Source organism: Lissotriton vulgaris, chromosome 7 (assembly GCF_964263255.1).
Source record: "Lissotriton vulgaris chromosome 7, aLisVul1.2, whole genome shotgun sequence".
Taxonomy (NCBI): domain Eukaryota; kingdom Metazoa; phylum Chordata; class Amphibia; order Caudata; family Salamandridae; genus Lissotriton; species Lissotriton vulgaris.
The window spans coordinates 1,303,822,116-1,303,894,204 of NC_141695.1; the positions used below are offsets into that span (position 1 = coordinate 1,303,822,116).

Below are 72,089 nucleotides of genomic sequence, written 5' to 3' on the forward strand. Positions count from 1 at the left end.
TGTGGTGATTTACCTTCGTGGGCGACTTGCCACCAGCACCCCGCCCTCGCTTCCCTGCGCCCACCCCCTCTCCAAGCCAGCTCCAACAGTAATGCATTGTCACTCTCCCCCCGGAGTCCTATTATGCGGTCAGCGCCACTTCTCCCTCGACCACCGAGGTCTCGGCTGCTGTACGAATTGCATCCGACATTCCAGATCTGACCGTCGGCGAGTCCGGTCTCTGTGCGGCCCTCAGTGTCCTGCGTCTCGAGACTCTCCGCCAGCCACCATCAGTCGAATTCCTCCTACTTTGTGGTGTGGACGACTCCTCTTCCTCTGCTGTGATCCCTAGGACTTCGCAAACATCTTGAAGAGACCGTAACTGGTGCGACTCTCCATTCCATCGGAAAATGAGGCGGAAAGGGTGCCCCCAAGAGTAGGGCGTGTCGTGTTGTCGTAGGAAGTCTGTTGCAATCTTGAACGCCCTGCGCTTCTGGAGCGTAGTCGCAGCTAGATCCTGATATAGCGCCACTTGGTGACCTCTAAATGCTATCGATTGTTTCTTCCTCGCCTCGTACATAATCCGCTCTTTTAGCGGGAAGTCAGGAAGGAAAGCCAGCACATCCGGTGGAGGTCCATTCGTCCGACGCTGCGGGCCTACTCTGTGAGCTCTATCAATCCTGATAGGGAAATCTGCAGGCTCGCCAAGGACAGTGCGGAACAGTTCTTGCAGATAGGCCACTATGCCGGAGGTCTCCTCTGTGGACGGTACTCCCCGGACCCTTATGTTGTTCCGTCTCGCCCTGTTTTCCAGATCTTCATTGTGTAGTTGAAGGTCTATGTGTTGGTCCCTGAGGTGGAGTACCTCCTGCTGCAAGTGCGTAATCTCATCGTCCTGCCTTTGTGTGGAGCTCTCAACTGCTTCCACCCTCTCCCCGAGTCCATCCACCTCCCTGCGCAGTTCCCGTACTTCACCGGCTACCTCCTTTTTCAACTCCTGAAAGTCGTCCCTCAAAGTCCCGAACAGGGATTCTAAAAAGGATCTGGTGACTAGGGGCTCTCCGCTGCTCCCCCCTTGAGATCCGCATGCGCCTCCTGACTGCGTTGAGGCCTTGTCTCCTTTGCCGGGTGGTTTATTGAGCATTTCCGTGAGTGTGCGACTGCCTCCTTTGCCGCCCTTCTGCCCAGCCATCTTCCGCACTGGTCCGCATCTCGTGTGTGAGCTCTAGCAGCCCCCAGCCAATCCGTTCCTTGATCAGGCTCGTGCCTCTGGCATGCACCTCCGAGAGCCTCCGCTTTGCAGGCCTGTCCTCGGTGAGTCAGCTATCTTGTTGTGTGGTACGCTACACACACGTTTGAGCCCCCGGCTTCCGGTTACTCAGGGAGAGCCCAGCGCCACTCGGTCGCTGTTCCCAGGTGACTCCTCCGTCCTTTTCAATGGGTATCAGGCGATGCCGTGGACCCACGGCCACCCCGGTGTAAAATGTCTCAGACCGCCGGTCTACTCAGGGCAACCTGGAGCTCCACTGGGGGCTCCGCGTCTCGATGCACACACCCAGCCCACTCCTCACCTCTGCCGTCGAGTCCGTGGGGGGAGGGGAAGGCTCTGACCGGGGCCCCGCTCCTGGCACCCGGTTCTGATGCTCCGGCCTAAACAGCTCCGCAATCTCTGGTTCTTCCCGCGGTCAATCCGCAATGTCCCAGGGCGCTCTGCACTCCCCTCACGCCTGACCCGATAATGGCGTCCCAACACTACCCGGCTGTTGCTTCCCGGGGCCCCGCTCGTCTCCCCAGCCGTGGTCTGGAAGGTAGGCGCGCTGAATCAGTATGATCACCCCAGCGCGGTGCTCCGCAGGTCTTCGCTCCACTGGGCGCCCACACCACCACTCGCTCTCCCGGTCTGCTCCTCACCTCCTCCGGCCAGATCTGGGGGGTTGGAGGCCAGGGCCCCGCTCCATCTCCGTCCCGCTGCCGCACCTCGGAATTCGCCGGCCCAGCCTGGAAGCGCTATCCACTGTGCGCCGGGGCCCCTGCCCTCCGGAAATCCGCCTCGGACTGTGCGCCTTCGCTGGACGTCCGCGGCCTCGGGCCTCCGCCAGCTAGGCCGCAGCCGCGGCCTCAGGTAGATCGTGGGGCGGGTGCAGGACCCGAGCACTCTTCTTCACCGGAGTGCGGGCCTATGTGTTCCGGGTATGGGCCCACCAATTCACTGGACCTCCTGTGTGCCGCTGCCCTTTCCAGGGCGTCTCGCCAGTCAGTGTCCGGCCCTCCGCAGCTCCGCTACGGCGGTGTTCCGGGCCTCTGCTCTTCTTCCAGCTAGGTCGCCGCCGCGGCCTCGCGCAGCTACGGGGGCGGGCCGGGGCCCGCTGCACCGCTGGGCCTCAGGCCGGGTCACCTCGAGCTTTGGCGGCCAGTGCTGCAGAGCCGCCGGCGCGCGGCCGTTCTCCTCCAAGCCCGTCCCTCTGCTCTCCGGGTCGGCGCCGCCTCAGTCGGGACCTCGATGCGGCCCGCACCGTCACCTCCGCTCAGCGCCCCAGCGGTCGAGATCTCCGCTGTCCGTGCCGTGGCCCGCCGGAGGACCAGGGTACCACTCAGCTGTGCCTGGAGACCGTCTCGCCCACACCCGGTCGCCGGGATCGGCTAGGGGGGAGAGAAGCGATGGTTAGGGCTCAGGGCCTAGGCGGGCGCGGGAGCTCGGGCAGAACACGTCCGTTCACTCCGCCATCTTGGCCACGCCCCCCCTTATGGTTTTAATTAACCGAATAACATGCTTTTTTCAAAGAAGAATTGAGGAGTTTCACAATTTTATCATTATTTGTTAACTTTATTTTATATGAATTTCTGATACCTGTTGAATTATATTGAAGAGCCGATGAGAAGGCTCCCCGTCTCCTTTATTACACAGCAGACCCATAAATGAGCTTTTTGTTATAACGTTCATGATATGGGAATTCCCTGGTTTTTATAGTTTTTAAATATGTGTTTTGAATTTACAGCTCGTATTATTGTACATATGTAAGGGAATAATTTTAGTTTTAGTGGCATGAAGTGTTGACTGTTATGTTTTAAACCATTACAAGACTGGCTAATGTATTAACATGAGTGGCACCAGTGTTCTGTAATTGGAATGTGGAATGCAGAACAATGGCGATGTGGAGTTGAAGCTGAACAGGGAGGTTAACCTGCCTCAGGGGAGTCATGGAATAAAGCTTACATTTAATACTACACAAACAGGGTCCAATATGTGTCTGTACCCAGTACAAATTAGCGACCAGCGTTCAACTCCCCATATGAGAATCGACACTGAGTGAAGACTATTATTTTGCCTGGAAACTGTGAGCAGGCTTGGATTTGTTAGTGATTGCATCTTGTTCTTTTTTCAGAAAGCCTGGTAAGGATCGTTCTGCTAACTTTGTGCACTGCTAGTGAGTTGCACTCTGCAAGCTACCGATTTCTGGTACTACCTTTTCAGCAATTTGGCGTTGTATGTCCACCCACATTGCATGCCATCCCAGAATACAGCTTTATAACAGTAACTATAATTTCCTCACTTTTTTTCTATTGCTCTGTAGGTGCATGCAAGATAACACTTTGCTGCACTGAATCAGACTAGCATGGTGTTGTAAAGGAAATGACCACAGCTGGGAACCTTGCCAGAATGGAAAACCAAAAAAACTGCAATGCCAAGAAATTATTGAACAAAGCCACATTGACAAATACACTGATCTAATCCGGGAGCCTAAACACTGCGGACTTCTCACTGCTGCAGCATACTAACTGTATTTTTTGCAACAGTCAATCAGTTGAGATCCTGGGCAGTGGTCTGTGTGCAAGGTAACTTCACTGACTTTTTAGGTATTGCGCCCCAATCTGAACAGGGGAACTACATTGTAAAGGCAGGCAATTATCACAGCTGGTAGCCGTGCACAAATGAAACTTTATCTCCTACCATGATTTAGGCAATGTACTGTGCTGGAAGCCTCAGGGTGATTGAGGCAAACACAAATAACACTGCACTAAGTATTGTCAGTCTTTTATCGTTTACCTGAAGCTGTGATACTGGTCTGCCCCATCGATTCCTTTGGCCACGCAGTGTTCTTCTCTCCCAACATTCTCGATTCATTGCATTTCGGCCAATGAAACTGTGAAAGGACTAGTCCCTAGGAGTGGGAGTGGCGTAGAAAGAGTGTCGGGACTTCAGATAGACAAGCAAAGGGGCACAGAAATAAATAAGAGATTTCAGTTTTCAGGTTCATCATTTTTAAACCGGCTGAAGGAGCATCATCAGAGTACTACAGTGTCAGTCATTTTGGAGAGTGCTTTAAATACAGTATTGTATCAGCAATTACAATTAAATGTTGGTAGTTTGCACACTTTACATATTTCTTGCAAGCAGGTGAGATGACAGTGACAACTTTTTTGTTATTATTTATTATTTTGAGAGTACACAATGTCACACAATTTGTTAGTTCTGCAAATATTTCTACCTTATTCAGGTGATCCTGTGACTCCATGGGAGGAATGGATTGATGGTTTTAAAATATTTATTTTAGTTGCTGGACATGAAAGGATGGCTGATTGCAGTAAGCAAGCCATGTTATTGCATTCTTTAGGCAAAGAGGGTTTAAGAATGTATTGTGCTCTCCCTGATATTTCTAATCAGGAAGAAGGTGATACCTTGTCAAGGTATGCTAAGACCATAAAATGGTTGGCCTTGCATTTTGGTAGGAAGACAAATGGTATTTTAGAGTGTTATAATTTGTTGTCTTGCATAGAGGCAAGCAATGTAAAGCAATGAAAATATTGAATAATTCGTAACAGGTCTGAGAGCGTTAATAGTGAAGTGCGCATTCACGGGTAATCAGGAGGAATATATTCATGATCAACTCATGGAATTCTTGCATGCATTCTTGGACTCATGCATTCTTCTGATCCTACAATTAAAACAATGGAGTGCACACAATCCTTGAGTCATGTCCGTAATGTATTGTAACATGCATAAAATGCAAATAATTAGGACACTATGCACGTGTTTGCCATGGATGTCATACAAAATGTTGTCGTTGTAAGTGACATGATTTATGTTGACTCAGATAATGAATATGGGTCTGATGATCAATTTTTGTGTGTATTATTGATGTTGATGGAGAAAAATGTCATGAACAAGTAGTCTTGTCAGTCATCTATTATGATAAAGAGAGATGTTTGAGGGTAAGGGTCCATATGTGTGTTATTGAAGTTGACTGGAATCCTTTCTATATAAATTGGTGGACTCTAAAGCTCGATTTACTATAATTTCAGAAGATTTTAGGAAATGTGAGATGTTGAAAGCTAAGAAACTGTGCAAACCAGACCTAAAACTGAAATCATACATCACTAAATGTTTATACATTTTTGGGATTTCTTATTGCTGAAATTGTGTGTAAGGAAAAATAAATCTCAGGAAGAGTGTATGTTGCAGAGAAAGGGGCACCCCTGTTTGGTTTGATTTATCAAACTGCTATGTGAATGCTATTACATCCAGGTGCCTAGGTACAGGTGGTTCTAGGTAGGGTCACTACAGAAGAACAAAGCATAGTGCAAATGTTTCCAGAGGTTTTTTCAGAGAAATTAGAGTATAGAAGTAAAAAGGTTTTAAGCATCAAATTGAACTACATAGAGGTCGTCAACCTAAGGTTCATAAGGCATGTAGTTTACCATTGGCTGTGAGGGATGATGTAAAATCTGAAATAACTAAATTGATTGATGCAGATATTATTGAAGAAATTGAATAATCCGAGTGGTTGGCGCCCATTGTAGTAGTGCAACAACCTGATCAATCCATCAGAATGTGCATTGATTTGAGGGATTTGAACAATCCTATATGGATGTACAGACACCCGTGGCCAGGCATCAATGAGATGATTGCCACCAATGGAAAGAACAAACGGTTTTCAACAATTGACCTCTCATTTCCTTACCATCAGGTTGAATTGCATATTGACTCCAAACACTTAACATCATTTTCACATCTTTTGGGGCATATCGTTTTAAGAATATGGCATTTGGGTTAGCCTCTGAGGCCTCAGTGTTTCAGAGGTTAATGCAAAAAAAATTTGGGAACATGAGTGGGGGTATGCTATTTTGAGGATGACATATTGATATGTAGGAAGTATGAGAAAGTTCATGATGATAAATTATAGAATGTTTTGGAAAAATTGCAAAGCAGTGGCCTCACAATGAAAGCAGAAACATGCAAAATGAAGTTACTTATTTAGGACGCATAAATAATGTAAATGGGGTAAGACCGCATGATAAACTGGTAGATAGAATTGTTAAAAGTATGATACCTAGCAAAAAGGATGATGTGAAGTCAATTTTAGGAGCAATTTAATTTTACGCCAAATTTGTCAATTTTGTTTTAGGAAAGACTAAGCCAATGAGGAGTTTACTCAAGAAATCTTCCAACTTTTAGTGGTGCGAAGGGTGTTGTAAGGAATTTGACAACATCGAGTTGAAAATACCAAACACACTGCATTTAGGTAGGTTTGATATGTCCTGCAAGACTCTGCTTTTGTCAGGAAACACAGGATTAGCACTGTTACATTTCTCAACCCATGTCACATCAGGAAAAAGAACAGAATCATTGTCAAACCCTGTCTGGTGAATCTTTTGTTTGACATTGAATAGGTGATTAGACATTTCAAGATGGCCGCCGCCTTGATAGCGGTTCTCTGTCCTCATTTGAATACATTAGCAGTCTAGTGGTTGAGTGGAGTGCACGTGATATTAACTGTGCACTTCAACAAGGATTTGTTACAGAAAGCATCAAGAAAACATTTCTCTGTGTTCCGTGAGGAGCAGGAGTTAACGGTTTTCACAAAGTTTCCTAGTTTCAGAGTAGGAGTGTTCCGCATCATAGTTAGTGACAGGATATATTGGAGAAGTTATTTAACTTGTTGTTTGAAACTATTTCTTCACAGAAATATCGAGCAAGTTCCAGAGACTAGCTGTATCTTAGCAAAGGCTTTCAGAGCAATTCGACAACTACGCTGGTGAAAGACTTATCCTCAAGGCTAAAGCGTTCCTAGAACTTCAAGCTTCCTACGCAGCATATCGGGAGCCTGTCAAGCAGCTTCCAAGTATGACCTTTCCACGTATGCAACTAAAGCATTAGCTGTTCGCTGCTAACTCTTACAAGCGTACAGTTAGTCAGCTGTTTCTTCCTTGCACTTTTCCTATCCTTTCCCTCCTCTTGTCCCTTGCTGGTTCCTTTTTACACGCATCTTGCATGAGGACTAACTCTGGCGAAAGACTTAGACATTGAAGAGCACTCATCAGTATTGAAGGAGAAAAGCAAAGATTGCATTAACGCTGTTCCATTGGGAATAGAAGGTACTATACAGGATAGTAGTATTCAGTCTAACGATAGACAGTGAATACTTTCTTTGACCAATTCTCTCTCTCTCTTGCAGATAGTTCGACCCATTCTCATGGAACATTAGTGGCACAATAACCAAACTAGGAGAGGGGCTCATACTCTGACAACCACTGGTAGGAAGAAGTCAGTTTAGAGTTATTATTGTCATAGACCAAATATTGTGAACAGTGTGGTGTTTATGCATTTATTTCCTTTCTGTGTATTAGGCATCCACTGACTAATCAGGAGAATCAGCATAGAAGATTCCCGGAGGACGGTCAAACGAGTGGTGGCTGTTGACGGAGTGTCTCTCTCTCAATCCAATTCCCCTTTCCCCCCCTGTTGGTGGCGTTGCTTATAGTAGAGCGGCTCCACCAGTGGGCGGGCATAGGGATCCACGTCTGTTCTGCTTCTGCGAAGACTACGAGGTTCTGACAGCTTTCCACTGATGCCAGTGCATATGGGTTAGGAGCAGTTCATACACAAATTCGGAAAGGTGAAGAGATTGCAACATCTTAATGCTTCTTGCAACTTATCTCACATGGATCAATAGTACTCAGTGATAAAAAGGGAAGCATTAGCTGTTTTTCGGGCTGCCAGAGCCTTTAGAACTTATTTATGGGGCATACCTTTTGTGATCAAAATGGATCATAAGCTGTTAATAAAAAATAAAAATAAAATAATCAAAGGGTTTGGGCATACCGTCACCTAGCATTGCCAGATGGTTGTCCAATCTGGTAGAATAATTTGATATGTATCAATCTAGGCAACAGAGCGTAACGAGAGGTCGAAATGAACTGAGCTAAAACATTGGTTTTTTGTAAAAAAAGAGGAGTTCAATTTTATTCACAAATTATTAAAACACATTGAAATAATAATACACATTTACAATTTACATTAAACACATGTAACTCAATGAATTGAGAATACAAAACAACACTGTTAAAAAGAAGCAAATAATTCAACGAGATGGAAGTTACATAAAATGAACACAATTTTTAAGAGAAAAATGTGGCTAAATTAATCTCTACGCGCGTTTCGGCGAACCAGCGCCTTCTTCTGGAGCAGCCACGATAGTATTTTAAAAACACGAAATATATTGCTGTACTTCGATGACGCAATCTGGTCTGTACGTCCAACGAGTACCCTTTCTTTTGTTTATGTTATGTAGATATTCTATTTTAATTGAGGTTTGCAGATGGATATTCCATAAACATTGATGTGATTCGTTGGTCTCGAATGTTGATTTAAATTTCTATATTTCCTTAATTAAGGTGTAGGGGTTCATTTAGACCCGCCGCCCGGAGTTAAAAAGTAGTGGCCGCAGTAATGCGTATTTATGTGAAACTGGAAAGGTATGATCCTCCTGATGTGGGGATAGTTAATTGTGATGATTGCCTTTTTGGTTGCGCTCAGAGGCGGTTGATTCAGATGATTTTAAAATAACTCCCTGTCCAATAGATATCCACAGGGTTCCAAAAATCCGGCGGCGGGACACGGGGGTTCTATGCTCCTTCCACGAACGATGGCCTTCGTTCGTGGAAGGAGCATAGAACCCCCGTGTCCCGCCGCCGGATTTTTGGAACCCTGTGGATATCTATTGGACAGGGAGTTATTTTAAAAAGGCAATCATCACAATTAACTATCCCCACATCAGGAGGATCATACCTTTCCAGTTTCACATAAATACGCATTACTGCGGCCACTACTTTTTAACTCCGGGCGGCGGGTCTAAATGAACCCCTACACCTTAATTAAGGAAATATAGAAATTTAAATCAACATTCGAGACCAACGAATCACATCAATGTTTATGGAATATCCATCTGCAAACCTCAATTAAAATAGAATATCTACATAACATAAACAAAAGAAAGGGTACTCGTTGGACGTACAGACCAGATTGCGTCATCGAAGTACAGCAATATATTTCGTGTTTTTAAAATACTATCGTGGCTGCTCCAGAAGAAGGCGCTGGTTCGCCGAAACGCGCGTAGAGATTAATTTAGCCACATTTTTCTCTTAAAAATTGTGTTCATTTTATGTAACTTCCATCTCGTTGAATTATTTGCTTCTTTTTAACAGTGTTGTTTTGTATTCTCAATTCATTGAGTTACATGTGTTTAATGTAAATTGTAAATGTGTATTATTATTTCAATGTGTTTTAATAATTTGTGAATAAAATTGAACTCCTCTTTTTTTACAAAAAAACCAATGTTTTAGCTCAGTTCATTTCGACCTCTCGTTACGCTCTGTTGCCTAGATTGATACATATCAAATTATTTGCTTTTCCCTGGTCTAGGAACTCTATTTCCATGCACTCAGGGGGTCCTTGTTAAATATTGACGCAATCTGGTAGAATTACATTCTGTGATGCAATTTATTCCAGTATCAAAAAATGTTTTACCTGATGCTCTATCTGTAGGAAGGTGGATATCTGACTATATGGTTACCCCCACTTTTTGCCTGGTGTTTTGCTGGTTTTCGACTTACTTGGCCTGGGACTCTGCTATTCAGGGCCCCAGTCTATCTGCGTTCTCTATAAAATGGACTCCATGTACTTTAGGTACATGCCAAAATGCTTACTGGGTCACCCTCGTGAGCCCCTGTATAGTGTACCCTAAGTACCCAGGGCATAGGTGCACCCTAGGCCTACCAGGGGCTGGAGCATGTATTGTGCCACCCCTGGTTTGCCTTCCAAACTGAAACCACAGGTCTGTTCACACAGTCTGGGTAAGGTGGTGTAATCACCCCTTACTTAGATATAGTATATCTTTATCTATATACCTATATAGACACATATACACCTATAAGCCACTCCTAAGGAAGACCTCGACAATCCATGTTACACATGTTGTGTAAGGTGTCAAACACTTTGGAATACTACCCCACCCCCCGCAGTTCTTGCGGCGGGAGTAGCATTTCACCCTTCTAGAGGTAGAAGACATGTAGTTACTGGTAAACCCGGTTAAAGTTAAACAGAGCCTCAGCATCACAAAATGGATGCTGCTGCCACAGACATGAGTTTTCCCTCCTGCTGCTGGATGAAACTCCAGCAGGCTAGGCCTGGACAATAGGTTACCTGTCCAGGGAGGTGCTGGCACCTCCCCAGACAGGCTTTTGTGTATTGGGGCAGGGAGGGCTGCATTCTGTGAATGCTTTCCAGACACTGCCTGGGGCACACAAGGTGCTCCATGCATTTCCCAGTTGAACCCGGTTGCTGGGGCACTCTGCCCCAGCTCTGGCATGAAACTGGACAAAGGGAAAGGGGTGTAACCACCCCTTCCCAGGTCCACCGATAGGAGGGACCTTAAAGGTAGTCCAGCCCCTAAACTTAGTATAAGTATAGGAACCCAGTCCCTAGGACATTAGATTATCCTGGCCGAAACTCTGAAACATATATCCTGGACCTTCAACATTCCATTTCGACTGAAAGTCGGAAGACATCTCCCTTGTGGTCAAGGAGTGACCAACCTGTTCAAACAGGCACCAACAGCAACTTTTCCAGTCTGCATTTTGGAGGCTCCCGCCGGATCCCGAAGAATCTGTGACACAGGACACAGACTTCCAGACAACTCTGACCCCGACCTTCACTCACAGCAAAGCTGAGATCCGTGGCGGACACGAGAGACATGGGACCAGAACTCCTGGACATCCTGCATTTTGCAAGCTGCACTCACTTCACGAGGTATCTCAAAATTGTGGTTTGGTGTGCTTGAAGCCCCAGACCCGATTACCATTTGCCCTGAAGCTCAGAGGGCCCCACTACGCCCCCCCGAAGACTTTCCTTTGAACCTAACTTACTTTCCTGGTTGCTCCAGGCTTGCTATAACTTCTCCCCAAAAGAGAAGTTCCTCAGACCTTGCTGGTCTGCACCGAAGCCGATCTTGACATCTTGCGTGGATTGCGTTTGCCAAGGCTTGTTGGGTCCAATCTGGTTACTGACACTGCAGTCAACTAAATCCTTTGTGGCTCAGCTCCAATCCAGGTCCTGGTTGTCGTCAATGTCTCCTGGACCACGTGGCTGAAGAGACAATTTTCACTTTTTCACCTGAAATCACCCAACATTGGCTGGCAGCTTTCCATCGCCATCCTGGTCACTGGCAAGTGACCAAGACTCTGTCCCTACTGCTTTCAGGTTCTTCAGATCTTCAATCCACCCTTGGATCCACCCGGACACTTTTCCTCTGGTCGCCTGCAGCACCTCTTTGCAGCTCACCGTTGATATCGACGACAAAACCCAACACCAACAGACACCTGTGCACCCTGCTTACGTGGGTGAGGTAACACGAGTTCTCTGGTAGTCTCGAGGGTATTGGTCCTCCTAGTGTCTAATTCTAAAAGGGTTCCATTGTAGTCCATTCGGGAGTATCCTTAAATTGTAAAATTGTAATTTGTTTGTTTCCCATGGAAAGTCAATGGTAACCTGCGGCTGTGCACGCGTCTCCTGTGGGCCTCCTACTTCCTAACCTTTGGTTGTTTAGAGTAGCCTCAGCGATTCCACAGGCCCAGGCCTGCTTTCTAACTCTCACATGGTCCTTATACCACTATTTTAGTATATGGTTTGTGAGGCCCCTAGTGCAAAACGTATACTGTGCAACTTATCGTATGCTAATTAAGGTTCTTGTATTGTACTTTTACCTCTGATCTCATAAAGAGTGCAGAGGGGTTGTGTTTAGAATAAATACATATATTTTTTATATATACCTTGTGGGGTATGCTTTCATTTCGTACTCAAGGGATTATAATTGGTAAAACAACTTGCTTAACTCGCATACTGAAGTCTACTGGACTGCTAGTCCACGCTACCTCTAGGATAGCTTTCTGTAAGGTTGACTTTACAACCACCATCAATAAGGGTCGATTAGACTGGTGCAAGGTGCCCACTAGAACTAGTGGACATCATATTCCAGGCTAACTTCTCACACTATCCAGTAACAAAGTTGTGGTGGAGGCACGCAACTTTTCTGGGGACGACTTGGAAAATGTTGGCTGGGTTTCAGATTTAGAATGTTTTGATGAAGAATTGATCATAATGAAAGAATGCTTGGATGTGGTTGAAGATGCTGAATTAGCAAATTTGACATGAAAGGGTATGTACATGTTAAAGATCAAGTCAATGTGGATGAATGAAGAGTCAGGAGAGGCGGCGAACTCATTCCTACCATGGCATTGAGGAATAGAATTGTAGATGGTGGCCCCCAGGGTCACCTGGGAAGGAACAAGACAAAGAGTAGGTTAAGAGAATTGTTCTGGTGGCCAGGGATGGACAGGATGTGGAGGAAATAGTTAAAGAATGTTCTTTATGTGGAAAGAGTGACAAAAGTTTGAAAACTAACACACAACTGTTTCAACCTGTTAATTATCCTGCTGGTCCCTGGTTGAAGGTTGACATAGATATAATGGGTTCTTTTCATAATATGCAACATCACAACATCACAACAGTCATGGTAGACTATTATTTGAAGTGAGTTGAGATTGAATTCATGGGTGAAGTGACAAGTAAAAATGTAATACAATTTGTGGAGAAAATATTCATTAAAGAAGTTTATCCAGAAGAAATGATATCGGCCAATGGTTCACAATTCTGTTCACAGGATGTAGAAACATATTTATGCCACTGGAACATTTGTCATTGCAAAACAGTCCTATGGCCAGTGGTCTTGTTGAAAAATTCAATAGGCTTGTGAAGGAGAGCATTCAATTGGCAGCGGCACATGGGAGAAATGTTATCAATCATATAAAGAAATTGTTATAGGCATAAAAAACTAGTATACACATTATACTGAGTGAGCTCGGGAGGGACACTATGGTACCAAGCTTCGATGATAGTAGAATAAAATGTAAAGGAAAGATTTTAGAATGGTGTTTATGCCACTGGAAACTTACGTAATGAATAGTGCTGTTTTTAGGTGCTCCAAAGAGTAATTTTAAGTCTAGGATTGTCCAGATTTCCATCAGAATGATAATGACATTTGTATGATTACTGTGTGATGAAATATGTTTTTAATTAGTTTAATATTGTTCTCAATGTATGATTTTGTTTATCACCTTGGCTGCTAAGGGGTTTTCCCGCTGTGCGCTGGAAAGTGAAATATACCATTGTTCATGACAAGGATAACTCGTCATAAGCACAGCTCCACTGTGTCTCATGACGAGTTGACCTTGTCATGAGCATGGAAGAGGTTAAGGAGGTGTTCCTGCCGAATAAAGATTGCTTATTATTATTATTATTATTATTAGTATACACTGTATCACAGGTTTATCTCCATTTGAACTACTAAGAAAGAGAAAACTGAAACTGGATGTTGTTTTTGGTTATATGATAAGAGGTGTTAAGGTTGATGAGAATGTAATGCAGAAGAAGGTTAGTGAAAAGCAAATATTGTATAAAAAGTCATTTGATGAGAGGACCAGAGCTAAGGAGCTTGATGTGGTATGTGGTTAAGAAGTAAGAATTAAATTGCTAGTGTGCATAAGAAAAGTAAGATTGGTATTTTTGGAACCCAAGGTGGTCAAGAGTGTAGGGAGGAGTTATGTAGAATTGCAGGATGGATCAAAATGAAATAGGAGCAGGTTGGTAAAAGTAAGTGATATGTGTGAAGGGGAATGATTCAGAAAAGGGGGTGGTGATGAACAGAGTGTCTGAATTAAGCAGACCACTCTTACCCAGTCCAAAGATCAGGGCTTGATCCATCACCGTTTTTTAGCTCACTGCACCATCCCAGCTCAGAACCTGGCTACATGCAAATTAGTCTGTTCCTGTCCCAGTGCATGATGGAAACAGGGCAAACCAAACTACCAAGCCAATTCTTATACTTGGAAGGAAACAAGATTCCGGGGAACGGTTTCTGGCATTTCAGCCGTCGTCGGCCCGGCTTGCTTGAATCCTGATGGTGCAATGAGCAAGGGACTCACATCTGAGTATACCCTTCCACACTTATGTGTGAAGACAATGGTTGGAAAGGAAAATATGCAGGAGCAAGACGGTGGCAAAAAGATACGAGAAATTACATTTCCGAAGAAGTACAAATAATTTGTGTGTTCAGTTCAATCATCTGTAAAATTATCTTAAGTTTGTAGGTATGGTATTTTGTACACTTGCTTGATAGTTTGTATTTATATGTTAGTAATATTTTCTCCTTTGTAACTGGTATCGTAAGTGAGGACATATGTTATGTTTTAAAGAACCATTACAAGACTGGCTCATGTATTAATGTGAGTGGAGCCGGTGTTCGGTAAAGGAATGCAGAATGCAAACACTGGTGATGTTGAGTTTCAAGAAAGAAGAGGAGTTGGAGCTGAGCAGGTAGGTTAACCTGCTTAAGGGAGTCGTGGAATAACATGTACATTTATTAACACATAAACAGACTCCAATTTCTTTGTGTATGCACTAGATTGACAGCAGCCAAAATGACACAAGTCATGTAATGTTAAATGATTCTGCCAATCCTGCGTTTTTAGCCACAAGCCCTTTGAATACTTGAATTTGTTTAGCCTATGCTGGAAAGTTGAAAATAAACCTATAAGTCAAAGAATGGAAAGGGAAGACCACTCGGTCCCCCCGAACGTATGGATGGGTGCCCCGATCCCCCCGGGAAACCATTTTTGGGCGGGGGCGTTGTTTCTGCTGGTATGCCCAAAGCGGCGTAGCCGGAGCACGGCCTTCCCGCCCAGAAGGGGTTGTCCTAGACACCCGCCCGGAAGACCGCGCCCAGGGGGCGTACTTGAGGAGGGTCCCCGCCCTCCCGCAGATGGATAAATAGAGCGGGAATCCAAAGAAGCGTCCTCTTGTTCCAGTGCTCTGAAGGCTGCACCACTCGTTGCTCGTGAGCCCTCAACGGAATAAGCAGCAATTTTGAGAACTGGTAATCTTTGTTCTTTCTTTTTCAGCTTCAGTCGTGTGAAGGATCTAGGACCTTGTCGAGCAACTCGAACGGAATAAACGAAGCCATGGCCGGCAAAAAAGCGGGAAAGAGCTCCGAGTTGGAGAAGATACTGCGCACTTTGTCGAACCGAATGGCGGTCATGGACAGAAAACTAGGTAAAGTAGATTCGATCGGTCGGGGCTTGGCAGAGGTAAAAAAGCAGATAGCAGCCCAGAACAACCTCGCGGCCCGTCCTAAGAAGGTGATAAGTCCGGCCTTGCCGGGAGTCGTCCCTGAGGGTAGGGGGAGTCGTATTAAGAAGAGGGCAATTTCTGGGGAGGGCCCGGTCCCGGAGGTACCCCCAGCAGCCCCCGTAGCACTGGTGGACACCCTGGTACCGTGGGTTTGCTGATCCCTGTTGTAATAACTCCGGTTGATGATGATCAGATGCCCGCAGAACTGGCCCTTCAATTAGCTGCAGTATTGCCCTGGCTTAAGAAGAAATCAGGGGGGGCTGTGGCTGCGGTGGATCCGGCTGAGGAAGCCAGATTAATAATCGAGCAGTTACGGCAGGCAAGAGAAGCCGGGACGGCGAATGTTCCTTCTATTCCCCTACAGGTCGCACCGGGAATGGCAACAGTTGGCCGAGAAAAGACAACAGACACAGCGGTTGAACCCGGTAAGAACCCATTGCCAATGGTGGGGGAGAGTTCAGTGCCTTCGAGGCGCTAAAGGGTGGCCCAGCACATCCCAGCGGCCACGAAGGAAATGATATGGGGGGATAAATATGTTAATATGTTTTCATTATTAACCGACCATCGTGAGATAGAGTACGCAAAGACCCAGAAAGATTTATGGCACCCCAGCGTGTGGCGGGCCAAGATGGCTGAATTTAGGGTCGACGAGACCGTAGAGAACTGGGTGAAGGCCTTCTCTATATTTACGGCAGTAATGGGGGAACGTAAACCTGAAGTGTTGCCCGATCTATCCTGTTACCAGAACAGGATTATGGATTTTTATAACATGTACGGTGGGAATGAGTGGAAAGGTTATGATGTGCACTTTTGAAAGTCAAAAGAGGTTGATGTAACTTTGACATGGGATTGCCTCGACACAGTATCGTGGCACAAACAGCTCTTGCCTGGATCGGCAGGTACGTCCTCGCCGGGCGTGAGCGGGTCTGGGACAGTTCAACAAAGGCCGACGCAGCCCTTTCGAGAAAGCGCCGGTGGGGAATCACAGCCCAAGACCGGCAGAAATGGGGGCAAGCGCGGGGTTTGTTGGGGCTTCAACAGAGGTAACTGTAACAGGCCCCAGGGAACATGTAGGTTCCGGAATGCTTGTGCGGGCTGTGGGAACTCCTCAGCAATCCGTTCAGCACAACCCGGCAGTGGCGGCCAAGAAAATTACCAAAGAGGTCAGCTTGGGGTGGGTAGCAGGACCTTTTCAATGCCCGCCAGTGGCGGATTTCGTGTGGTTCCGAAGAAAGACCCAGGGGAGTATAGACTCATTCACAATCTGTCGGCCCCGAGGGGCGCCTCGGTGAATGAAGCCATTGACCCGGATGTCTGTTCAGTTCGGTACGCATCGTTTGACGATGCCGTTGCCCTACTGAATCACCTGGGCCCCGGTGCTCTGTTGGCAAAATCAGACATCGAATCAGCATTCAGGTTACTCCCGGTACGCCCGCGGGACCAGCGCTTGCTAGGATTTACGTTCGAGGGGAAGTATTACATGGATAGATGCATGCCCATGGGCCTTCCCGCCCAGAAGGGGTTGTCCTAGACACCTGCCCGGAAGACCACGCCCAGGGGGGGCGTACTTGAGGAGGGTCCCCGCCCTCCCGCAGACGGATAAATAGAGCGGGAATCCAAAGAAGCGTCCTCTTGTTCCAGTGCTCTGAAGGCTGCACCACTTGTTGCTCGTGAGCCCTCGACGGAACAAGCAGCAATTTTGACCCACCCACCAGCCCCTCTTGCAATGTTGATGTTATCCGAATGTATTAAAGAGATGCAGTCAAAGTTTTTCAGCATTGATGCATGCCTTGGATTGTGTATAGGCCTTTTTTCCTTTGTAGAGAAGTAAAGGAGTGTATAGATAATAAAATTGTCTTGTGCTTTAGGACTTTTTTCCCCTTTTTAGAAATGAGAATTTGATGAATCATCAAGCTGTCTCAGATTAGGCGTAATTTTCTTTCCTTAGTAGGTAAAGCAACTGTCGTATTTATGTTTTGGTCGGGCGGTAAGGTCATGATCGGTGAGCAGTAATTTCAAGGTCCCTAGGGGGGGCGCCACCCAGAATGGATGGGGGCGCCCGGGGGGAGGCGGCCATTGGCCCCTCCCACGAGGAGGCGGCACCCACTACAGATGGGTCGCCTAGGGGGAGACGGCCATAGGCCCCTCCCAGGGTGGAGACGGCTAGATGCCCCTCCTAAGAATTTCCCAGGGGCCGGATATCCGCTCCGGCGGAAGAGAGTGTGGGAAAGGGGGGGAGTCCACGCTGTCCTTCTTACAGATACCTCACACGGGAACTCGGACGACCTTTAAGATGGCGTCGAGTGAAAGGGGGACCCCACGACAAGGAAAGTTACAGTTGGCAACGAGGGTAAAGTCCTCTGCACATGCGCCACTCACACCGTGAGGGCGGGAGTTTGGTGGTAGGGATCTGACACCGGTTAAGACCTTGCCGTTGGCCCTTAATGCTAGGGTGTACAATTTTAATTTAGAATGTATGCATTGGCAGGATGCTAGACTCGGCTAGGAAACCTTTGTATTAGAGATCTGTTAAGGTTAGCCAAAGAACATGTCTTCATCCAAATGTAATGAAAGTAAAATTGTACATAATTCATGAAACGTTTTAATTTAATGTTTTAAATTTTGTTTCATATTTTAATAAATACGGCCGGGGGGGGTAACTCCCCCCCGCCTTCCAAAAGCTCTAACCTGTGTCTGTCTCCTCCCATTGGGGAATTGGTGTTGGGAGGGGGTGGCGGGCATCCCGGCCATATGGAACATGCATTTGGTAAAAAGCAAGGTTGAAAGTCACCCATAATATGCCACTTGTGCTGCGTACAAAGGCAATCAGCAGAAAATTGGATCACTTGCACCAGAATGATGCATAAAAAAATCCATGTGTTTGACTGATATCCAATGATGAAACATTTGCAATAATGAAGGTGGGAAACTGAGTTGTAGAAGTTCTTCTCTAAAGATGTCCTCTTCTTATTTTCTAAGGTTGACACTTTGCTTCTGCCACACACTGATTTGCTTCTACCTTAGGCGCAAGTGTATATATATTTTATTTTCATACACTCTTCTTCCCTGTTCTTTTTTAAATTCACACAAAATATGTTAATGAAATCACAATTATAATGTAAAAGAGAAGCAACTGCATGCCCACCTGGGAAAGCAATGTTGAAATAAGTGAATGATTTACATTTGTAAAACTTTAACATGACAAACATACATTTCCTATAAACATGAGTTGGTTTTGTCAAAAGTGTTTTTTCGCAGTGACACTTTTATGCACTGCTACTTTGTTTACAATTCTATGATAAAACAGGGCGGCACTCTGAAATTAAAGTATTTACTTTTACTTGTTCAGACTTAAATTGCAGTGCAGGTGCTCTCAAGGAAGCCCTGAAAAAATGGCCTGGTGGGCCTTGTGTGTCCGGCGGGCCATATATTAACTATCAGTAGTCTAGAACACATTAGACCTGAAGTACTTACAATGTGACTTCTACTTTACAACATGAATAAATACATAATACAAATTGTAGTTATTTGAATTGCACACCATCCTAGAGTTTGCTATTTGAAAGCAAACCCCTATTGCATCTGCTGTTGAACTATTAGAATGACATTCCCAAAAAGTTCTTGTGATGTAATATAGATGTTGTACAGTATAGCAATTCCATGCCTTTGTGCTACATATGTACACCTTTCTCCAGTAGGTAAAGTAAATGATTGGAAACCAAAGCACATGTGAAGAATGGTTAGCATTAGTATTTATTTTTCAAACTTGACTTTGATTTTGAAGATAAGTAGTCTCTTGTATTCCTATCTGGCCTCCAAAATATTATGAATGCTTTAGGACCAAATATACAATAGAGAAGTCCAGCGCTAGATGACAAAATGGCAAAAACCTCAACAGCAATCATATACTTCCCCCTCGTGCTCAGATAAGCTGGTATGAATGACAACCAAACACTGACGAACACTAGCATGCTGAATGTGATGAACTTTGTCTCATTGAAGGTATCAGGGAGCTTCCTGGCTAGAAATGAGATCAAGAAACTCCCACAAGCTAAGAGCCCCATGAAGGCCAACATGCTGTAGAACCATCCAACAGAGCCCTCGTTGCATCCAAGGAATATCTCTCTCATTGCAGGACTAGTGCTATGTTCCGGGAAAGAAGGGGACTTTGTCAGCCAAACAACCCCAATAGTCACTGGAATTAGTGTGCAAGCCAGAACAATGGTGTAAGCAATCTTTGGACCTAAGAACTTCTTGAGATTGCTATTGGGTTTTGTGGCGCTGAAGACAATCACCACTATGATGGTTTTAGCAAGCACACAAGAAATACAAAGGGAGAAGATGACTCCGAAGATGATTTGCTGCAACATGCAGGTCAGTTTCTTGGGGCGGCCAATGAAATTCATTGCACAGAGGAAGCATAGCATGAGTGAGATGAGCAGGAGATAACTGATGCCACGATTGTTAGCTTTCACCACTGGAGTGTCCCGGTACCAAATAAAGACACAAAAGACACAGGAAGCGTTAAGGAACAAGAAAACAGACATTAACGCTAATATCAGACCAAGAGGCTCCTCATAAGACAGGAAGCTAATAGATTTTGGTATACATTTGTCTCTTAATGCACTGGACCAGTGATCATAGGCACACTTCAAGCAGTCTGCAGAATCTAGGAAAGATAATGAAAACTTAGATGAGGTAAAAATCATGTAAAACACAGATTAGTGTTAACAATATAACAATGATTAGTGAAAGTAAAAAGCATTTTTCTAACCATTGTGTACATTCACTTTTTTGGCATCCGCAAACCTGTTGTTTTAGTCACATAAATGTACGCACAACACTAATGTGTTTTTGAATCTTTACGACTTTGTATTCATCTTTGAAAAATGTATGTGGGAGTGAAGATTCTAAAAATGCTGAATATTAATAATTTTAGGGAAATGTCTGTTGCAGCTGCAGGAAAAAGTAATGAAGGGATTATAATGAAACTTGAATGATGTTAAGTGATGCAGTCCAGCTTGAGATATGGTTTGGCTTTGGGAAGATTTGTTCAGCACTTTTTCCAAAAATGCCTTAAAACTAAGGGTCAACTGAGGTCAAATAAATTATAGATATCTGGAGAGTAGGGCTAAAATGGTGGCAATAGCAAGCCGGTCAATGAAAGACTGAAGAATCAAGGAATATGTTTGGACAACTGAAAATATTGCGCCGCGATCCAATGCAGATTGTCTCTTTCTGTACATCATAAACCACAATGCCAAAGGCCCCCAGGATGCATGTCATGTTCTGTTAGAATTAAATATTTATTTTGGGGCAGTTAGTTTCAAAATGTGCTTTTTTCAAACAAGGAAATATTCATTGAAAACAGTAAGTGAAACAATGAACTATATGTTTGATAGACCTGTCATCTTTTGCGTGGCCTTCTCGCTGACCTTTTGACTCCTGTTCTTTTTGCTGGCCTTATGCATCTTAGCACTTTATTACTGCTAACCAGTGCTATAAAGCATGTGCTTCTCTTCTAAACCTGGTGACATTGGCTTATACCTGATTTGCACATTTGATCAACTAGTAAGTCCCATGTAAAGTGGTATCACAAAAAGCCAGACCCTGTCAAATACTACTAACCGGCCTACAGCACTGATTATGTGACATAAGTAGCCTTTCAAAATCTCTTTCAAGTCTGTCACTGCAGGGCCTGTAAGTGCAGTTTACTTTCACTTCGACTTGGCCTTTAAAACTACTTACTAACTCTTAAACCCCCTTTTATCACATATATGTCACTCCTAAGTAACCCTAAAGGCAGAGTGCCATGTAAGTGAAAGGTACAAACACCCAAATTTGGTTCGTACTACTGTGAGACCTACCCCTTTCATAGGCTAGCACTCAAATTCCTTAATACACTTTTAAGCTGGTAATTCCTGATCAGTGAGAAGTATCTTTTTCATGTTTCCTATCTTTGGAATGGTAATGATGAATCCTCCTTACTGGTGAAGCAGGATTCATCATAATAATCATCATCAATCATTCACTGAGCCGTAAAAACACAAAATATTACATTAGATGGTTACAATATGATTAATTGGTGCTTTTGGAAAATTCACTCTGTTAAATTATAACCACTTTTCTTATGTTTTGATAGATTGTAGTAAGTTTGTTGGCATGCAATAATGTATCGTCTTCTGATCCCAGACATATGTAAATGCTTAGAAAAAGTTGCGCCGTCCACTTGTGGAAGATCCCCTTAATTGCACTGCTGAGGTTACAAATGGAAATAAATTCTCAGCCAGGAACCAATTTTCCAGAATTATCAAATTTATTCAGTTATTCATTTCAGTGTATTTTTGTTCAAAATCAATTTCTCATCATGACTTTGAGTTCACATCAGATTCCTCACGAACACTCAATACGTATTCGGAATATGCATCTGATGGCCTTACCTGGGCAGGTTGGAAGGGAGGGGCTAATACTTCACTTGAATAGGCAGCTTCCTGTCCCTCCACAAAGTACTGATTACCCTTCACAGATATCCTGACAGCCAGGACGGGGTTAAAAGGGATACTTGTGAACCTCAGGAAGCTGCTTTGAAGTCACCTCCCCACTTCAAAGGCACTTTTGGGTATAAGTACTGGGTCTCAGACCACCCAAAATCAGACACTCTTGGATTTGTGAATGAAGCTCTGCCAGAGGAAATGCGGTGCTGCTTAAAGATTTCAACTAGACTGCTGATCTAGAAGGCCTGATTTTCTGTTTATTATCCTGCTGCTCTCTTTATCTACTGATGGGGAACTGGACTCTGCCTTCACTCCAAGCGATCTACAAGGGCTTGTAGTATTGCCCCTGTTGCTTGAGACTCAGGAATATCAAAGTCTCTACTCCTGCACCTGTGCATGGCTCTCTGGAAGTGGCCCAGCTACTTGCAACGTGGATTTCAATGCATTTCCTGTCTGAGGTTAGCAGTACTGCTGCATTAACCATGTGGCAGGAGTAAAATGGGTGCATCATCTCGGAACCTGCTATTTGCCTCCAGAGATCGATGCATCAGACAAAGTATCGCCACCACTGCAGTTTGGTGAGATCCATGCATCCTCTTGACTGCATTGCAGAATTGCTCAGCACCTCTCAATTCTGACACCTGTTTTCAGAACTGATGCATCGCCTTCACTTCGTGGGGAAGATAGGTACATCCTGCACCTGCAAGCCTCGACATCGACACATCTCGCTGTTTGTGACTAGGAAAAGTAATTTGTTCACAGACCTGTCTAGTTTCTGTAGAAAGCCAGCGTTCCATTGCGGTTGGCAATAACTTTGACTTTGCCCCGGTCCAGTGCGACTTAATGTTACCTTTTTAGCGCTACTTGCTTGTAAAAGTTTTAATGCATTTATTTCTTTAAAATTCAATCTCAACTTCTATACATTAGATGTTTGTTGTTTTTGCCTTGTGTTGTTCGAATATAATAATCTCTTTTTCTAAACCTGTGAATTGTCTTTTTGTGGTATATTCAATGTGTTACTGTGTGCGTGTGTGTGTGTTGCACGAATACCTTACACATTGCCTCTTTAGACGCACCTACCTGCTCTATGCCAAGCTATCAGAGGGTGAGCACCTGTTATCATTCAGTGTGTATTTAGCTTACCCTGACTAGAATGGTGGTTTCAGCCTGGTCTGAGTGCATAACTCAGCCAACCAGGAATCCCAGTTCCAACACTGTTTAACTGTAGTTAATTATCTACACAGTTATAAATGTGGAATCTTTAAAAATGTCTGCTTTATCAAAAAATCATTTTGCCTACGGAAGGAAGACCATCTTTAATCTGCTTTTGAAAGGTGCGGATAACAAAAGGTACGTATGGGTCTTAAAATGCTCAGCATTTGTTTACCCTTCATGAATAGTATGCTGAATAAACAATGGACAAATGTAAAGATCCACAAAGTAGATTGGGGTTTTTATTGCGATGTTATTCTAGAAGTTTAGTAAAGTATGCTTTGGTTAGGTAAAAATATATTCTGTCTGTAGACGGAAAAGATTGTTGATGCTATTTTCGACAATGTACAGACTACAATGGGTGCTGATCTGAAATAGAAAATTCAAATTTTTTCACATTTTTTAACATAATGTTTGTTAAAAAGGGCAAGGTAAAGCTGCACAGATAGCATGGAGAAGTCATGAAATATGAAGTGGTCTATATTTGCAGTGATTCATGAAATAATTTCCATATTTCATGTGTGACATTTGGGTTTCCATACCACACTATTCATTACAATAACATCACTCTAATATATATCACAGGTTGTATGTGATATCATCAGTGCTGTCACTGATGATGTCATTTAAGATGTCACTAATGATTTATGTGTGAGGGTATGAGCAGTGCATGGTGGTTTGAGTTATTGTCTGCTTAGCATACACTAGCTGGCGAATTTCAGGGTGTTTAGGCTTTGCCTTGGAAACATACCTTTCCTGTAAGTGAGTTTTTGCAAAGTATTTCTGAGGTTTTTATTAATTCACATTAATGACTTACAAACAGAAGTATCCAAAATGTATCTTTAAAAAGATTTATTTTAAGTGATTTTTTTAGACTTTTTAGGTTTGCTGAATGCTGAAACATCCGTTACAACGCATTGCCTTTACAACGTGGTCGATACAACGCGTGATCCATTACATAGAATGCCATACAACGCATATCCCTCACTGACCAGCACCTTCCCTGAGGTAAGCACCCGGCAGTGTTAAAATAGTACTTTTCATTGAAATGGATTCCGAAGCGCCATGAGCCAATTTGTATACCACTGACATATTATGTGATTCTCTCATTACGATTGTTGTAAAGCATTCCTATACCTTCGGATCTGGCCAGCGCTATATAAATCTCCTTAATAAATAAATAAATATGTGTTGTAATGGCTTTCGTTGTAAAGGCATGCTTTGTAATGGAAGCTGCACTGTATTGCCCGCGTTGTAAAGGTATGTGTTATAACAGTTTGCGTTGTAATGTCATACCTCCATATATCACACATATTGATATATTGTACGGTACAGAGCAAGATGCACAGCTTAGCGCAGTGGGCTATGGTCTCAAGGCATGTCTGACCTGGGGCTAGGCCACTGCACCATCTATCTGCTGCATACAGCCTTGGTTTAGTGCAGGGTCCCCAGTGTCACCCACTACACCATAGGTCTCAATACTCGTGGTTTTGACAACGAGCATCGGCACAGGGCCTATGCCCGCCCACATACCACAGGGTATGCTGCATGATAGGCTCTAGAAGCGAAGTTATACTCAAATCAGCTCCATGGCAAAACCCATACATCTGGGTCAGTAAGCCAGGTCTATGGCAATAATGAATATGCCGTGGACCAGGGACTGCATCAGCCACCATGCCACTGTGTCACTGCATAAGTTCTTTAGTTATGTTCAGCAAGTTTCAAGTGCAGGGCCTTAGCATACAGTCAGAATGTCACCAGCGGTTGCAACATGGGTCCCAGTGCTCAACACATTTCGCTGCATGCAGTGGGATCTGGACACAGAACCAGGCTTTTATGTGATAAAAATAGCTGTGCCCTCCAAGGACTGGGATGCGGGGCACAAGAGCACACACAGCACCTCCCCCTGAACACCGGGGGTTTAAGATTGACCGCCACTTCCATCCCGCGGACGCACGCCTGGCGAAGCCCGGGCCAAGGGCGGGCCCGTTTGAGGCCGTTTGAGGATGGACAAGGACGAGACGGGGCCCCCCTCTTCCGCCTCCATCTTACAGCCACGTCCAAGGTCAGTGCGAAGAAAATGTAAGGGGCCCCATAGACTGGGATTCTCCCTGTGATCTTTGTGTAACAAGTATTGCATTGTTCTAAGCGATGGCGACCGTAAATGTGGGAAAGGGAAGAAAGTCATTTCCAGGCGGGTCGTTCATAGGGACGCTGGACCAATTTCTTATTAGGACATCATCAATGCTGACCCATCAAAATGATATTGTGGAAAAAAGGCTGTCCCTGGACCCTAATTGCGACAAAAGGTCATCTTTGGGGCACTTGCCGCAGGTACCATCGCTAAACCAGCCAGACTCTCTTCGATCACCAGTAGGGGGGCTGCCACAGAGGGTTTACATCAGGTCCAAGTGGAAACCAGACCCTCGGATTCCTTAGCAGGGCTGGATATTGTTCCATCCCCTGCTCCATCTGACGTTATATTAGTTACACCTGCCCGGGGGCTGACAGACAGGACTGACCCTTTTGGACCGCCAATGGGTAAATTACAAACGCGATCTGTTACCAGCTCCATGAGGGGTCCACAACCACTGGCCGCTGTGACCAAAAGAAAGCAAGGGGATGTTCTGTTAAACAAGAGGAAAGCAAAAATACAGAAATGTAACAACGCTGTAGATGACCAAGCGCCTATCACCACAGAGAGTTCAGCTATGGATCCTGACACTAACCAGCGCCTGGAACAAATGCCTATGATTTCGCCAAGTACTAATGCTACCTCGTCGTATGAATATGGAGTGGAGTTTTAGGTGAAAATGGAAAATATTTTCATAGAGACTTGCCGCCCCTTACACAATAGACTCAATGACATTGAGAGTAGGCTGTCACGTTTGGAATGTTTGCAACCAGCAACTAGAGGGGAACGGGGGGGGCAGGTCAAATTACGGATGCTAATGTTCACACCACACCAACGCACACTGAGAGTGTTAATGCCACTTGTAACCCCCCTGTTTTGTTAGTAAATAATTTAGACGGCCAGACCTCAGAAGGTATCCTGTTATCGGGACAGCGGAGAGACAGAGAGATTTGTGCAAATAATCCTAGGGGGGGTAGAACGTCTTTGTGTGAGAGGGGTGGAGGTGCTTCCAATTCTTGAGTTATACCAACAAGAAGCGGAGGCTCGGATCAATCTGGTTCTGAATTGAAATATTTGGAACTCCCCCCGAGTCCACCCCGTATGTTATAGTTCTGACGGGGGTTCGAGCCCTGGACCGGGGGACAAGAGAGGAGTACAGGGACCTCAAAAATAAATGCACGCATTGGCTTAATGTCAATAGGCCACTACCTCCCCATGCATCAAGTGAAATTATTTTTGCACGAAGTGTTGAATGGGTGGGGTTAAGAGTGAAAGATATCAGGGGAGACTGCGTAGTCGTCAATTTCAGAGACAGGAAGGTGGTGGACTTCATCTCCAATTGGGGCCCTTGCCACTCAGGAACGCAAATTCAAACATCCCCCCTGACTTATTTCTATCCAACTCCTACAGGGGAAAGAGTGCATCAGCTAAGGAATGGCCACGCTACCCAAGGATCTAGGACCCAGGACATCCAGGTTCCCTGGTTGGGCTATAACAAAAATTCCCCCAGTTGGGACCTGTTTGCAATGAGTAACAGATTCAGTGTCCTAGACCAGATATATTGACGGCAGTTTACTGACCCACCCCAGTCCCCTATGGTTGACGAGGAGGCCCGGTGTATGGACCATAGCCCCCCTGAGTCTTCTAGGTGGCCTAATAAAGTATCTAGTCCACACAAGGGTGGGATAGCTAGGAAGGACCCGGAGTGTGCTGCCAAGGGACCTAAGAACGGTAACCAGGGGATGTGTACAGAGACTAGAATTCCCTATTTAGCCGGCAAAGCGGTCGCGAGTCCCAGGTGGCAGTGGAATGGGCATCTGTGACTGAGGGTGGTGTGACCAGCCAAAACTGCAATGTCAACAGTGCCGATGTTTTCTCTACCTCAGGACCTATTGTAGATCCAGGGGTAATTGAAATTAAGGAGCGCGAGGCAAAGGATACAATTAAAATTCTATCCTGGAATGTGGCTGGAATTAAAAACAAATTGTTATGCCCAGAATGGGGAGCATTTGTGGAGGAAAGTGATGTTTGTCTTTTCCAGGAAACCTGGGCGCTGGTTGATACACAAAGGCGGGGGTACTCCACCTTTAGTACACCGGCAACCAAGAAGGGAATCGGGAGACCATCAGGGGGTCTTAGCATTTGGGTGGGCATCCATTTCGGGGCCCAGGCTGTCCAGATCGCTACTGGGTCTTTAGACGTGCAGTGTGTCTTGCTTACATTCCCAGAAAATAGGCAAACAGCTTTTATAAATGTATATTCTCGACCAACCCCGAGTGGGAAGGAGTCTGGACCATTGATCAGCTCAGGCAGTTTATTTCAACTCTTGAAACGGCTATTACTCAAATTGTGGGTGGTGATTTTAACTGCCAGTTTGAGCCGCTCACAGATGCAATCCAAGTTGGTATAGAGGACGAGGATTATATTTGGCATATACCGGAACCGCAGATCCAGTTAGTTAGAGCTTGGACCCCATTAGTATTACAAATGAATTCATTTATACTTTTGTCCTCCCTCAGAGCATGTAATGGGAGGACAAAATCTGATAGACCTGGGCATATGACATTCAACCGTCAGGGCCGTAATTCCATCTTGGACTATATATTAGTCGATCATAGAACTTGGGGAATGGTCCTGGATTTTAAGATATACAACAGAAAAGATAGTGACCATAACCCCCTGGTTATGATGTTAAAACCGGAAAATATGGGTATTCCAAAATTAGCCACTGATCAAAATTCTGCTGGTCTTCCGCTCCTCTTAACTAGCAATAGGAAGGGAGTCAAGTGGTCACAGATAATAGATTCCCCAGACAAACTTGCAGAGGTGTACCGAAGGATTTTGCCTAGCCTGAGTGATATGTTTGAGGTGTTTGGTAGACATATCAACCCAGGGATGGGCAATGAGCCCCAAAAAAATCCATCAGGGGCTCATCCAGAGTCTCTCTGATGTGTTTTGCCCAGTAGGTAGACCTAAGACTAACTCAGAAGTAGTTAACCCCTGGTATAATGCACTTTGCTCCTTGCCGTCAAGTCAAATGACAGAACCTGGATAAAGCTCTGTCAGCGTGCACACAAGCAGGCCATCCAGAGGGGGAGAAAAGACTGGGAGGCAGAAATCTGGGAAAACCTTAGAACTGCGCTTAACTCGAAAGACTTTAAAACTTTCTGGACAATTGTCAGTTGTGGGAACAGGGCTGGCACTGTGGCCAATGAACCAAATATAGCCGCTTCAGCCTGGGAAGCACACTTTGGGGCTCTGTATTCCCCTCTGTGCGATGATCACTCAGAGACTTCTTGCCTATGCCTCCCCCACAAGTATCGACTGGAGGGGGCCTGGGAGATTACATTGAAGGAGGTAGAGCAGGCGATTTTGAAGTTAGCCCCAAACAAGGCCCCTGGCTTAGATAAGATACCGGGAGATTTATATCGCTCCGAGCCGAAAGTATGGGTTCCGTACCTATGTGTTCTTTTCAATAGTATACTTAAAGGTATGGACCCTCCGGACACTGGCGGGGTGCTGAAATAGTACCCATCCATAAGAAAGGATGCCCCCTTAAGCCGTCAAACTATAGGCTGATTAGCGTTACAGATGTGACGCAGAAACTGATGGGCCGAATCATTTTAGGTAGAATACAGAGCTGGATGGAGGAGAATGAGATCTTATCCCCTTTCCAGGCGGGTTTCAGGCAGGGCACATCAACAGTGGATCAGTTGTTCATACTGCAGGTCATTTATTGGAAAACTGTGAATGTAGAGGGTGGCAGCCTCTACATGATCTTTGTTGACCTGCGGTCGGCATTTGACCTAGTACCTAGAAGTACACTGTGGAGGGTACTACAAGAACTGGGCCTACCACAGTATTTACTTAATGTTTTAATGACACTGCATACTGACACCTACGCCCGGGTAAGGTGTGGGAAAAAGGGGGACTTGTCAGGCCGCTTCCCGGTGAACCAAGGGGTACGTCAGGGCTGTGTACTGGATTCCACCCTTTTTTGCCTCTACATAAATGGTTTGGTTGACCATCTTCTTGAAGAAAGTAATATTGATGCCCCAAGACTAGTCACCGGAAGGGTGCCTGCTTTCAGGTTCACGGACGACACCCTGTTGTTGTCCAAGACATTAACGGGCATCCAACATATCCTCGATGGTTTTGCCAACTTCTGTGAACTGAGGGGGCTGGAGATCCACTTGGATAAAACCAAGTTCATGATCTTTAACCCTCCAAGGCAGACTCGCCCAAATCCCCTCTTAGGTGGAACCCCACTGGAAAGAGTGAAGACGTTTGAGTACCTGGGTATTACCCTGGGAGAACACTTGGATTGGGTTCCCCAGTTGGCTAAAGCTAACTCAAGCTAACTAAGCTGGTGGGGGGGATCCAGCGGTTGCATAGAGTGTCTGAATTCAAACCTGTGGCCCCAGTAATTCAAATTTATAGTGTACAGGCCAGAGCGGAAGCCCTACATGGGGCTGAGCTTTGGGGGCATGAGAAATCTCAAAACTTAGCCAGGGTGGAGCATGCATTTGTTAGGAATATACTGAGCCTTCCTGTAAGTACTCCTCTGGGACCACTGCGTATGGACCTAGGGCTACTCCTTATTGAGGAAGCTATGCCCCTACGTCCTTTAATATACTTGAAAAGACTGTGGTCTGTGCCGGAACTCTCTTGCTATAAAAATGAATTTGTTGAAATTTGGGGTGCTTTAAGAAGTAACAGCTAGATTTATCAGGCATTTTTGCGAGCGCAAACGGTGCGAATTGCAAAATTCGGCCGTTTGCGCCCGCAAAAATGGCATTTGGAATTCATCAATGGGTCATGAACTCGCAATTTGAAAAATCTCAAAAAATTGCGATTTCTCAAATTGTGATCGCATTTAAGCAATCTCAATTATAGATTCCTTAAATGCTATTCATGAACCTTTGAAAAATTGCGAATTCGCTATTTTTTACCGCTATTTACCGCGAAGTCTGACTTCGTGGTAAATAGCGAAAACTTAGAAAAATGCACATTAGTGCATTTTCTAAGTGGTATGTTACAAACACACATGTCCTTTGGACATGTGTGTGCGCAACATCAGTCTACATAGACATTTCAGGGGTGCTACAGGGTGTCCTTTGGACATCCCTGGCACCCTTGATATCGCATCCTTATTTGCGATTAGCAAATTGCTAATCGCAAATAAGGATTGACTCCCAATTCCTTCCTACTTTGGCCCATAGAAAGGAATGGGGAGTCAATCCTTATTTGCGATTAGCAATTTGCTAATCGCAAATAAGGAGGCAGTAGGAATCGCAATTTATTTTGCGATTTCTACATGAATCCAGATTTGCAAGTCCTTAATAGCAACTCCTTAATAATCGCTATTAAGGACTCACAAATCGGGACATTGATGAATCTGGGTGATAGAGCATTAGGTGGCTGTCCCACATAAAGTTAACAACTTGTAGGCTAGGCTTACAGGATCTCTGGGAAACTCCGGAAGTTGCTTGCCCGGAGATATCCAAAGCGGACCTGAAACGCCACTATAAGAACTACAACCTAGCTTCCCTGTATGAGAGCTCCACGGGGGGTATACTTACTACTGAGTTCCTCCAGGTTAAAGAAGACTATAAAAGGGAAGAATTCTTATATTTAATATTCCCTGCAGTGGCACGTATATGCAAATCAGACTTAGCACTCTTCCACTCAGAGCTCTTACCAGTAAATGGGATAGAGTCTCGAGCAGGGAGTGCCCTGCCTGAGGCTCTGGTCTGGAGGATGAAATTCACGTACTTTTCATTTGTCCAGCGCATCAGGGCCCACGCAAGCACTGGCTCATTGCAATTTATAGAAATCTAGGTTTTCGTCAGTGTGCGCATGCATTTGTAAATGTAAATGTACATGTATTTATATAGCGCAAATCACCCACATCGCAGGCATCTAAGCGCTTGCTTAGGGAACCCGTCCTGGTATTCCCCTGTTAGATAACCCCGGCAGGGTATCCACAAGGTGAAAGCCAGGCATCCCACCGCGAGGGGCCGTTGTGGAGATTAAGCAAGCTATTGCCCAGAGTCGCAGAGTGTGAACCTGTGAGTCGAGTAGGCACAGGAGCGAGAATTATCGAGTCCGTGGAATTATTGAGCCCAAGCCCCGTCGAGGAGGGGAATTGAACCCTGGTCCAGGGCCGATCTCAGCTTCCGAGTCTGCCGCCTCTAACCCCTGAGCCACACTTCTCCACTAGGAGAAGCATTTAGGGTGTTAAAGTATGATACCCATCCCCCAATAGTCTTTGCGGTATCGCACTTTTTAAACGCAATGTGGCACAAACGCGGGAAATCAATTATTGTACCGAATGTTTACCATGAGCTTGTACTTTTTTTTATAATTAACATGAAGTTCGATAACGAGAAGTAGTTTAATTCTGTTTTATTATGTACAGTATTGTATCTATTTGTTTTCCTTTATACACAATGTACTTTTAAATGATATTCCTATTTATTGTCTTAAATTTTGTATATATGTATGAAATTTTATGGTCCTTTGTGGCCGAAATAAAGTTATCGAACGAATGAGAGAAAGTTGAGCTGAAGAATAGAGAGAAGTGTTCATCTTTTTATTCCCAAATCATTTGTAAGGAAACCAACTGTCCAATCAGTAGCTGTGCTGCACTTGAATTTATATTTGCCTTTAAAAATTACAATGTTCTCCCTTTCAGTTTTTTTGTTTCTCAGAAGCCCACAGCACCACTTTATTTACTATAGGCTGTCCTCTCTTCAGAACACATATTGCAAGTGAAAGTTTGTCTTTGATGTCGCTATAAACATAATTACTATAGGGAAGGGACACCTGAGTGTTGGAAACAGCCATCATTTGTGTAGTGTACCCCCAGTTTACTGTCTGACCTTTTTGGCTGGCAGTAGAACTCCCCCTGCCAACATATGGTAAAATGCCTATACACCCACTTTCAACACGGAATACCCAAATTGACATATTTAACCTACCTAGAAGTCCCCAGTATATGATACAAAAATGCAACCATGGCCTGTAGGTTAAATGTCACATGTGTACTGCAGCACCCATTGTGCCATCTACTTCAGTGACACTGAAAACCTGACTGCAGGCCATTTGTAAACTAGCTGTGCAGTTTTAAACAGCAAATTCGACCTGTCACAATAATCCCTTTTTACAGGGGTACATTCCTTTTAAATAGTAAATAAGTCACTCCTAAGTAAGCTCTACTTACATGCAGGATGCATGGCAAATTAAAAGAAGGATATGTAGATGTTTAAAGTTAAACATATCCTTGCAGTGAAAAAGCAGCAACCTCCATTTTCACTGTGGCAAGGGTGGCTGTTCCATAGGAAAGCTTTGGGCTTCAACATTACATGTAAAAATTGTATCTCTAGCTAGGGAACAGCGAATGTTCTCATTTTCTGTCTTTTTGAAATATTTATTACAAGTTCATTCTCCTGTGGAGCCAGACATCTATCAAAATATTAGGAAAGGGGACTTTTACAAAGTTACGTTTTCCTTGCCTAAGGCCCTGTAGGTCCAGTTGCACAAACTCCAACTGTCATCTAGCAGCTGAATAGCCCCCTTTCTGAGGTGTGAAAACTGCTCACAGAGAGGAATAAAGGCTTGGGTACTGGGAGTTGGTCTGTTCCTCTAGCAGGGTGGCTAGCTGGTCTGTGCCCAGAAACTTGATTAACTTCAAAGAATTCTACCCTGTCACATGCAAATGTTAGCTTACACCTGGGAAGGTGTTAATTGTTCCCTGAGCATGAGAGGCATCAATCCTAATGGGAGATGAGCTGCTCCCAGAACTGTTTTAGAGTGACCACAGAGGAGGGGTTTCTCATTTCCCTGGCCACACCTTTAGGGTGGGCACCAAACTGGGAGTCGCCTCCCGCACACACACACTCAAGCTGGTTCCAGGCGGAAATGCTGCACACACAGTATCCTCCTCAGAACATTTGCTGTACCTGTGGAGGAAGAAAATAGGACTGGACCTGTTGTCTGACACCTGAGAAGAGCCTAAAATACTGGACCTGCTATCCCACTTGCCCACAGGACAAAGGTGTAGACTCTAAGGGTCCTCATGCTGATCTGTCTTTCTCGGTAGAGGGAGATGAACAAGCTACAAGAGGCCTTTCCTGCAACTGCTCATCTGACCAGTTCCAACAGGCCCTACCCTGGACTCTGCTTCTAGCCTTTGCTCGAGGGAGTTTTGACCACAAGTGCTCTCCCAACCCTCAGCTGATGTCAAAGTATATTCCACCCCCCACATCCTGAAACTTGAGGTTTAGGGACGTTTTGCCTTCAAGAACTTATGGAGAAGCAGGACCAATCTGCAAAACAGGTGCAATGAAGATACGAAACAGCTGAGCCACCAATTCAAGTTACTCCCACTCAGAACTTTTCAACAGCAACATATTCAATTAAGCAGGACCTCGTGGAGAAGGTACTGGGCTTTATGAAGCTCTCTACAACTATAGCTTGTGGCCTTCCCCAGCCTGAAGAATCTGAGGTCCAAAAAAGTGACTAAGACCGAATGTAGAAATGCTCACTTTTATGGTGCAGAATTAAATCTGTGCAAACACATTTACAAACAAAGCTGTCACTCTATAGTCGAAATTGAATTAATAGTGTCTCTACAAAGCACTAGTGCTGTGAAAATATGTTCTACAAGAACTGATTTCATTGATAATGTAATTGATGCCATGAGATACATGTTTGAACAGAAATCAATTACTAGAAAAAGGAAAAAAAAGGAATTGCTTTTTTAAATATATTATGGTGATGCGTAGTTTACTTTGCGATTGTGTAAATGGATATGCCAGCTATATAAATGTGAAATAACTGATTGTGAAGAGTTTGTTGGGACACTAGAGCACTGCATTTCAAGCTATGACTTTCCCAGGACATCAAGAATATAGGGACGCCCTACCCTTGACCAGGTTGATGAATTAAACAACACAGAGACCTCAGGCATTACTCATTAGAAGTGCAAATCACACATTTAGTGGTAAGGCTCCTGCTCAGCATATTAGAGAAGGAAATTAAATTAAAGTCTGAGCAGTCCCTTTGCATTGATGCCTTCCACCATTAAATGTATTGCAATTCTCATTGTTTAACTAATTTAAACAACTTAATGTTACCCACCTGTTTGGTTGGTGATGCTTCCTTCGGAACATAGGACACAATCAAAGCAACATCTAGGCTTCCCTTCTATAGATGCTTTTCTATAACCTGGATGACACAGCTCACTGCAAATGGAGACAGGTACCTGAAGGCAAGTAAGTGGTAAAGATAGCATATAAGAATGTAAAACATTCATTAATCAGATATATTGCTATAGTACTTAGAAACTGGAGGATTGGGGGAATAACTATACTAAGCTACATTAATGACTGTAGTACCTACATGTTGTAAAGTAAATCCAGCACATACATACAGATTATTTTGGACCAATAACATTTTAGGGGCCAATTCAATAAATCATTGCCTCAAGTAAATTCGCCTTACAGACTGATAACGTTCCAAATCCACAAGCAAAACTGCAAATAAATTCACAAAGGCAGGAGCACCATTCATTTCCATCTTAAAATAGGACTTGCAAATTAATCATTTTGTGCAAAACTGAACATGCAAACACCACTTACATCGTCATGTCACTGTCCGTCATTAGATGGATTGATAGTGAGTGCTCCTAGCAGGTTGGTGGTTTGGGAAATGCAATGCAACAGGTAAACATCGGCAGAATCATAACTTTTTGGACATTAACTAGCATTTGCCATGCTGTTCCCACAGATCTCTGCACTTCAAATTGTATGCCTCAACACCGCAACTGAGTCATAAGTGTTATGTTATTTAGATTAGTAAATTGCACTATTATCCACAAAGGTATGCTGGTGCTAAGCAGGAGTGTGTGCCTAGTCCTGCCTTTGGTAGGTTGGTTAATTGTAAGGCCAGATCTTCAGCTTTTTGCAGTATTGAAATAGAGAGGAGGAGACACTGAAGTGGAATGAAGGTCCTCCCATGCTTTAAGACAGATGTTAGAGAAAGTCTGTACTGCTATGGTTCTCTTTATGCATGGGATGTGTGTGAGTAGGAGTCCTGCAGAGCGAAGGGGTCTGGGAGGTTAGTGATACAACTGTTCGGGTACCTGGTGCCTAAGTTGTGTAGTACCTTAAATGTGTTTGAGGAGTTTCAAATGAGTGTATTTTTGTATTGGAAGACAGCAGAGCCTCCCTGAGGTGTGATGGTATGTGGGTTTTGTGTTGCAGGTTGATGATGAACCTGGCTGCCAAGACATGGAGGGTGTGTAGTCTTCTAGTGAGTTTCTTGGTGATCCTGACGTAGAGGATGCTCCTGTAGTCCAACTTGCAGGTGACTAAGGTGTGAGTGACTGTTTTTCTAGTGTTATTTGGGAGCTTTTTCAAGTTCTTCCTAAGCATCTTCAGGGTCTTAAAGAGGATGCAGTGACGAAGTTGACTTATGTGGTCATGTTCACTTTGCTGTTAATGAATATTCTGAGGGTCTTAGTGTGAATGCTGGGTGTGGGTGTAGATTCAAGCTAGGTTGGCCACCAGATGAAGTCCTTTCATGAGGTGTTTCTACCAAAGATCACTGCTTCTCTCTTGTCTGTGTTGTGCAGTAGACTGTTGACTTACATCCAGTTAGCGATTTCAGCCATGCAGGTGTTTAAATAGTTTCTTGTGTTGAAAGTCTTGTCCAGGAAGCAGGGTATGAAATGCGTGTTGTTGACATAGAAGAGCATGTTGATGTGGGGTGCACAGATGATGTTGACAACTGGGGAATGTATGACGTTACAATGCATACATTTACAACGCATGCCTTTACAACGCAGTTTTTACATCACAACATCCTTTCCAAAGCACTCCAATACATCGCATGACACTACATTGCATTTTTAGAAACTATCTTTACAATGCATTCCACTACATCGCATTGTGCCTTTACAACACATACCATTACATTGCATTTAATGTAAGTATTGGATAGTTTAGGGGTAAAAATTACTATTCTAACTCCAGGCGGTGCAATAGTAGGGTAAGTGTTAGATAGTGTAAGGGTAAAAATTACTATTCTAACTCCAGGGGGTGCAACAGTAGGGTACGTTTTGGATAGTGTAGGGGTACTCTGCGTTACAATGGCATGCGTTGTAATAGTATGCGTTGTAATGCCTGCATTGTAATGACATGCGATGTAGTGTCATGTGATGTAGTGTCATGCGTTGTAATGCCTGTGTTGTAGTGACATGCGTTGTGAAGGATGTTGCGATGTAATGACTGAGTTGTAAGTGTAGTGGGATATAATGGTTGCCTTGTAAAGGATGTTTCCCCCACAGGGATCAATTATGCATTGAAGAGGGTGGGACCGAGCAATGAACCTTGAGGCACTCCACAGATGAGTTTGTGGGCTTTCAAGGAGTAAGTTGCCAGGCTGACACTTGGTTCTGTCAGTTAAGGAGCAGATCCAGCAGAGAGAAGGTCATTGGATGACAATCACATGAGGTGCCTGATGAGGATAGGGTGTGGGGCTGTGTCAAATGCTACAGAGAGGTCCAGGAGAATTAGGATGGTTGAGTCTCTTTAGACAAGGATCATTGAAGATTGGTCTTAGTACTTCACTGATCGTTACGAGTCCTTTGGTGAAGGCGTGGTGGGGCAAAGTTCACTTGGGGCCTCTGAATGGATGATCTTCATGGTGGCAGTAATTCCAGTGGTGGTAATGGTGTCCACAAGATCAGGGTTTATTCTTGGTCCATGATGGGAAGTTAAGTTGTGACGGGGTCCAGTTGAGGGCCAAAGTTGATATGTATGGAGGTGATTTTGTTACAGAAGAATTTGAAGAGAATGGATGATGCTGCTGGAGGCAGCAGGAGACACAGAGATCTTTTTAATGATGGCAAAGATTTACATGCACTGATAATGCTGGTGTCAAAATGAACTGCAAGAGCAATGCACTTGGTGTTCCGTTGTCTGCTGATGGTAGTGTTTTAGGACTGAATTAAAGATGTATTTTTCACTGGTGTCTGAACTTGTTCTGCATGTTCATTCCAAGTGCTTGCAGTGGCCTTTCATCAGCCTGGGTTCCTCTGTGTAAGAGCTGGACTATGGTCAGTCTCTTGCCATTGGTTGTGCTTGACGGGAGCCAGCATGTAGTTGCATGAAGTGATTCAGCTATTGAAGTTCTAGATGAAGCCCTGTAGCAGATATATCTTATATGAATACCAGAGAATTGAGCTACAGTTGTTTGCTGACTGATAAACATCATAGTATTAGTGTTAGTGTAGGAACGAAGCGGTATATATGAATGGACATTCAGATATGATACTCAGCTTAGTCATAGGTCAGTCCTTTTTAGTTTACCTGGATTCCGAAATTAGTGTGCTGGGTCCATTGTCCCATATCTGCGAATAGTAATCTGTAGATTGTATTTGAAGGTGCGATTATCTTTCCGGGTTCAATACTTTAGTTGTTGAATGATTTAGGTATCTTGGAAATAGCTTTTTTTTCAACTGTCTTATGAAGTGTATATACACTCCTCAATGTTTCGATTCTTAGCTGTTAGGAAGTTATATAGCTTTTTGTGGCGTGCACTAAGAAAGCAGTGCCTTCTCTGAATTTCTTCAGGTAAGGTGATATGATGATCTGTGATACAAGCCTGGAGTGCAGTGTACTTTTTTCTTTGTATTGTTTGAATTTAATTGTAGCTATAGTGATCCTTGGGAGACTCTGTGGACAATGAAGAGTGCCTTACCCATTCCATCAACCTGCTTGTGTGGGATGTCCTCAAAATAGGAGTAGTCCTCAACGTGCTGCTCACCTATCAAAGGATTTGCACCCATATTCTCCTTTTCTTTAAAGATTAGAATTACTTGAGGATCATATTGCAAAGTAATAAAGTCCTTGTAAACGCCTTCAAGCTAGAGGCTCCAAATGATTAGAACTCCACCTTATGTATGTTATAACGTCCATTTCAGCAGCACATACTTATAATTGATTATGTGCTACAAAGGTGAGGAAATGCCAAATCCATGGCACTCAATTTTGACAAATGAGGACTAATAGAGTACCCAACGAAAATGCTTACATCTTTGAGAGTTTGACATAGAAAGTCAGCAAGCAAGAATGTACTGTGCATTAAATCATTTCATTGCGTGCTTGTCACAGGCCCATTTGAATGAGACGGAAGAAGCATTTACCAATGCTAATGAAGAGGCAGCTGGTTTGAGCAATAACTTAGTCCTTCATCTGGATACCAATAACAGGCTATAGGGATCATGGCCTCCAAAGAGTGCATCTGGGCCACTATATAGGATCCTTGATGCAATCATTAACTGTCTAAGAACTGTAACATGAAGAAAATTGTAGGTCATTAAGATGAAAGATTGCAATTTTGTGGTCAAAGAAGAGCTGATATTTTGCCTTCACTGATTTCTGAAGAGCACAATGGTGACTCCAGCAGCATGTCACAATAGCAATGCACACCCCTGGTAAAACTGTGACCACTCTATATCACACCAGTGCCAGCAGCATTGCTAGAAATTTTTTTTTAGTGGGATGGATGATAGAAGTTGCAGGACTTACATCAAACACACAAATATATGAATCAATGCGCAGCAAATGTCAATTGTTACAATAGACAAGATGTGACATGAGAACTTGGATTAACAGAAAATATTCACAATAGATGATGACACATTGATCTATTGGCATGGGAAAAGCGGCAAAAATTGGCATGGTTGCAATAAAATATCTAGCATGTCCTGTGGCATGCACATCATCAGAGTAGGTTGTCAGTGCAGCTGTTCCATCTGCCATTCTCAGAACAGTTAGTTTACTTAAAATATGGAAAGGCAATGATCAAAGCATATAATGTATACAAGTTATCAAGCACCAAACAAACACAAAAGTAAATGATTCTTATTTCTCAAACATTAATGTGTGGTGTGTAATCATTCTTAAGAGGAAGTACCTAAATTTGACTGTTAGCTGTGCATATTGGATTAATAAATTAAAAAATAAAAATAGAATATCTGCTACAACAAATTAACAGAACTCTTTGTGTCATAACTGCCAAGAGATGCAAACAAACAAAAATGAGCGATTGTGTTCTGTTAGCAAGGCACAAACAGATAATGAAAGACACAGCAATTTTGGCCTGGTGAGTGGTGATAAGCAAAGACATCTTGAAATGAACAAGTTTGCAATGGACACTGCCATGTCCTCAAAGAACTAGTACCTCCAATGCCTAAACTTTCATTTCACTGGTTAACTGTCAATGAAGATTGAGAGGAACACAATCCATATGTGTGTGGCTTGCATGGAAAAAGAGATGCATAGATGTCACACTGGTTTGGAAAATAACAACCTGGATTAAATATTTGATGCTAAATAATTAGAGTGACAACAAAAAGGGGCTTAGCTAGACTTGATATTTTCAAAGTTTGGCTGAACATTTTGTCCCAAACATCCCCCACACAGCTATGTGTCTCTGGAAAGGTTATTTGAATGTCTTTAGGTTAACGGCCCATCAGCATCTTTTAGTTCGTCTTAGACCTCCCAGTTTACCTTGACTGAAAGTGTCAATCTATTTCTTCTTCAACAGGTCTGTCTCTCAACAATCATTTTTAAATCCCACCAATCATTTTTAAATGTTTGAGTGTTTACCCATTGAGGTTATCTGCAGCCACTTGCCTGGGAGAGGTATTTGATTGTCCTTTGGTTAATTGTACTTACGTCAGCTTATGCGCCTTACTCTTAGACTTTGCGAACCATATTTATCTCGACTTTCAAATATTGTACTTGCCTTCTCTTATTGAACAACGTTCACTTCTGCATGGGACCTCAATGGTGCTTCTACCCTGGTTTACAGCCATGCCTCCTTGACAGACCCTGGCAGAATGCCTTTGCACTATTCTTTGCTGTATCTATTTTTTCGTATCATTCCTGCTCTGATGAGCAGGAAGGGAGAGGTTTGGGTTCTGATGGCGGCAGAGGACTACAGAATTCATTCTCTGAGTACTACCACTTAGTGGTGATTTCAGAGAGCGGGGCAGCGCACATCTATTAATAATGGAATGGGACTTGTGACATGTCATGACGGGGTTGACATGGCTATAATCAGTTTTCCAGGTCTGATTGCTGGATGGTGGAGCAAATGCCCATATAGAAGGTCGCGTTGCACCGTGGCACAAGTAGAGAGAGTTATGGAAAGAATTGTGAAACTTCTTTATTCTTTGTGTTGTGCCAAATTTGGGCTTCTATGGATAGGTAGGCAGACCTTACCTGGTACTAGGTATGCTATTAAAGGCCACTTGATCAAACAAACCACTAAACTAATAAAGAAAGTAACAGTTATATATTACACAGCAATATTTATTTCTATAAAGAATATTCATCCAGAAGGAAGCCTCCACCTCCGTAACCCCTAAAAAACATGGGGCCTCATTATGAGGCAGTTCGTCACTTTTAGGCCGCTGGTGCGTCACTTTTTGTGACGCACCAGTGGCGTAAAAAATGCGCCTTGTTTCCCCATATTTACAAAGTGACGCATCTAGGTAGATGCGTCACTTTGTAAACCCCTGAGCCACATTATACCTGCAACAGGTATAATGTATGCAAGGGGGGCGTATTGACGCAAGAAAGGGTCATAGAGGTGACGCAGTGAAATCTATGAGATTTCACTGCTTCACTTTTAGGACGCCGTTGCATCAAAATCTTGCGCCTGCCTCAAAGCAGGCGTAAGACTGACGCAGGCCCTTTCACATGGGGCTTGCCCCATGTGAAAGGACGCATTGCTGGAGTTGCGTCACTTTTGTGACACACTCCAGCAATGCATCACTTTTGCGCCTACAGATACGTCGGAAATACTGACATATCTGCAACTCCTTGCGACATGATGCGTCATACTGTAAATATGACGCATCAGGAATGTCACAAGTAGTGCGCACTGAGAAAGCAGCGATGCGTCATTTCTCATAAATGAGGCCCATAAATCTTAAACTACCGCTTCCCAACTGATACAAAAGACTCAAAACCAGCAATAAACCCACCCTATCTAACACTAAAAAACACAACCATATAACACCCCTTCCCAAACTTATCAACCCACACCACCCACAACAGCCCCGCTCATTCTCCAATTAAAAGACCCTCTAATTTGTCCATTCTGCCATTGTGTACTTATGTACGGTCGCCGTTTCCATTGACAATACATTTTTCTTTTGACTTTGTGTACAAACTTTCACCAAATATGGCATTCAATTAGTATAGTTAACAGACCAGATTGTGTGGTCTTCTGTAGAGACGAAAAATGTATAGACGTGAAAAAGATGTGCGTTCCTTCTTTAGTTGTCCCAGGAAATTTTCTTGCAACTACACCGAGCTTACTTTATGGATTTACACTAAATGTGGCTTAACGGTAGAGCTTTATTGAGAATGTAAATTAGTTTACTCGTTTTTGAGAAAAAAGGGTATGAAAATGCTGCTGAGTGGGCTCAAATGGTTAAAACTTTGTAAATGTCGGCTTTTTTTTATCCACCAAGGTTCAGCAACGGAGATACAGGGACATCTGAAGACATCTAAGGACTAAATAATATAACACATAAAGGCTGCCTAATGGGTGAGGAGCTCTCTGCAGACTCTGGCTGACTTAGAGGAAGTCAAATAAAAGTGCAAGCTAAACACACCTTGAACCCTAGGCCACAGTTGAGAGAGTGACCGTGTTGGAAAATTTCAATTGCGAATGATAGTCCATTCAATATTTTCATGGCTGCGGACTTCAGACATCTAAAGTGGTGCTGGTAGTTCGCAGCTTCAAGAACTATATCACGGACAACCAGTGCCATCTTATCTGTGTCCAGTCCACAGCCTAAAAAACAGGCAGTGGACATCTGGTACATGTGGTGGCCTGTCTCACAGCAAACTCTGTAAGAACAAGTCTTGTATGAGTTTCAATGCCACCCTTTTTTATGCAAATACAATTTACATCCTTCAAGGCCATCAGTCCCCTGAGCCCCAAAAAGAAACGTCCAATATTGTCAGTTTGTTATTCTTGGACAACATTCTTGGATCCTCAAGATTTCATTATTTCCAATCGAATCGCTTCAAAAGAAAACAAAGACAGGTACCCAAGTGCTAATTCTGTTTGATAGTGTTGTCTTAGCATTCATTATTTCACCCATCACTAGTGCTATAGAAGATTCTATTGTGCCCATCCCACTCTGTACAGTGGCTACTTCCTTTCTACTCCCAAAAGTGGGTTCTTTAACTTCTTTCTCAATAGAATGTTGAAACCTCAGGGTGTAACCATTATCCATCTGTTCTTCCCCCAATGTTTTCCAAAACCGTTAGTGTCAAGGGTTTCTGGTGAGTCTATTCTCACCTTTACCACATTTCATCTACCACTCCCCAATCAAATGACTGAGCACAGGATTCCTAGGGAGGACTGGAGCTAAGGAAATGTGTGCCTCTTCCTGCTGAAGATAGTTCGTCAAACTTCCTACTGTGATGCTACATCAGGACTCGATAGGCCATTGTTGCCAGTCAAATGCTGGTCACATAACTCATCTATGGCCCATCTACACTCTGGGCATTTGGAACCACTCCCCCAGTTGTCGGTGCCCCACTTCCCCAGCATCATCTTCTTTCCTTCTCAGTTTTCCAGCATTTCAGGTCCTCTCCCATTTGTTTGACTCCACTCCTTTTCCATGACTTTTCCTTCAATGTCACTCCACTCTCCTCCGACTCCCTCTCTCCCATGACTCGAACTGCCTCTTTCTTTTCTCCTACAGTTCCAGAACCAACTCTTTCATATCCTTCCACTCATTGGGCCCTCATTCTAAACAGTCCTTCTTTCTTTTTATTGTTTTTTTTCTTCCTAAGTGACAACATGTATATTGTCCTGCTGTTTTGCTGGTACCTATACAACTAAAACACTATTTTCCTCATTACAAATGTCTCTTTATGTGTTCACTGGCACCATTTAGCGATTTAAGGCAGTCATTTACACTAAAATTAACTTTTTATGTGTCTAGCAAAGAGGGATGAATTTCATGTGACTTTTTCTGACTTCCGCAAACAATTTTAGATTCCAAAGAGCAATCTTAGATTTTGATTGGCTGCCAGGTCAGGTATTCTTCCCCCACATTGAAAAGAGCAACATTATTTGATGAGATCCAGACCAGACACAGCAGTCATGGAACTTGCTGCTCTAAAATTGAAGATTATGGAGATTCTGAGAATTAGACCTTCGTAGACTAGCTCCACAGGAGAAGGAGAAGTGCAGGGTCTCGGAGAGACTGCTTAAGTGGCTACAAATAGCAAGTACTAATATGTTTAGTAGGTCTTCTCACGTGCCCTTGGGGGGAAGAAACTAAATACTTGCTGAATCACTTGTAAAATCTGTGACCAGAAACTTAAAAGAGGGATATCTGGCCCCTATTTGTCATCTGTGAGAGACACCTCAAATCAAAACATGAAAAACAGTATGCAGGTTATCACATGAAGAGATTGTGTGCGGAAGCACAAGAACAATAACGTCCACCAAGTCTTCCTGCAGATATGGTTGACAAGGATCAAGTTGCTCAATCCACACATTAAAGTCTTTGAACTGTACTGGTTGTGGTTTGAGATCCATACATGGGTTAGGGAATACAAACTTCAAATAGTCAAGAGTTTGATGGAGGAACATTGTTGGGAGTTCCAGCAATGTATGCTAGGATGTAATCCTTGCTGGGCTTCCCACATGCTGCCAACATGAGGGGGAGGTCGCTCAGATGATAGAAAACTAATGCCACTCTCAATTACAAATGTTGCTTGGGTCATGACTGTGTAAAGGGAATCCGAACCTGTTTTTTCCAAGACTACGGTTCAGAAGGTTACAAAAAGCACAGTACAAAATAATGAAATGTAAAAGCACAACAGGTCCAAAAAATAAAACGAAATTAAAAGAATAGGTCAGATAGAACAGAAAATGGTCACACTGGTGTGAGAATGGTGGGAAAACAGTACAACAGATGCTGGCTAAGTAGAAGAATACTATACCCTTTCCCAAAACATGGCTCTCGAATGCATAGGATCACTCGTGATTTTCCACAACTTTTTTAGCATGCAGTACGTATTCAACTCTGTTTTATGACAATAGTCGCTGACAATGCAGCTGCATAAATCTGTGCCATTTTTAGGGATTTGGTGATATTCCCCATAGCAACATGACTCAAATATTGTCCAGGGATACTCATCACTTGCTAATATTTTCTTGTTGATTCCTTCAGTCCATCCTTTGTACAGCCTTGATTGTTCCTTTTACCCTCTCTATACAGTTCTCCTCCCTCTTTCATTATTTACATTCGCCTTTTCTTCCTTCCTTAGTCATACATCAACAATAATAACACTACATTACATTACCCTTTTTAGTCCTTAATCTTTCTACCATCTTAAATTGCTTACATTTTACCATCACGTCAATTAGATTGTTCCTATTTTAATGACTTGATGAAAAGAAAGATGACACTTGAACAGGACAATTCACACAGTCTATCTCTAAGCACTGTTAAATGTTGTAAGCAAGGACTGGGTGAGTGAGCAGGAGAATACATACTCCTTAGGAGGATGTGCATCTAAAACTCTTTCCAATAGAGCATTTCTTACACTTTTCTGTCTTGTCCTTACATATTCTTCCGCCTTCTCCTTTATATTCCTTTATGATTTTTTTACCTGTCGTTCATTCTTCCTTTGTCTCTGTGTGTGATTATTACCAGCACTCAGAGCAATCCAGGTCTCCTCAAGAGCTTGGCGAACTGCTCCATCAACAACCACATAAACAAACAAGCCATCAATCAAGTAACACTTTCACTTATAGCCAGCTGTATTGACTTGTGATAATGCGTGCTTATTATACTAAATATTGCTATCTTGTAAGGTCTCTCCTACAGTGAAATAGGGGTATTCGTCTTGAATAAGGAGAAAAATCTTGTGAATTCACTATCTAAAAATAATTAACAAAATATTATTCCTTGAGTAGCTTTCTTGAATGATGCTCTAACATTGGTTCACTTAGGAACGTTTTTATCTAAAGATATGTCTCTTTCATGATTACAAATATTAAGAAAATGAAGTTACAACTCTGTGGTATTACCTTAATACCATTGTTATACTACAATTCCTACTGCCAGAGCCAGCAGACAGTGTGAAAGGGAGTTCACAGAGTAGAACTACATGTTCAAACAATGAAAGAAGCACTGGCTATTTAGCTTTCAGAAACAGTGCTTTCCTGAAAAAAACACCATTAGAAGAAAGAAAAACTTTATGGCAGTTTTCTTATTTTTTACATGTCCAGGGTTTCTTATATGATGGAAATACCGACAGGTTTTAAACTTCAAGTTTTGCTGAAAATTACTAGCTAGAATCAGGTGTTTTTAATTTCACACATTTAGGGCCCAATTTAAGTTTTGCAGACACAGAACTCCATCACAAAAACATGGTGAACTACCATATCTGTCAAATCCTTGGTTCATCCACTCAACTATTAGTCTAGCAGACATATATCTGTCTGACAGCGGGCCACTGCTGGCTCTACTATCCGAATGATTACTCTGATGGGCCGAATGATGAATTTTTATATTGTGTTTGTCACAGGAAAACCCTGGTTTGCAATGCAATCGGGTTTGCCTTTGGGACCTTATATGTATTTAGCTATGCAGCACATTAGCCTGGGTGCTGAAATATCTACTGTTCTTTAACATGGAGGGAAACTAAGCACCAAACTGCGTGGCATGTCAGGTATGGGAACACATGGAGAGAAATACTGCCTTTCAATGGGAAATGGTATAGTCGAAAGCTCTATTTTTAATATAAAATCAGGGCCTTCGGTAGTCATATCACTGAAAATACAAGGTTTGAAAAAATATTATTGTCTACAGGTGCTCATGGAAGATAATTTCTATGGACTGGAATCTAGAGAATGCTAAAGTCATTCTGGTATTTTACTGACCTCTGCTGGTCGTTTTCTACAAAGAAAGATATATAGAGGCAGTTGCCAGAATAATAAAAAAAGAGAAAGTCCCTCAGCAGAAAGCAATTCTAGTATTTTACTGACCTCTACTAGCCGTTTTCCATCAAGACAGTTAAATAGAGGCAGTTGAACAAGCAGAGAGCAATTCTGGTATATTACTGACCTATACTGGTCGTTTAATATCAAGACAGGTAAATAGAAGCAGTTGACCGGAAAAAAAAATCCCTAAGTGGAAGCAGACAAGTCCTAGAGTTGATTTCCAGAGTCCACAAGAATATACACATATAAGTATAAACTAAAGTATATACAAGAGGTCTCGAATGCTCGCCCTAATTACACACAGACTGTGGGAGAAAGCTCAGAGAGTGCCTTCATTGGAACAGCCATGATAGCGGTTCCTCAGAGGGCATGGAGATCACCCTTGCGCTCTAAATATGGCAGTCTTCTTTCCAGTAAGGTGGCAGAATAATGTCCTCTATCACCATGACGGACAGAGTGGGTCCAGATCAGACCCTTATTTTGCTTCTCATATGAAAGAGTAATCTTTCTGGAATAGTGTTCATTTCTCTTGTACAGGGACTCAGCCTTCAGCCTGCTTCCACTGTGTAGTCACTTAATTCCTCAATGGCTTCCAATACCATTATAAAGTGGAGCAGACGGTAATGTACCCACATATATTAGACCACATATATGGGCAAGTAAATTGGATTATTAACAGATTAAGTTGCGAAAATAGTTTGCAAAATTTTAACTTACTCATCAAATTAAGAAAACGATAACCATCGCACCTCTCGCAGTATTTGCCTTATTTGCTGAGGGGTAATAACACACTCACAATGGGTAATAAGAATGCAGGTGTACTGATTTCCTCATACTATTTCATTATTCTGTCTTCTTTTCTATTCATTTTTCCCAATTTAAGCCTGAGGTTTGGTCTCTGAAACAAATGCAGTAATACTTAGCGGTGGAGGAGTGTTGCCCCACTGCTCAAAAAGAAATATAAAATGAAAATAACGTAACATTATTATAATTTTATCTTTCTTATTGCAGTCAGTGGTTGGGCAGGGCTGGCCATAGCAGGGGGAGGAGTGGTTTGCACTCCCGAAGCGCTCATGACTGTTTGCCCAGCACTCAGACCAATCACAACGCTGCATTGCATCATTGTGATCGGCTCTGGGGAGCCTGTGTGCCCGGGTGCTTCCTGCAGTGGCCGGGACTGTACAGGAAGAAGGAAGAGGACGAGGACAGGGATGGAGGAGAAGCGGCTGCCATACCGTGCCAGGTAAGTCCCTTTTTTTCCATTCCCCCAAACTCCCCCCTCCCCCGCCGCCCTACTATCCCTGTTCGTTAGCTGCCGCTACTGATAATAATACAAGGGGGTTAGCTTCATGTGTTAATACTGCTGGTCACGTAGTATCAGCTTACATGGAAAAAAAGTTTCCAAAGCATCTTAAGGCCTATATTGTATTTTGGACCTAAGAAGTTGGAATGCGATTTTACCACAGTTCTGCGTCCTGATGAAGACCCCGCTTAAGGACTTTAATTAGCCTACTAATAGGGGTTGAAACGTCGACTTTTCCTTTCTTGAGATTCCGGCACACCCCCGATCCATCAAGTAATGAGATGTGACCGTCGAATATGACTTATTGACTATGTTTGGAATTTTGCCTTATATTTTGGCACTTGCATTGTAATTGGTTTGTACTGTCACTAAATTTGGATGTTATCCCCTTTTTTATACTGTGTCAACATTCTATATCCTTATCACCTCCCTGAGCACCACCCTCCCTTCCTTTTCTTGGGGCTTGTCAATTCGCATAAGTTGATTCATTAATTGTTACCAGCAATCACGCTGTGTTTTGGTAATAAATCACGTATACCAATTCCTAAATTGTTACTTATGCTTGTTTAATTGTTTTGTTGGTAATTTCACTTCAGTGTATGTCCATTACAATACACTATCCTTACGGGGACCCCCCCTATATGTACAACATAGCACCCAGGTCCCCGTGACTGCATGGGTTCAACCCCCCTTTTGTGTAACACTCTTCATCCATCGGTCGGGTGTTTCTGATTCACATATTTCTCTGTACACTATAGTGAACAGCATAGGTCTGCCCACTCTATGCATAGGTTCAATTCGTTATGAGTTGCAACATTCAATTACAAGAAGCAATTCTGCACACAATGCAGGTTTATTCATTTCCAGGGACAACTGTAGCAATGTGTCCTTTTAAACTCCAAAGGAAATTTTATATTGGTCAGGGCTCAGTAGATCCCCAAGAAAAAAGTTGTAAACATAAATGTCAATTGACCAAAAGGCCAGGGGTAGCGGAAGTGACATCACACACCATTTGACCTTTACGTTCACACACATGCTTATGCATCCATAAACAATCACACATACCAACTCGCTCTCACATAAACACACTTTCACCTGCAGTCATGCACATAACATTAAATTAAAAATGTGTGAGTTACGTCAGCTGCCAGTTAGGGTCATATGCCAGCTAATTTTACTCCATCTATTTTTACACTAATTAGTTTAATTAAAAAAAAACTTGAAAAGAAAACAAGGAGATTGGAGTCACTACCGATGTCCATAAGGACAAGCTTCCTCAGCGTTCTGGCACAGATTTTGCTACCCTTTGAGGCCAGGAGTCGTAAATGCAGTGATAGGGGTTGCAAGGGGCAAACCAGGGACCGCATCAGCAACCCCTGGCGACCCTTAAAACAAAATAGCAAGGTGGCAGTCAACTAACAGGCCTGTTAGCATTATCATTCCTTGCTATTACTACAAGTTCTGCAATTAGTAAATTATTTCTTTTTTGGCAGCTTTATTGATTTGTGTTGCTTTAGTGCACATTTTTTAATGTGAGGCATTGCTCTAGATGTGCTACCAAAAACACAGCAGCTTGGCAATTATACCAATAACAATATACTGTAGCAACATTAAATGTTTTCATATATGCACCAGCAAATTGCAATATTTCAGTTCTGTAAATCGATTGTGATATAGAATAAAGTGTCATTTGTGCGAATATCTGGTTACAAAATACTGGTTACAAATCAGTTTTTCAATCAGTATAAAAGTTTAAGAACAGAACCAACCTTGGTACTAATAAACCGATTCATAAAAATCCAAATCATACTAGGTGGCAACTCAACCTATCTTATGAATATTAATGAGGTAGGTCACAAATTGTGACTCACTATGCTAGGAGGAAATCACAAGGCTGGCAGTCTGCTGGGGTCTGTGGACCACTGTGATTCTTAAAGATGTCAGTCTGTTTTCCTTAAAAAGCAAACTTCACTTTTTTTGTTTTATTAAGTTTTCAGTTGTCCTCTTCAACAAACTTTTTGTTAACATTCCCCAAGGGAAAGGGGTTACAAATGGACATCTTCCCTTCTACAAATGTTTTACCACCTTCCTTGAGGTGTTGGTAAAATATCAATGATTTGCAATGATTTCAGTTGGAAAACATTGACACATGAGATACCGATTGGGTATTTGGAAGGTATGCCTACAACACACCCTTATGGATACTGAATTGGTATCAATTTGAAGTCAGAAGAAATTTTCTGACTCCTGAATATGATTGGTACATAAGAAACTGCATTTTAATGGTCACAAATTTATAATGCTTTGTTGTTCTGGGCCAGAGTTTTAAATTTGAGAAACCATTGTTCTTTTACCGTATAAAACTCTTTACCCCATTCAATGGCACTGCTGTTGATAATAAGTCTCTGGCCTTTCGGTGCATTAGCTTCATAGGTTCCCACTTTCAGAAACCTGCTAGTGTCCTTCGAGGTCATCTGCCAGTTGATAAAATCCATCATTGGTGGAGCATCTCCATTTTCATCAAAAAACACCTCTTTGCCAGCTGAGTTCTTTGCCCGGACATTCTTCAAGTAGTGTAGAAGCTGGAAAGAAAGGTTGACTCATCACTGTAGTTGTCTGACAAGGCTAGATGCTATACATTAACGTTCACCATGCAAAAGTCACAGCAAGCGAATCTTGTTTCTGAAACTATGTTGCCAAACATTAACACCTACATTAACTATTTTCTTTGTGTATAAATCAATGAAAAGGCTGGTTTGGGGACAGGTGTGTACCCTGGATAATATATGTCTCTGTTCCACTACCCCAAGTGCCCATCTGCATATGAATCTGGTATCCCATATTTTCTTTTGGCCCTGCCAGCATGATTAATTAGTGCATGTTCAGGGGCTTAGGCCTGTCCTCGAAAATGTAAAGCGAGGGGATTCTGGGGGTCTTTTGGTCCACTCTGTAGGTGGCCTCCCCTTTCTACTCAATCACCTCATAGGGTCCTTCCAACGATCTTGTAGATCCCTTGGCTCAACTGGCTCAATCACCCACACCTTTTGACCAAGCTGAAACTCATCCATAATGGAGTTCTGGTCATAGCATGTCTTCATTATCTCCTGACTAGCTTCTACATTCTCTAAAAGCCTTTTTTCCAGAACTTCTTCATTTGGTTATGAGGGCGAGCATGCAGATAACCACATCCTGAGTGGGATGTATGGAGACTTGCTCCTACCCCTCCTTCCCCAAACTCATAGGCTGACCATAGAGGAGTTCAAAAGGGCTGAACCTTACTCCCTTTTGTGGTACCTCCCTGTATGCGAAGAGTGGACAGAGAAAAAGGATGTCCCACTTCCACCACATGCATTCAGGTCCTCCCATAATCATGCCCTTGAGGATCTTGTGAACCTCTTAACATTCCCATTGGTCTGAGGGTAGTAAGGTATAGAGAACTTAAATGTTAGCCCACATTCATTCCTCCCACATGGACTTCATGGAGACATGAAATTGGTGCCCCTTTCAGTCACCACTTCCTTGGGGAAACCTACCCAGGTCAAAATATCCATCAGGGCCCTAGCCTCTGCAGGTGCAGTTATGGCCCCCAGAGGAATGGCCTCTTGGTACTATGTGGCATGGTCCACCAAAACCAGTGTAAAACTGTTGCCCAGGGCAGGCTTTCACTCCATGTGCCCATCAACATTGATACCCACTCTCTCAAAGAGGCACTACCAGCAGATATGGGACTTAGGAGAGCCTTGAGCTGTTTGCCCACCTTCCCATTGGTCTGGCAGGTGAGACAAGTCATACAGTAAGCATGTGAGGCTGTTATGATCCAGGGCTAATAGAACTGGGTGACAAGCCTGGCAAAGGCCTTGTCCTTCCCCAGATGGCCCCCCAGGGGTATCTCGAAAGACACAGTAGGAAGGTGCTGGGCATTGGTGGACACATGCCACGACATGTTCAGGCACATTAGACTCATTATGAAGGAGGTTGTTCACCCAGTAAAAGAGGTGATCTCCAGAGGTGTCACCAGCTGTTTGAGCTTTGGCCTGCCACCTCAGCTCCTCCAGGTTTGAGCACTTTCTTTGCACCTTGTCAGAATTCATCACTGGAGAGCCCACCCTTAACTTGCCATCCAGCAAGCTTAGGCAGGTCTCCCAGGGAGGCAATGTCTTCCCAGGTGGTTTTCAGGGCCACCTCCTCTGGTGCCCATCCACCGGTAAAGCTGGGTCTTCAGGGGCTGGTTTTCCATGCCCCTGCCCTTTCCCTTCTTTGCAGCTGTGTGAGCCATTATTTTAGGCTTCAGGCTATTCTGACTTCCCTCCTGGGCAGCCATGGACTAAGGCAACCACAATATTTCCAGGTGTGACCTGTGCTATACTTCCTTCTAGGCAGTGTGCTCCAACTCACCTTCTTCAAACAATACACAGGCATGGCAGGGCTCACAGCTACCTTAAGAGAACCTGAGACCCTCCTCCCCGCTTGAAGGGAACCTGTCACTGTCACTGGGTAGTGGTACTCACAGTTGACTTCTACTCCAACCTTGTGAAATATATTGGGTACCACCTGCTCTGAGGAGACAAGACGACATCTGACAGTAGTCATACTGGCTCTTGTGTCTCTCAGAGCCTCCACCCTCTGTCCATTGATGGTAACCCACTTCCCGTACCTGGAAGTATTGATAGGCATGTGGGTTTAAGGTACCATCTGTCTGCCACCCAGGGATACTAAGGTAACCTCAGCTGCCTCCCTGCACTGACTGTGATCACCAGCTCCACAAGCTCTACACTAGTCAACCCCTGGGACTGGCCATTACTGAGGTCCAGTGCCCTATTAGAATGATTAGCATCGACCTTGATGTGCCTATACTGGTGGCATCATCACATTTAGGGTCAAACTTAACAGTATTTTTGTCCACAAAACCTTTCTTTTGGTAACCAGATTGGGAATGGGACCCTTTCTCCTTTGAACTATTTTGAGGGCCTTGTTGGAACTTTTACTTTTATTTTCCTGAGCACCCTTATGGGAGTCCCCCAAGATGCCTTTTTGAACACACTGGTACTGACCCAGAGGTCCGGCTCCTCAACAAGTTTCCAAGGATGTGTCAAATTGCTGTCCACTAGGTGCTGGTGCAGTTTTTTAAAACAGGTATTGAGCATGTGCTCCCTAAAAATCAGGATGCACAGCTAATCATAACAATGAACTTTGCTGCCCCTCACACAGCCATTTAAAACCTTGCTAAAATATTCCAAGAAATCCACCCAAGACTGGCTAGGAAGTTTGTGGTTGTCCCTGAACCACTGACGGTACTTCTCAGGGGTCAATTTGAATTTGGTGAAACCTATGGCTTTCATGTGTGTACACCTATACAGGCATCTACCGATAGTGTGAGAAGAGTGTCCCTCCCCACTGTAGGCATATGTGTCTACTAGCTACCCCAATACTCCTCGAGGATCTTGTGTTCCCTCAGAGCCACTTCATATGCCACAAACCATTCTGAGGTTTGCTTAGCTTTGAGCTCTAGTTCATTCAAGCTTCTTTCGTGCTCAAACAAAACTTCTTTTCTGCCAAATCTGTCACAGCCTTCTTTTCTTCTGTTTTAAGCTTGGCCATTGATAGCCTGAACTCCCTCTCTGACTTCCTGTCCACCAGCTACTCTCGGGACAAGTTCCTTGAAAAAATATGTCTCCCTGCCCTCACACTGGGCTCTCTTTCAGTGGACAGATGGTCTCCCTCCTTTGGGAATTCCGGCTTAGGCAGGACATCCTCTTCTCCCAAATCAAGTTACCCTCATCAGGATCTCCGAAATTAAGGTCCTCCTTATCAGAACCCTCAGGTTGTGACTGCATCCTTGTAACCTCCTCAGAGGTGCCTAATGCTATCTGAAGGTCCAGATTTGTGGCCGTCTTTCCAACATGCAGCCCCCCCCCGCTTTGCAGTACAGTTCTGATGGGATTGTCCACATTGAGCATTTTTCCCCCTTCCATGGTATGGGAGAAATAGGTAGGGACTTTAAATTTAGAAAAAAAAACCTGTCAATCAGAAAACTAGGGGGAATTTAAAAAAGGCTCCAATTGGTCTCGGATTAATTTTGTAGGATTTTCAGCATAACTCAAAACCACTGTACTGCACGAGAAATCCTACTCAAGCAGCAACCACAGCCCTTGTCAGGGTGAAGTCACAAATGAACTCTACATTAACCTGTGTTTAACTCATTGGTAGCCTGGGACAAAAACTGGGGTCTTAATGTATAGGCAATGCGTAAAGTAATTATGCACCACCTCATAAACAGTAATAAAGTGAACTACAACACAATAACAATCCCACAACAATTTTGAAAAATAAAGTAAAATGTAATAAATATGTTAAGACCAAAACGGCAGAATCCAATCTGGTAGAATCAGAGATATGCAGTTTTAAAGATTTAAATAAAAATAGCCCCAAAAATCATAAAGTGCCAATTGTGGTTATCAGGACCAGGACAAAGTCACAAGTTCAGGCTGACCACAATGCAGTGAGCTCAGGCTACAGGGACCCAGTTAGGTGAGCCGAGTAAGAGTACCTTATAAATTCTGGTTGAAGAGCATTGTGAGGTCCCGCATCGGTGCGTCATGCAGCTGAGGCAATGCGAGGTATTCGTGTGGAAATACATCATGCAGCATCTGTTCCGAGGAGCTGTGAGGATACAATAGAGGCCCTGCATCACTAGTGAGGAGGCCGTTGATGAGGGGCTTGCAATGTGAAGTCCTGTATTGTGGATAAGTAGCGAAAAGCCTGTTTCTGAAGAAACTGTGGAGCTGCCATTATTGAGGGGCTTGCAATACGAGGTTGTGTCACGCAGTGGCAGTGCCAGAGAAGCTGCGAAGCTAAGTCCGGGATCAGGTTTGCATCGCACACCAGCTTCAATAAGGGGTTTTCAGAAGGTGATGCATCATGCAGCGACTATGATGCAGAGTTTTCGGAAGACGATGAAATGTGCTGCGACTGTGCTCTCTAAAACATTTAGGCTGGTACAGCATCTTTCAGGCTCACTTCTTATGGTCCAGGATTGTAGGGGCACCTCTTAGGAGGGAAGGGCTCGCAGCTGGAACAGTCTTGTTACTGGATTTAAGATGGAGTAAGCCTGTTCAGTCCCTGAGGCTTCTGATCAGGATGCACGCCAACTGACATTTGGTGTCACTCTGGTGGTCCTAGGTTCAGGAAGCATGCTCAGTCCTTCACTCAGGCAGCAAGACGGCTAGCTGCAGGGCAGCAGAATGGAAGCCCATTTAACAGAGCAGCACATCAGTCTTTCTTCTGACTCTTCCACAGGCCCAGATGTGTACTGAAGAGTTGGAGTCTGAGGTCTAATATTTATACCTAATGCCCACAATAAAGTGGGAGAAGCTACTAGAGGATTCCACCCCATAGAGGTGCTTGGAATGTCCCACCTCACTGCCCTAGCCCCAGACTTCCTAGGGTCACAATAGACTAATGTCAAACCACTTTGCAAGAGTATTAAGGCAGGGCATTTGTGATGTGCAAGTGCAGTAGGTGACATATCCTTCCCCTCATCAACTCAGAGTGGCCCATCCTGCCAACACCTACCTTTTCTTTGTCTCACTGTCCAAAAGCAATACAAAAAGGCCAACTGCCAACAACACCTAGTGCTGTGACCCAGGGTACAGGCAGCAGACACCAATTGGTTGGCGCAAAAAAAAGGCAACTTTCTAAAAGTGGTATTATTATAACTGAGACTAAAAATCAAATTTACAGAGGGTTGTTTATAACAATCCTTTACACACCAAACTAGAACTGTCGACCTGCTCCCAATTAAAAGTTATCACTTATTAAATGTAGTAAGATAAATCAATGTTCTCTTTTGGAATGAAAAACAAATTTAGGATGTTAGACCTGGCATCATTGGCGTGAGTCTCCCTTCCATTTTGATGGATTGCCTACTCTGTTTTTATATTTTTTTGCTGATTTTATGCTTTGGGCACTGTGCCACTGCTATTCAGTGCCACGGTGCAAGTGCTCCCTTTGTTAAATTGATGTAGTAATTGGTGATTCCATGATTAGGTTATTTGATTTACCTATCAGACCCTAGTACCGTGCACCATGTGTGCCCAGGGATTGTAAATCAAATGCTGCTGGTGGGCTTGCAGCACTGGTTGTGCCACCCACAGAAGCAGCTTGTAAAGTGTGTCTCAGGCCTGCCATTGCAAGGCCTGTGTGCAGTCTAGCACTGCCATATCGACTTGGCCAAGTGCAACCACTTGTTAGTCCCTAAACCTTCCCTTTGCTTCATATCAGTCACCCCTATGGTAGGCCCAAGGGCAGGGTGCATTGTAAGTATAAGGTAGGACATGCTCTGGTGTGTGTAGCGTGTCATAATAGTGAATTACAGCCATTTTTGTTTTTCACTATTGAAGGCTATGTGTTCTCAATAGGCTATAATGGGCAGTTAGATTATTAGATTCTTATAATCCTAACTGACTCAGGAAACATGGTAGAAATTCAAATTTAGTATGCCTGAACTTAGAATGATAAAATACATCTTTTAGTAAAGTTGGTTTTAATATTCTGTGTTTGAAAATAACACTTTTAGAAAGTAGGTATTTTCTTGCCTAACTATCCAGGCCTGCCTCTGCTAGGTTGTGTATTCCTTGTCTGGGTTTGTGAGTGACAGGGCTGGGGGATTTCAGGAGACAGGCTGGGGCAGCCCAGTGGTAAATAGAGAGATCTGCATCTGATTGGGAGGGAGGAGTTGCCCCTGGGACCTGGATAGGGCTGGGCCTTCCCTCAACAATGCTGGCACCACCTCCTGTGGCTTGTCTGATGTCTTTGCCCTGTCCTGTGAAAGGAGAGAAGGAATCATGTCAACAAAGTGTTTCAGAGCTGTACCTTCCCTCCCCTGTGCTGGCTCCACCTCCTGTGGGGCGGCTGATAATTCTGCCCTGCACAGTGAAAAGAAGGAGAGAGCCATGTAAACAGAGTGCTCAGGAACTGGTTTGGACTAGGCAGAGACCTCTCTGCCTTCAGAGAACCAAGAATTTTGGGGTATAAATATTGGGACCCTGATCCCAAGAAATTAGATCACTTCTGGAACAAGAAACCTTTTGCAAAGGAGAAGAACCAAGGAAGCTACAGGAGTTTTACTGCCCCTCTGCCAGTGTGCTGTTTGCTGGGTTTTACCTGCAGTGGTTGTTTTATTGCCAAGGAAAGGAGAAGGAACTTTTAAGGACTTTCATCATTTACAGAATATTCTCTAAGGGCTTGAACTGTGCTTGCATCCTGCTGAAATCTCAGGGTCAAAAGACTTCACCTCCAGCTCCCCTCTGAATTTCCTTGCTGGGAATTCTCAACTCCAGACATTTGCGTGTCGTTGGGGGCTGGAAGCACGATGCATCGAGAGGAAGTGTGTCTCCGCCGCTGCTGAAATCGTTGCATCGCCGGAGAAGCGAGCCTTTGCTGCATCTCCCTGGAAGCGTGTGTTCATCGAAGCTGCCTGCTGTTGCACCACAGGAGAAGGGCGACGCCATCGAGAGAGTCGTCATTTCATCACCGGAGAAGCTTGTCGCAGGGCCTGTTCGGCTCCAAAGTACAGAGCCGTCGCAAGGCTGCCAGGGCGTCTACTCATCGTCATCACATCGCCGTGTCAAGGGTGCCATCATCTCGCATCGCAACTGGATCATCGCATTGTATCCAGGCGCCATCTTGCACACTGCAACGGGCCCGCATGCCGAGAATCTACGCATCACCTCCGCACCGGTAAAGATCACAACGCATCCCTTACTCTGCGCAAGCATTGAGGCACGACGCATCATTTCCTCCGGATCACAGAACTGACGCATCTCCCCTTTTGCAACCCTTTTGTTTACTTTGCGTTACGTATCCAGGTACTTTATTGAGAACTTTCTCGCATTGATCATCAACTTGAACTAAGCAACGTTTTTATCATCTTTAAGCAATCTTAAGCGTAGTTTTGTGGAATTTTGTCATTTGTGGTCTTGTGTTAAGTCTATATAAAGAATACTTATTTTTATAAAACCTGAGGTGTGTCCATCGGTAGTGTTTTCACTGTATTACTGTGTATATTCACTAATGCTTAACACACTGCCTCTGAGGTAAGCTGGTCTGCTCGTGCCAAGCTACCAAGGGGTTGACCAGGGGTTATTAAGAAGTGTAATCCCCTTATCCTGACTTAGAAGTAAGGGTCCCTATTTGGACAAAGGTGAATACCATTGCCAACTAGAGACCCCCAGATCTTGCATAGGAGTTTATCCCTACCAGGACATGTACAACTTAAAAATACATGTGCAACGTTTTAAATAAAGTGCACCCTGCCCTCTGTGCTGTTCAGGGCCTACCCAAGGGGTGACTCTGTTTGTATTAAAAAGGCAGGTTTGGCCCTAGAAAAATGTTTCTTTTGCAAGGTCAAAAGGGAAGATTTAAACTGCACACACAGGCTGCAATTGCAGACCTGAGGCATGTTTGCAGAGCTACTTAAGTGGCTGGCACAATAAGTTCTGTAGGCCCTAAATGGGACATGTATGCCCAGACGAGAATCCCATGGACACTGTGTCACTGGAAAAAAATGATACCCGGCTGATGATCCCATAACAAGGGAAATACCAGTCCCGGTTTGCTTATGATCCAGTTCAGGGAGGACCTGGCTTGGCAGTTCAGGCTGAACTGTTCCCATTGGAGCAGACTGATTTGCATATTGCTGGCCCAAACTGAGGTGCCATGGTGTGCAATAAATTGATGGACTGGGATGCTGTCTGAGCAATTACCAGTGGCTGAGATTAAGTCAAGCTTTCCATTCATCACTTTTATTTACTTTAGTATGGAGCCTTACTAGTGGCATTTAATTTACAGGCCCTAGGTAAACATAGTTCCACTTTACTATGGACAGACAATGAAATTAAATATGCAATTTGGGAGCAAGCCAATTCTACCATGTGAAAAAGAGAGAGCACAGGCACTTATGGGTAGCTGTGGTAAAGTGCACAGAGTACTAAGGCCAATAGAAACAAGATCAGCAACATTAGCATGGGTGAAGGCAAAAGGTTTGCAGGAAGACCACTCTGAAGCTGACAGGTTTAACAATACAGGATTCCTCTCACCAACATCATCCACTCCCACTATTTATATGTCCTCTCTTATGAAGACGCCGCTCAGCTCAGACTCTCCTTTTTAGACGAGACTCACAATATCCAGACTTGGTTTTCTGCCTGCATAATCAAAATGCCTGCTGGATGAAGACCAACAGTCTCAGACTAAACACTGATAAGACAAAAGTGCTGATCTTTGGGAAAAACACTGTGGAACTCCCTCTGGTGGCCACTCCCAACCCAACATCCACACCAAGAACCTTGCGATCGTCATCAACAACCAACTCAACATGACAGTGCAAGTCAATGCCATCACTGCTTCCTATTTCCACACCCTGAAGTTTCTGAGGAAAGTCTTCAAATGTCTCCCAGGCAGCAACTGCAAAGCCTGTCATGCACTCCCTCGTCCCAAGCAAGACCATGGGAACACCCTCTACACTGGTTTCAGAAAACTATTTACCAGACACCTCCAAACCATTCATAACTCAGCAGTCTCAACATATTCAATCAATCATGCCACATGCACATCACACCACACTTCATAGAACTTCGTTGGCTCCCCATATACAAACAAGTCCAGTTCAAACTCCTAACACACACTTTCAAAGCCCTACACAACATGGGCTCAGCCTACCTCAACAACCAAATCTCTTCCCCCAAACCTACTAGACACCACCACTCAGGCAGACTCCTATTCTTACACATGCCACACACATGTAGAGCAAGAGCAAGCATTGGATTTTCTCTTTACATTGCTCCCAAAGCCTAGAACAGCCTGCCCCTACACATCAGAGAAGCCTCTTCCATCCTTGAATTCCTCAAAATACTTAAGATCTGGCTCTTCATATAGATGCACTAGCCAGATTTACATTGGCAGGATCCCCTTACGGATGATAGTGCTCTCTACAAAAACAACTAATATATCAAAAATGACATTGAGACTTAGTGATTTATTCTCAACTCTAGCTCTACTTTCTCAATGCAATGGATTTACTCTTTCCTCAATTCATGACTGAAATCACAAGAGCTTTTATTTGATGCAATTAGGATGTTTAAATACCTAAGATCCTGCCTACTATTTTTCTCTCAGTGACGGTAATGTATTCCCCAAACTAATATCCCAAAACTTGAGGCAATAACTGTTTAAGTATGGCTACAGGCAGCGGTAGCTGCTTGGTCTACTTCATGTCAGCACTTAACTCACCACACAACATATGCAAATAGCAAGCGCCATTAGGTCAAAACTAAATAAAGCAATCTGCTGCAGTGGTGCTGCATGACCTGCAGTCAGACAGAGGGTTCTGCTTCGCTTGCACATGGGAGCGAAGTATCCCTGTCTTAGGTCCCTCTTTAGAAAGTGAAACTGCTTCCTACGGTACTGCTTCATGAGGTGATGGTGAGTGACTCTTATTCTCTAAATACATGTCACCATTATGAACAGGAAATATGGAGCTTTTTCGAGAAAATAATTAGAGGAATTACTTTAGTCTGCCCATTGAGGTACATCAAAGTGAGATTATTTTAGGTAGGAGAAATGTAGTTACATTTTTGGCTTTAAAATCAAGGGACAAGGGTCTCCTGTCTGAATTTGATCTGTTAGCATGTATGCAGATGCACTGCCACAGCAAACTTACCACTGAAAAATGGGTGCTTCGTTAATGCGCCCAGTATTTCTTCTCTTTCTAATCCACAACAAGCTCACATGGTCAGACATCTTGGAGTGGGGTAGTGTGGAAAATGAGCCCAGATGACAACCGATGCCCAGGCTGCTGGCTCAAAGCGCCTCTTAGTTCCCATTCTGAATAATTACCAAATAAAGAGACGGGCGCTGGCAGCATGAATCACAAGAACAGGATTTATTACTCATGAGGAGAGCCTGTCATTTCCGACACGAAACAAGGTGTCATCGGGAGGTGCTCTAACAAGTGAGCTGAGACATCGTCTTTTATACCTTACAAAACACTTGGCATTACAATCACGACATTGTGAAACAAGGAAAAGACATCCCCATAATCCTCTTGTCAATCCTGCCCCACATATGTTCACAATAGAGACCCTTGACCTGCTGATAAGGGGGGAGGGTAATCACGCAGCTGAGTGTTCCGCCAATTTTTAGGATGTGTGCGCCTGATCGTAGCCCAGGGGGTGGGGTGGCCAGGATCAATAGTGGGTCCTTTGAAGAGGAGTGACTCCATACAATAAGGGGCAGTAAACAGTATCTCCTGGCTTAGGCGATGACCTCAGACATGTGTGGACAATCGGACTCGGTGGAAGGGGTCATCAAAGGAGAGGTATTCATGCCGCGTGGACAATCAAGTGCAGAGGGAGAGTTTACCAACAGAGGGGTATTCATAAAAGGAAAGGAGGTGTTGGTCGGGCGCGAGCGTGACTCCCAAGGACAGAGTCGCACAGAGAGAGAGGTCTTATGACCCGTGCATGAGAGAGCGGGGGCAGTCAGGCACAGCTGGGTTATGTCAGCTGAGGCGAAGAATACTTCTTCAAGAGGAAATGGGGGGGGGTTCGTGGATCAAGCAGGAGGGTTGCTTTTCAGAGCAGGGTCGCGCAGAGGGAGAGGGTTTTATGGTCTATGCATGTGAGAAGGGGGGGGTGCTCAAATACGCGCAGGAGGGAAGCCGGTGATTCTAATGAGCGGGCAAAAGGCCAGGGTGCCTAAAATGGCTGTCATGTACATATGGGCACGGACTTTTACTGGCGGAGTGATGCGGTTAAAATTTTACGGTATTCATGGTGCTTACAGGGAGAGGAGTGGGAAAAGGCAAATGAACGCTGCTTATGTACATCAATTTTTCTGATTTTCCACAGTCGCCGCTTTTTACATAACAGAGTTCCTTTTTCTAATTGATTGGGGTACTTGAAGTTTTGTATAGCGCTAGCTATACAAAACTTCAAGTACCCCAATCAATTAGAAAAAATGAACTCTGTTATGTAAAACAGAGTTCATTTTTTCTAATTGATTGGGGTACTTGAAGTTTTGTATAGCTAGCGCTATACAAAACTTCAAGTACCCCAATCAATTAGAAAAATGAACTCTGTTATGTAAAAAGCGGCGACTGTGGAAAATCAGAAAAATTTGAAGCTCACCCTAGCCCCAATCTGGGCCAAGATCATCAATAGCTCCTTAAGCGAGGGCCTCATCCCTGACTGCCTTAAACTAGGACAAGTCACTCCTCTGCTCAAAAAACCCGGCCTTGATCTCACAGACATGAACAACTTCAGACCGGTCTCGAATCTTCCGTTCCTAGCCAAAATTCTGGAAAGATGTGTGCTTTCACAATTAAACCTTTTTTTTTTTTTTACAACAAGGGGTGGTGAGGGACAGAGTCTCTGAATTAAGCAGAAAGCTCTCACCCAGTCAAGAGATCAGGGCTAGATCCAACACCGTTTTTTAGCTCACTGCACCATCCCAGTTTCAGAACCTGGCTGTATGCAAATTAGTCTGTTCCTGTCCCAGTGCATGATGGGAACAGGGCAAACCAAACTACAAAAGCCAATTCTTACACTGGGAAGGAAACAAGCTCCCGGGGACCGGTTTCTGGCATTACAGCCGTCTTCGGCCCGGTTTGCTTGAATCCTGATGGTGCAATGAGCAAGGGTCTCACATCTGAGAATACCCTTCCACGCTTAGGGTGGACAAAAATATTTACAACAAGGGGTGGTGAGGGACAGAGTCTCTGAATTAAGCAGAAAGCTCTCACCCAGTCAAGAGATCAGGGCTAGATCCAACACCGTTTTTTAGCTCACTGCACCATCCCAGTTTCAGAACCTGGCTGTATGCAAATTAGTCTGTTCCTGTCCCAGCGCATGATGGGAACAGGGCAAACCAAACTACAAAAGCCAATTCTTACACTGGGAAGGAAACAAGCTCCCGGGGACCGGTTTCTGGCATTACAGCCGTCTTCGGCCCGGTTTGCTTGAATCCTGATGGTGCAATGAGCAAGGGTCTCACATCTGAGAATACCCTTCCACGCTTAGGGTGGACAAAAATATTTACAACAAGGGGTGGTGAGGGACAGAGTCTCTGAATTAAGCAGAAAGCTCTCACCCAGTCAAGAGATCAGGGCTAGATCCAACACCGTTTTTTAGCTCACTGCACCATCCCAGTTTCAGAACCTGGCTGTATGCAAATTAGTCTGTTCCTGTCCCAGTGCATGATGGGAACAGGGCAAACCAAACTACAAAAGCCAATTCTTACACTGGGAAGGAAACAAGCTCCCGGGGACCGGTTTCTGGCATTACAGCTGTCTTCGGCCCGGTTTGCTTGAATCCTGATGGTGCAATGAGCAAGGGTCTCACATCTGAGAATACCCTTCCACGCTTAGGGTGGACAAAAATATTTACAACAAGGGGTGGTGAGGGACAGAGTCTCTGAATTAAGCAGAAAGCTCTCACCCAGTCAAGAGATCAGGGCTAGATCCAACACCGTTTTTTAGCTCACTGCACCATCCCAGTTTCAGAACCTGGCTGTATGCAAATTAGTCTGTTCCTGTCCCAGTGCATGATGGGAACAGGGCAAACCAAACTACAAAAGCCAATTCTTACACTGGGAAGGAAACAAGCTCCCGGGGACCGGTTTCTGGCATTACAGCCGTCTTCGGCCCGGTTTGCTTGAATCCTGATGGTGCAATGAGCAAGGGTCTCACATCTGAGAATACCCTTCCACGCTTAGGGTGGACAAAAATATTTACAACAAGGGGTGGTGAGGGACAGAGTCTCTGAATTAAGCAGAAAGCTCTCACCCAGTCAAGAGATCAGGGCTAGATCCAACACCGTTTTTCAGCTCACTGCACCATCCCAGTTTCAGAACCTGGCTGTATGCAAATTAGTCTGTTCCTGTCCCAGTGCATGATGGGAACAGGGCAAACCAAACTACAAAAGCCAATTCTTACACTGGGAAGGAAACAAGCTCCCGGGGACCGGTTTCTGGCATTACAGCCGTCTTCGGCCCGGTTTGCTTGAATCCTGATGGTGCAATGAGCAAGGGTCTCACATCTGAGAATACCCTTCCACGCTTAGGGTGGACAAAAATATTTACAACAAGGGGTGGTGAGGGACAGAGTCTCTGAATTAAGCAGAAAGCTCTCACCCAGTCAAGAGATCAGGGCTAGATCCAACACCGTTTTTTTGCTCACTGCACCATCCCAGTTTCAGAACCTGGCTGTATGCAAATTAGTCTGTTCCTGTCCCAGTGCATGATGGGAACAGGGCAAACCAAACTACAAAAGCCAATTCTTACACTGGGAAGGAAACAAGCTCCCGGGGACCGGTTTCTGGCATTACAGCCGTCTTCGGCCCGGTTTGCTTGAATCCTGATGGTGCAATGAGCAAGGGTCTCACATCTGAGAATACCCTTCCACGCTTAGGGTGGACAAAAATATTTACAACAAGGGGTGGTGAGGGACAGAGTCTCTGAATTAAGCAGAAAGCTCTCACCCAGTCAAGAGATCAGGGCTAGATCCAACACCGTTTTTTAGCTCACTGCACCATCCCAGTTTCAGAACCTGGCTGTATGCAAATTAGTCTGTTCCTGTCCCAGTGCATGATGGGAACAGGGCAAACCAAACTACAAAAGCCAATTCTTACACTGGGAAGGAAACAAGCTCCCGGGGACCGGTTTCTGGCATTACAGCCGTCTTCGGCCCGGTTTGCTTGAATCCTGATGGTGCAATGAGCAAGGGTCTCACATCTGAGAATACCCTTCCACGCTTAGGGTGGACAAAAATATTTACAACAAGGGGTGGTGAGGGACAGAGTCTCTGAATTAAGCAGAAAGCTCTCACCCAGTCAAGAGATCAGGGCTAGATCCAACACCGTTTTTTAGCTCACTGCACCATCCCAGTTTCAGAACCTGGCTGTATGCAAATTAGTCTGTTCCTGTCCCAGTGCATGATGGGAACAGGGCAAACCAAACTACAAAAGCCAATTCTTACACTGGGAAGGAAACAAGCTCCCGGGGACCGGTTTCTGGCATTACAGCCGTCTTCGGCCCGGTTTGCTTGAATCCTGATGGTGCAATGAGCAAGGGTCTCACATCTGAGAATACCCTTCCACGCTTAGGGTGGACAAAAATATTTACAACAAGGGGTGGTGAGGGACAGAGTCTCTGAATTAAGCAGAAAGCTCTCACCCAGTCAAGAGATCAGGGCTAGATCCAACACCGTTTTTTAGCTCACTGCACCATCCCAGTTTCAGAACCTGGCTGTATGCAAATTAGTCTGTTCCTGTCCCAGTGCATGATGGGAACAGGGCAAACCAAACTACAAAAGCCAATTCTTACACTGGGAAGGAAACAAGCTCCCGGGGACCGGTTTCTGGCATTACAGCTGTCTTCGGCCCGGTTTGCTTGAATCCTGATGGTGCAATGAGCAAGGGTCTCACATCTGAGAATACCCTTCCACGCTTAGGGTGGACAAAAATATTTACAACAAGGGGTGGTGAGGGACAGAGTCTCTGAATTAAGCAGAAAACTCTCACTCAGTCAAGAGATCAGGGCTAGATCCAACACCGTTTTTTAGCTCACTGCACCATCCCAGTTTCAGAACCTGGCTGTATGCAAATTAGTCTGTTCCTGTCCCAGTGCATGATGGGAACAGGGCAAACCAAACTACAAAAGCCAATTCTTACACTGGGAAGGAAACAAGCTCCCGGGGACCGGTTTCTGGCATTACAGCTGTCTTCGGCCCGGTTTGCTTGAATCCTGATGGTGCAATGAGCAAGGGTCTCACATCTGAGAATACCCTTCCACGCTTAGGGTGGACAAAAATATTTACAACAAGGGGTGGTGAGGGACAGAGTCTCTGAATTAAGCAGAAAACTCTCACTCAGTCAAGAGATCAGGGCTAGATCCAACACCGTTTTTTAGCTCACTGCACCATCCCAGTTTCAGAACCTGGCTGTATGCAAATTAGTCTGTTCCTGTCCCAGTGCATGATGGGAACAGGGCAAACCAAACTACAAAAGCCAATTCTTACACTGGGAAGGAAACAAGCTCCCGGGGACCGGTTTCTGGCATTACAGCTGTCTTCGGCCCGGTTTGCTTGAATCCTGATGGTGCAATGAGCAAGGGTCTCACATCTGAGAATACCCTTCCACGCTTAGGGTGGACAAAAATATTTACAACAAGGGGTGGTGAGGGACAGAGTCTCTGAATTAAGCAGAAAGCTCTCACCCAGTCAAGAGATCAGGGCTAGATCCAACACCGTTTTTCAGCTCACTGCACTATCCCAGTTTCAGAACCTGGCTGTATGCAAATTAGTCTGTTCCTGTCCCAGTGCATGATGGGAACAGGGCAAACCAAACTACAAAAGCCAATTCTTACACTGGGAAGGAAACAAGCTCCCGGGGACCGGTTTCTGGCATTACAGCCGTCTTCGGCCCGGTTTGCTTGAATCCTGATGGTGCAATGAGCAAGGGTCTCACATCTGAGAATACCCTTCCACGCTTAGGGTGGACAAAAATATTTACAACAAGGGGTGGTGAGGGACAGAGTCTCTGAATTAAGCAGAAAGCTCTCACCCAGTCAAGAGATCAGGGCTAGATCCAACACCGTTTTTTTGCTCACTGCACCATCCCAGTTTCAGAACCTGGCTGTATGCAAATTAGTCTGTTCCTGTCCCAGTGCATGATGGGAACAGGGCAAACCAAACTACAAAAGCCAATTCTTACACTGGGAAGGAAACAAGCTCCCGGGGACCGGTTTCTGGCATTACAGCCGTCTTCGGCCCGGTTTGCTTGAATCCTGATGGTGCAATGAGCAAGGGTCTCACATCTGAGAATACCCTTCCACGCTTAGGGTGGACAAAAATATTTACAACAAGGGGTGGTGAGGGACAGAGTCTCTGAATTAAGCAGAAAGCTCTCACCCAGTCAAGAGATCAGGGCTAGATCCAACACCGTTTTTTAGCTCACTGCACCATCCCAGTTTCAGAACCTGGCTGTATGCAAATTAGTCTGTTCCTGTCCCAGTGCATGATGGGAACAGGGCAAACCAAACTACAAAAGCCAATTCTTACACTGGGAAGGAAACAAGCTCCCGGGGACCGGTTTCTGGCATTACAGCCGTCTTCGGCCCGGTTTGCTTGAATCCTGATGGTGCAATGAGCAAGGGTCTCACATCTGAGAATACCCTTCCACGCTTAGGGTGGACAAAAATATTTACAACAAGGGGTGGTGAGGAACAGAGTCTCTGAATTAAGCAGAAAGCTCTCACCCAGTCAAGAGATCAGGGCTAGATCCAACACCGTTTTTTAGCTCACTGCACCATCCCAGTTTCAGAACCTGGCTGTATGCAAATTAGTCTGTTCCCGTCCCAGTGCATGATGGGAACAGGGCAAACCAAACTACAAAAGCCAATTCTTACACTGGGAAGGAAACAAGCTCCCGGGGACCGGTTTCTGGCATTACAGCCGTCTTCGGCCCGGTTTGCTTGAATCCTGATGGTGCAATGAGCAAGGGTCTCACATCTGAGAATACCCTTCCACGCTTAGGGTGGACAAAAATATTTACAACAAGGGGTGGTGAGGGACAGAGTCTCTGAATTAAGCAGAAAGCTCTCACCCAGTCAAGAGATCAGGGCTAGATCCAACACCGTTTTTTAGCTCACTGCACCATCCCAGTTTCAGAACCTGGCTGTATGCAAATTAGTCTGTTCCTGTCCCAGTGCATGATGGGAACAGGGCAAACCAAACTACAAAAGCCAATTCTTACACTGGGAAGGAAACAAGCTCCCGGGGACCGGTTTCTGGCATTACAGCCGTCTTCGGCCCGGTTTGCTTGAATCCTGATGGTGCAATGAGCAAGGGTCTCACATCTGAGAATACCCTTCCACGCTTAGGGTGGACAAAAATATTTACAACAAGGGGTGGTGAGGGACAGAGTCTCTGAATTAAGCAGAAAGCTCTCACCCAGTCAAGAGATCACAATTAAACCAACACTTAGAGAATTCTAACCTACTGGATCCTCTCCAATCCGGGTTCAGAAAGGGCTGCAGTACGGAAACCGCTATCCTAAATGTCCTTGATGACTTGCACATGTCACTTGACTCCAACCAATGTAGCCTCCTCATTCTCCTTGACCTCTCGGCTGCTTTTGACACAGTTGATCACTCCCTCCTACTTAATGTCCTCCGAGAAAGAGCGGGCATCGAAAACACAGTCCTAAAATGGTTCGCCTCCTTTCTTAACAACCGCTCTCAAAGAATAAAGATCAACAGTTTCGAGTCAGACCCCCTCCCCATCAACAGAGGTGTTCCCCAAGGATCAGTACTCTCCCCGCAACTTTTCAACATTTACATGGAACCCCTCACCTCTCTCCTAAGGAACTCTAACATCCCCTTCCACCTGTACGCGGATGACACTCAACTCTACTTGGAAACCACTTCGATCGCTGACATTCACAGACTGAATGCTACACTCATGGAGGTTCAACACTGGCTCTCAGCCAACCACCTCAAACTGAACGAAGAGAAAACGGAAGTCCTCCTAATTTCGAACAAAGATGAAAACCCACAAATAGTGGAATGGCTCAAAGCCTTAAATGCCCTCAATGTCTCTCTTACTCCAACGGACTCAGCAAAATCACTAGGAATCACTCTCGACCCCAAACTGGACATGAAGAAGCACATCTCCAATACCGCCAAAAGCGCGTTCTTGAACTTGAAACTTCTCTACAAAATTAAACCCTTCCTCCCCCCCAAAGATCTGAAACATGCCACCCAGGCACTTGTGCTCTCAAGAATTGACTATGGCATTGCTGTACTGACTGGAACAGCCAAGTCACACCTGGGACCCCTCAACTCCACCCTCAACGCTGCCGCAAAAATGATCACAGGAACAAAGAAATTTGACCACATCTCAACGGCACTCAAAGAACTGAAATGGCTCCCGATTGACCAACGAGCCAACTTCCGCACAGCTTGCCTCACACATAAAGCCTTGCATACAGGCAAACCAGAATACCTGGCCTCTAAACTCAAAAGGGCTGGACAATCCAGGAACCTCAGAAGCTCCAACACACTCCTGCTCATCCCGCTGAAATCACAGAAACGCAAGACCTCAAACAAATCCTTTGCGGGGAACGCTCCCAGGATTTGGAACTCCATCCCCCCACATATCAGAACGACCGCCTCCTTCCCACAATTCAAAACGCTACTCAAAGCCCTCTTCCTTGAACGCTCCGGTGCTTAGCGAGAAGCCCATCTCCCAACAGCAGAAATCTGATAGCCTTTGTGGAACTCAGAACTAACTGATTCGCCCCCGAACTCCGTCTCTTACTGCGTTATTATTGTTGTTGTTCTGTTGGTGTACAGGCTATATTTCCCTCCTATCGTTTCCGATTCTTGTTTTCTATGCTTATTGCCCTGGTTGCATCTCTCTATTTGCTGTGAAGCGCTCTGATACCCTCGGGTCCAGCTAGCGCTATACAAAACTTCAATAAATAAATAAAAACTGTTAGTTGCATACAACCAATGACAGTGGTATAGATTAGAGATGATGCGTAGAGGTGAATGCACTTTGATACAGTTCAGGTTGTTTCCACTAATAACAAGCATTATCAAAATCAATAGGCCTTTGGACTGTTGGCTTTGCGAATACATATTGACACTGGCACGCAAACACATGAGTCAAGATGCATGTGCATGCATGACTCTCAATCTTGGAATCGTTTTTCTATTAAAAAACCCATTCCAAGATGGCTGCTGATGCTCATGCATGGATGGCAGCGTGGTTATTATGTGAGTTGCGTGCGGATTCACAGCAATCCTTTTTAATTTGTAATTCGAGCACAGCAAATGGCCATGATAGAATGGTAAATTAAAACTTGAAAAAAAGTCGGTATAGTAGGTAGGTATGGCAGGTTGTTACATATGATAGCATAGGGATGGCTGTTTATATATTTTTAGTTATTGTAGTATTCAAACATGGCAGTTGGCCATGCTAGAACGATAAACGAAAACATAAAAAAGTAGGTAAGGTAAGTATAGTATATAGGTGTATGCAGGGAAGACCTGGCTTTGCAGTTCCGGTGACACTGTTCCCATGAGGAACAGGGTCAAGACTGATTTGCGCATGGCTGGTTCTGAACTGGGGTGGCAGAGTGAGCTAAAGAACGATGATGGATTCAACCCAGATCTGTGACTGGGGGTGAGTGTCTGAAAAGTTTTGGCGCTCTGTCCATCATCTACTTGTGTTTGCTTAGTATGAAGGTACGACAGGATGTTCCATATATAGTGTAGCAATGGAGGCTTAGAGATGTTAGGTATGTAAGGCACAGAAGGTTAGACATTGTAGGTAGGTATGGTAAATAGTTATGTTTTTATGATAGGGATGTGTGAGAGGTAGATATAGGAAGTAGATATGGAGGGTACACATGGAGTATATAAAGTAGGTATGATAGGTTAAATATGGTAGTAGGTATTGTAGGAATGGCAGGTAGGTATTGCAGAAGGACAAATAATAACATTCTTAGCTGATATTTAAAAGGTTTAACTTTTAAGGCCAGATTTATTAGCATTTTGTGCTGTAGTTGCACCACTTCTTTTGCGCAGCCATAATGCAAAATGTTAGTCGAGATTTAGAAAGCCACATAAGGACCAAATTGCATTGCCTAACATTACTTTCTAAGGAATAAGTGGTGCAGCATATACCTTGCATCTGGGATGCATTCCATAGATGCAACAGGGGAGTTCCCACGCTTCTACTCATGGAGTTTGGCAAAATCATAGATTTACTAAGGTCAGTAAACCTGTGATTGTGCCAAAATGGTGCACCTCCCCGACCTTGGCGTAACAAGGACTAATATATTTTTTTCTTCTGTTTACTTGCTCTTCCTATGCCTGATGGCTCCTGCACCACACATACTAAGAGAATAATACCTTTGAGGATTCTTTTTATGCAGGAAGGTATGCTTTCCTGCACAAAAGCAAACCTGCCCATAACCCCAAGTGCTGACTAGCACCAATGAAGGCAAGATTGTCTCCCTTGGCGCTAGGCAGTACACAGTGCACCAGTGCACAGCGACAACAGAAATGAACTATATCTTTGTAAATAAGGTGTGTTTCTTCTATATCCTATTCATGCAACAAAGCGCTGCAAGTTGCCTTGCTGCATTGCATGAATTCTGAGCTAATGTGCCTGCAGGCGCTAATGGGAAATATGGGAATGGGGCACTTAAGGCAAAGTTGAGGGTAGAAAACAAAATCCAGATCTTTGGATAATGATTTCTAATACAAATGTCTAGGACAGCTTACACAGTGTGTGCTCTACATAGAGTGACTGAAAATTCTCAAACAGTCTACCATGGATCTTAAGATCTTTGTCACGCCTTAATTGCTCAGAATGTTTGTTCCCTTCCCTCGATGGTACCTCCTACCGTCTCTTGCTCCATGCTTACCTCAAATTGCCCATACTGTTGTTTTCCTGCTTGCTAACCAGAGAACTGGTCTGCAAGTGACAACAAACCAGTTTTGGGCAATCCCTCTAATGTTTCTGCCTTTACATTCTCCTGCCATCGCAAGCATTTTAAGGTGGCATGAAATGCAATGTTTGACCACCGTATTTATTATGTACCCCAAGTAATGATGATAGGTTTTACTAACGCGCCAACGTCTAGGCAATTTTCACAACCTGGTTCCATTTCCCCAATTAAACGACTGGTCACGTTCACTCTACCCCTGTCCCTGTGACAATGTATCTAATCAGTCGACAAATCACATTATGTTTTTTTGTAAATTTTATACTGTAGTTAGGAGAAGATGGATTGTGCCTTATTTGAAGATGCTAGGTTTGAGGCAATGTTGATCCGCATTCATAAGGCTTCAATCGCTAGCTGATGAAAATGTCACTAGTCACATTGTAAAATATCTAAATGGGGTAGTCAGAACAAGGTCATTGATGCAAGGTCCAACTCCTGTTGAAACTAACTGACTCAAATGTTGATTTTGTTACTATTTGAGCATGCGGCTAACAATTTGTAATCTGGATGGTATTTCATATATATGGCAACTGTAATGGATTTTAAATAGTTAGTTGTTAGCTTGATAAACTTTTATATGCTGAAATGCTTATTTTTAAAAGTTGAATGATACTTTTTGTGCTTTTATGATTTAATACTTGAATCGAATAAAGCAATTATTGATTGATTGATTGACTAAAATATTAAAAATAAAGTATTGTGTGCCAAAATTATCTTTGGAAGAATATTGAGGACAGAAATATTGTGAAGGTGAGTTCCCATGGGTAAGCAAAGTTTTGCTATATCTAACTCCACATATATGTACCTT

The 72,089-nt window shown here is 44.1% G+C and overlaps 1 protein-coding gene across 1 annotated transcript; it reads right to left on the reverse strand.

The window, feature by feature from the left end:
- Nucleotides 1-19,245: 19,245 nt before the first annotated feature.
- Nucleotides 19,246-50,182, reverse strand: LOC147703548 (vomeronasal type-2 receptor 26-like). Its single transcript, XM_086929512.1, has 3 exons — nt 50,063-50,182; nt 34,484-34,607; nt 19,246-20,168 (listed from the first exon to the last, which is right to left on the reverse strand). Exons 1-3 carry the CDS (start codon nt 50,180-50,182, stop codon nt 19,246-19,248), a joined length of 1,167 nt encoding a protein of 388 aa, XP_086785638.1.
- Nucleotides 50,183-72,089: the final 21,907 nt, after the last annotated feature.

What these genes read in the sequence shown, in the direction of transcription:
- LOC147703548 (XM_086929512.1), bottom strand. Translation starts at nt 50,182, where the DNA reads ATGACCTCGAAGGACACTAGCAGGTTTCTGAAAGTGGGAACCTATGAA. An exon ending in GGGGTAAAGAGTTTTATACG is followed by an intron (nt 34,608 to 50,062) that starts GTAAAAGAACAA and finishes ACTTGCCTTCAG; the next exon opens with GTACCTGTCTCCATTTGCAG. An exon ending in AAGCATCACCAACCAAACAG is followed by an intron (nt 20,169 to 34,483) that starts GTGGGTAACATT and finishes TATCTTTCCTAG; the next exon opens with ATTCTGCAGACTGCTTGAAG.